The following is a 72,089-nucleotide window of genomic DNA, read 5'->3' on the forward strand; positions in this document are numbered from 1 at the left end:
TCACATGGCATGATGGTCCCATTGCTGGGGATGACCATCACATCACCCGGCACCAGATCAGTAGACAAAATCTCTTCAATTTCTGCCAGGAAGGGGGGGTGCAATGGAGGAGTGGAGAAGGTAACAGGTGCATTAAAAAAAGACAGGTGGAGTGCAGTGTTGATTTCAAAATAGAAGACAGAAATGATGAGTGTGAAAAAAGGTGAAAAGTGTGTAAATAAGCCAACAGTAGCAGATGGTGAATGTGGGGGTAAGAAAGGAGATATACTATGTGTCAGAGCCCCAGAGTCTTGTTCAGCACATTTCTCATTACTAACGCCTCTCTAGGCAGCAAGAAAAAACCTGAGGCATCACAAGCAGTGATCTGTGCAGCAAATGGATGCATGAAGAAAAGTATAAACGGTGTACAAACATCAACAGGAATGTTTCTAACTCATTCTTAGCATTAGTTTAATTTTGTCCTATGGCCAACTGATGGAATTAACTTTAAAATTGGCTGAAAGACACATGATGACACTGCCAATGCTAGAGTATCACCTCTGCAGACATTATCACCTATTTTAAAAAGGAATTCAGACATACATACAAAAGCATGTGGAGAACTATTAATGAGTTCTTTTATATGTATACACATTACGCATGCTGTGTAACATACATACTCTCTCTAATTCTGGATTGTTCCACTTTAGGGCTGGGACGATTTTGTCGGCGTCATTGATTACGTAAATGCGTTGACACAAATCATTTGCTTCGACTAGTTGCTTAGGAATCAAAAAATAACATGGCTGCCTCCAGCAACAGCGCAAGTATGGATTCCTAGCAAGTATCAACACGTTGAGAAAAAGGCTCCCACAAAGTCTTTTAAAGTGTGAGAGTATTTTACTCTTAATACCAACAACAACAACGTGGTCATCTGTAGACTTTGTAAAATGATCCCTGAGTCAGGATAACAGCAGCACCCTACGTTCTGCTCACCTATGCTTCTCCAGCTTCTCCCACAGCTCACCCATATACAGTATGACCTGCACTCACTTGTGTGTGAGGTAAACTGTGCTGCGTCGCCCCCATCTGTAGCACTGTCTTCAATAATTGAGCAACCAGGTCAGATTCTTTCAGACATCTCACGAGTCCTTTATAACGTTAGCTATTACGGCCAACGTATTATAAAATTCTCGGGTTTAAATTGGACTCATAATTTCCTTAGAATGGACAGAGAAAGATAGCCTCCTGAAAGTTACTTGAAAAGGTTAATTTGTTTTATTATTTGATTTATGTGAGACATGTGATTTCATATGTTGCTAAAATTGCACTTTTTTATTGTAAGATTAAAGGGAGAATGGCTTGGATGTAAAACAAGAGGTTATTCATTATTTTACCTACCATTGCTAAAAAAAAATTCTAAAAACTAAAATAAATACAGGCTACTTTTTTTTCCTTTTAAGTTTTGGTTTTTTGTATTCCTCCTGAAAGTGACTTTATTTAGTTGTTGGCTTGATAGACTACATCTGGCTTCAGGTTGCACTACAAATTAATTCTACTTGAACAGTGCAGTGTTGAACAATTTTAATAAATAGAAATATAAACCTTATGAAAGTTTGTTTTGTTTAAAACGTTAAAGTAACACACCACCATTTGTTGAAATAGGGCTCATCACGGTTTGTCCTAGCTGTACATAGGTGAGCAAACGCATTTTTTATTTGTTTAATTTTTTTCATTACAGTGCATGCATTGTTTTAGTCCGGTGCAACACCGGACAGCACCAGCAGCAACGCCGCTAGTTAACTTTGTGTAGTGAAAGGAATCCTATGCTGCCCGTTAGCATGTTTTGATTAAAAGTAAACCAAAAAATAAATAAATAAATAACTAATTACTTCTTTCCAGATCCTGAATAACCTGTCGGCCTTTCAGCTCTCTGGGATTCAGAAACGTGCTGTATTTGCTGGACTTACAGCTGCAAAGAAAATGCAACCCGTTGGAAACCAGCCCACAACCTGTCTATCCGCACGTAGACCATTTCCTACTTGGATGTAGTGTATGGAACTTTCTATAGCACGGATTAATGGAGCGCTGATAAAAACTCTGGACACTTGGCGGAGCATTGCAGAATCTGTGAGGTCCTCTAACTTGCACAGGTGTTTGGTCCCTTGTCTTGTGACTGTCCTACAGTGGACAGTGAATGGCGATGAACATGGCGTATTTTGTGAGAGACAAAGAGGACGACTTCTCAGACAGTCAAGATCCAGAAGCATACCTCTGTGAACCAGTTTTCAGAAGAGGAGCAGTGTGCTTTGGAAATAGAATGAGAGCCTGTGAGGCATCCTGCAGTCCTCGCCTTTTTTTTTTCACTGTGATAAAGTCAACGGGAAAAACGGTGAATGGACCTAATAGACAGATGTCCACAGAGTAAGTGATTACTGTAAACATGACGCATGGTTATTGTACGGGATAGATTAACCCATATTAGACCTGTACTCACACAAAGTTGCTGCGTGATATCTCTGCGCCATGTAGCAGTGCTTTGTCTGTGCTTCCACCCAATATAGTCCCAAATGAATATCTGCCTAGGAAATCATCTAGTCTTAATCTGCATTGCTATTTGAGCTCATTGTGAATATGCAGGCCACAAGAAGTAATTAGGTTGTTGTTGTTTTTTTGTTGGCTCACTTTTACTCACAACATGCTAACTGGCAACATAAGATTTCTTTCACTCCGCTAAGCTAACTAGCAGCGATCCTGCCGGTGTTGCACCGGAATAAAACAATGTATGCACTGAAACAAAAAATGCTTGGTCCACCTATTTACAGCTAGGGGAGACTGTGATAAGCCCCATTTCAACAAACTGTGACGTGTTACTTAAATAATTGTGCAATGGTACAATTATCGCTAATTGAAAAAAAAAATTGGACTAATCCCAAAAAAATTGCAAGATTAATTGTAAAAATACAAAAACAAATGTTTCAGACAGCCCTATTCCACTCTAGCAGCCATCTGGAGGACAGCCAAAGCAGGATGAGGATGATGTGTTATTCAGTTTGGCCAAGCACAGAAGGAACACACAGGTTTGGTTTGGAAATGACTCTTCAGAAGCAGAAATATTATAAATCATGCTGTGTGTGTACTATTAAAATGACTTGACAAAGGCCATCTGCAAAAAATAAATAAAAAATAAATAAATTGACAAACCATTGCTGGCTCGGCATACAGACACACGGACAACACTGTGAGTTGCCACCATATCGTGAAGCATGACGTATTGCTGGAAGAAAGAACACAGAAAATAGATGAGAAACAGACATTTGTATAGCAAATTGCATGGCAATCTGGCCAGTAGTTGTTGAGGTGTTTGCTCTGGGTCAAAGACGTATGGATGGACGAACAAACCAATATAGTCAAACAGAAGACAGATTAGGCCCTGTTGTGGGAGGAGTAAAAATAATAGTAAAAAGCTAACATAAATGTGTTTTAACTTTTATAAAATATGCAAAAACATTTCAGACTACAGTAAACATAATCCAGTGCACATGCACACATAGCCTAGTTCATGGATCTCATTTCTCTTCCAATTCCATTTAAGTAGGTCTTGCCATAACTATGAGGTCAGATAAATGTCTCTGGATTGATAAAGAGTTTCAGCATTTTGTGGAGCTCACCTTTTTGATGGTGTACAGAGAGGTAGCTATGGATATGACCGACATGAAAAGGATGGCCACAGCATAATAGTAATACTCATCAGCACTCCAGAGGATCACGCTGAAGAGCTGGAAGATGTAGAAAGGGTTGAGTACCTGCAGGAGGAGACAGAGATAGATTAGTGTGGCATATGCAGAGGTGAGAAAATGAAGACACAACTACAATGAATCTACAAACTGGGATGTTCAGGACACGACCAAGATGCTATCAGGATATTGAGGGGGAAAAAATCAGCTTAATTCAAATGATCAAGTTCCCATATGTCCACGTAAAGTAGTTATTTATGTAGCTTGAGATATTTTGGTGTTACCTGTGCATGTAATTTAGCAATGTTTTATTTGTAGGGTAGTTTGGTAGACACCAAACACTTCTCAGTTTTAACTGAGTGGGTCTGGAGAAGGTTAATTCCAAACCCACTTCCAAAGGGTTGTTGCCAACGGACACCGCTCAAATGCCTCTGGGTGCAATTGGATAGACCTAAATCAAATCAGAGCAATGTACAGAATTTGTTTCAACGTCGCTGTGCTATCTTTATCATATAAAGCCCGCCTCAACATTTGAGATTCGTGCCCTGATTTGGAAAAATTGGAAATGGGCTTGAATGGGCTCTTGGCCTGACTCAAGTTTGCCAGATGTTCGTCAGGGTGTTCCCAAGCAATAGGTGTGGCAAGACTAGCCCATTGGGTATTGTTACCCAAATTGTTTGAACGTGAGCTGTAACTCATATCACTGTGTTTGCCTACAGGGGGTATTAGTGTAGTATTTACCAACAGACGTAAAACATATTGTACGTACATTCCTCTTATAGAAATAGAGTAAGTAGATAATATCCTAAATAGTTTCCTTAATAATTATGCACATAACTGGAAAGGTTTCTATGTCTACTAGCTGGGGAAGAGTAAATGTTATAAACTGTAGATTAGTTAGTGTCAGTTAAACACGTTTGCTTTTGCAGGAACTAAACTAAACTTTACATGTACGTAACCTGCAATGGAGGAGCACACAAGTTGACAAGGTGTCTTTCATTCAGGGACAATTCAAACTCTGAGTTAAAGAAAAGGCTGCCTGTGTTAATGCAAACTGGGCCCTACCTCTTTGATAAGCAGCTTGAAAACAGAAGGCACTTTTACTGCAATTTCATTCACTCCGAAGAACAGTCTCCTGGCAAGAGGTAAAAGAAATATTCATGAGCCAAGTGTGACACACACACACACACACACACACACAAATGCAAATGCAATGCAAATGCAACAATATACCATTAGAAATGTTAAAGTGGTGACATACCAGTGCTAATTTGAATAGGAGGCCAAATGGATAACCGCCGCCTTCTGGCATGGCATTATTTCCTTTCACACAGGCGCAAAACTTGTGCGCTAGTTGGATGTTGACTGTAGTCTTTGCAGTGTGTTTAAGTACAACTTTTTGGCCAAGTCACAAGCGACATAAGGGGACGCTACAGTTGGCCTTTGTCACCACTAGGTCTTCTTAGGTTTGCCTAGTGTGTACACCAGTTTTCATTCAAAAAATTACCAGATGATTTCTCTGATAATTTCCTCCTCCCATTTAAATTAGACATCCAGGCTCCGTACAGTATAAATTGTCATTTTAACATGTGTGCACTGACTTCCTCTGGCCACTTATAAGGAATCCCTGTTAACATCTGGCATGACAAAATCAAAGACGATGGAATAAATCTTATTGGGGCAAAAGAACAGTTTAACCGTTAACACACAATAATGTTGACCGATTAATATATAATAATTAAAATATATAATATAACAATCAATTAAAAACAACATTATTAAAACAAACAAAGTTATTAAAAACATAGAAAGAAAAAGAAAATCCATTTCTTAACTGTTAGTTAGCTTGTTGGTACAAACTTTGGCTATCTGCTGTATGGCACTCACAGCAAAGAGCTACTTGACACAGGCCACTCTACCAATGTGGATTAGCGGGTTAAATCAGCCGTCCTACACACAGAGTATGCAAGGGAGACACACAGCTGATAACCTTGTGGATGTGGTGGAGGCAGGCTCACGCCGCTGACTGCTGTGGACATCTGTCAGCTGTGCAAGTTGTTCCAGGAAAGTTGTTGCATGTGACCATGACAATGCACGGAACAACGTGGCAGTGCAACCGCTACAAGTCATCAGCTGTCCATGGAATGCGGAAAGTATGTCCGAGCCACCCGGACGGGTGAACCTGGACTCCATAGACTGCTGTCGCTTACAGGGTGCCCTGCCACACATATTCCATTACTTTGTGGTAATGTGTGGAGTTCTACCATGGAAAAAATTCCTTCGTTACCTTGTTTCAAGCCATTCTTGCATGGTATAGAAAGTCTGCAGTAAGACAGCTCGATATGTGCCAGTTCTCAATAATATTCAACAAACTAAGCTGTTTGACTCTGATTGGCTAACAGCTAGCCAATGAGCCAGCTAGCCTGCTATCAGTATCCTTTACCCAGCGCCCAGCAGTGGGAGAGCTCATGAATAGTAAAGAGCTCAGGCAAAATGACGTCATACTGACCAGCTTTTGTTATTGGCCTGATTTCTCAGTTTCTTTCTTTTCAGTGGCTAGAGCTGACAGAGGAGGTAGCAGTTTATTTTCATGTTCACAACATAACACAAACACATATGGACCAAACATATTTTAAACAAATGCAAGTAAAAACGGTTTTGTGTGGCAGGGCACCTTTAACGGTTAATGATTGGTTAACGAGGGTTGGCTATCTGTCAGAAAAAACCTGTACCCTCCTATCTAGCTGTCTAAAGCAATGTGACCCATCCTTCAAACACGTAACATGTTACCTGTACTCCTGCTGGTTCTTGGTCAGGCCTGCACTGTGCTCTGAGTGGAGGTTGGAGCAGCTGACATGCAGATCATCCAGGCCGCTGTAGGGGAAATATCAGCCAAAGCAGAAGACAAGTCAACACTTTTGATTACATTAAACTGTGCTAGCAAGTTTAGTGTAACATTAAAATACAGTAAATGCAAAGGCTTGTTTTTCTCCTTTAACTTATGAGTTAGTTATCATTACTGTTTTGTACTAGTGTACACATATTGCTAGATAAAACCCTTAACCAATTTATCTTCCTTAACGGGAGGAGTTTTCTACAGCAAAAGTGACTGCAAACTGGTATAAAAGTAGCCCAAAGAATTTCTGGAGGTAATTAAAGAAGGCTTACATAAAAACGTCAAAGTTCTGCAACCCGTCGTTCCAATAATACTTTGTGCTATGAAAGGTAAAATAGCGAATCTGAGGGAAATACAATAGGGGAGGGGCAGAGAAAGTCATTCATGTCAGCATTGTTGTATTGTTGTCCACATGCTTAAACGGCAAGAAACAAAGTTCATTTAAAAGGAAACTGACGAGCAGTTTCACAAAGTGCAACATATACAGTATAATTCCATCAATTTGAATAACTGGAGGACGTGAATGAAGGTGGTTAACAGACAGCGCCCTCAGGGACAGCAAGGCTAATGAGTGCATGTGTGGAGTGTATATACATATTAAAACATTGAAACCCTGCTATCAACTTTGGAAACAAAACACTGATGGATGCTTGCAAGTTGGTGCAGTGTGTGTGTGCGTAAAATACAGTATATTGTGGAGACAGGAGCCTACCTGTGTGGGCTGGTAGTCGGCATATCTTTTGACCAGCTCCTGAGCGTGGCTGCCATCAGAGGAGTTAGGGGTATGTCCGTTGGCCAGAGAAAGGGAGGAGAAGGGACAGGAGGGAGAGGAAGGGGAGGTGGTCTGGGTCTCCAGGCTGTGGAAGGGATTACTCCCCGGGGCCAGCATCACTCGCACCCTGGCCAGGAACCAGCGCCGGAACTCGTCCTAGTCAAACAAATACACGCAAAGCTGTAGTACTGGACTTTGAGGGACCTTTACCCATTAACCACATAACCATCCTTCATTATTAACTAAGCTTCACACTTACTCTGCTGTCTTTAGTACATTTCTGTCAAGGTAGCGGTGTAAAAACATTAGAAGATTAGCCAGATATACAGTGGCTTGGGAAAGTTTACACACCCATGCTAAAGTTGATTAAAAAGATGAATAAAAAAAAAAAAAAATGTATCTTAATGCCTTGATTCAAAAACTTTAGGAAAATCCAACCTTATTTTTAAAGGCCAGTTATTTCATGGATCCAGGATACTATGCATCCTGATAAAGTTCTGCTGGCAGCTGAACAGTGTAAACTGTGACTGTATTTCACTGTAGAGGATTACAACACCGGGAAGTAACCGTTTGCAACTGCCGTCAGAAAAATCACACACACACACACAGTATGTTTACTTGAAACTGGGAGCCTAATAATCATTTTATTTTGACCATATGGCCTTAGCACTAAACAAGCCGTTCCTAAATGTCACAACTGTAGTTTTTTGTGCTCTGCTTTATTTATTATTTTTAGTATGGGTTCCGGCACCGGAACCGCTTTAAAAGTATTGCTTTCGCAACGGTGTCTGAAAAACCCAAACAATACCCAACCCTGATGTAAAGTCTAGAAAACCTCTAAAGATTGTGAAATTAATTCCATTTACAATTTTGTCAAGCCAATGGTGAGCTTGTTTTGTGCAATAAACAGTCCAAAACCTTAAGACATTTAAATTTACGGCCATATATGACAAAGAAGAGCAGCAAATAATGACATTTAAGAAACTGAAACCAGAGACTATTTGCTTTAAAAATTTGCAAAATGATTAACCAATGATCCTAGTAGAGTAACTGATTCATTATTGCAGTTCTACATTCTACCTACTGTGGAGCGCAGCAATACCACGTCGGCATCACGGGCTGTGGTACGGTTGCAGGTGGATTTGACGCACCACTCTGGCATCCAATAGAGCAGCAGGAGGAGGAAGCCCCCCGTACACAGCACCCCGATGCCCACAAGGGCCAGCCGCCAACGACACAAACGGTAGCCCTGCAGCTCCTAAAGGTGAAGGGAAAAAGGGGCTGCAGTCTTATAGGTCGAAAAGCATGAATTCCCACATTGGCACCGATATAAAATAAAAAAGGGGCATACCATCTCCTCCTCTTCCCCTTTGTTGAGGACCTTCACTTCTTCCTTCTCCATGCTGCAGAACAGTATGCCAAGCCCCTCCCTTAGTCACTGCAAACACAACAGACAAAAAGCCAGAGTGAACTGTGTGGAAAAACATTTCAGCTCCGTAACAACAAATCCAAACAGTGATTCGACACCAGAGGGTCAGAACCCCCAGACCCCTTCCCCCCCCACCAGGCAGGGTCACAAGATGCTTTCCAACAATTTGATGTAAAAGAGTATTGTGTGTAAAATACTGTGCGTTTGTCATCAAAACATGTATCCCATGCAGTTAACTCTGCATTTCTGTGTCCTGTACATACAATTTACCGGTGCTGAGCAAAACAGGGATGAGGAACCCTAACCCTAACAACTGGATATTCTCTCATCCAATTCATCTAAAATGCATGTTTGATGCTTTCATATTTCAACAAATTCCCTAACATTAGGTTGGAGAACTAATTTACCTGTTGGGCCAGAGACTAAAGGAAATAACACCACCCAAAATTGCAGTTTGTCCCACTGGCAGAGAGATGTTGTCGTTTGTAACGCTATATTTGGTTTATCAAAGTCGCTAGTAAAGTAACACAGTACAGAAAATAAGCATAGCAGAAACATCAGATAAGTCGGATCACAGTGTTTAACTATATATCTTTAAACTTACGTCTTTAAAGTTACGTCTGGAAAGGACAACAGAAATAAACAAGTTTGCCGATTTCACATATCTCCCTAATTAAATCAACGGTCAGTTTTCCACACAGAAGTGATTTTTGTGGTACCAAACATCATGTTGAGTCGGTCTAAGGATAATGAGTGGTGTAATGGAGAAGCAGCAGATGAGACCATTGTGAGAGATTTACAAATGTGTAAGATTGTAATAAGTATTCACTTCACTGTTTGATTGACCGGTTGGTCATCAGTGCCTTCTGGAGCCCAGTTCAGAAAGCAGGTTTAGTGAAAACTGAGTTTGTTAACCCTGAGATAAGGGAAACTTGGTTTTCTGTTTCAGAAAGGGAGGTTATTTAAACTTAAGAAGGGGTAATGCCAGCCCATTTCAGAAAGAGAGGTAACTTAACCCCAGAGTCAGTTACTATGGTAACTGAGCCTGTGAACCTAACCTAGTCGGAAGAGCTAATTTCCTCATTCATTCATTCATTCATTCATTCATTCAGTCTGTATTAGGCACATTTTAGTAGCATTAGTGATGTACACATCCCATGCCTTTAGATGTTTTCTCATGTGTAGAATTCAGTTTTGTTAAATAAATTACTTCCACTTTGTATGGGCCTGAAGAGCCAGATTGTGACAGCAGCAGAGATAAAGACTAAGCAGGTGCCTTTTAGTTCCATAATCAGAGACAGTCAATCAATCAGAGACAACTTCAGAAAAAAATATATACATTTTAGCGGTAAGAGTTTTTTGGAATAATCCATTTAGAGTGATTTCTCAGCAGCACACAGTATTAAACACAAAAAAGCAATGGCTAAATGTCTGAAATTCTACCTGACAACAGGCCTGGAGCAGTGAATATTAGTCAGTAGGTAAAACCATTGTCAGAAACTGGAGGTCAATGGCACTGCAATGCATCTAACCAATCACTTTCAAGGCATTAGGCATGAGAGATCCAACTTTTGCAGTTTTGCCTTTATTTAAAATATTTATAAAAAGCAGCGGATTATAGAAAGAAAATGTTCGAGTTTTTGAGACAAGTACATGCACTGGGGAAATGTTCAATCGCACACAGACTTTAATGAGTAACAGATTGAGCTGGGATTCAAAGGTTTTCCCCAACTGTCAGTGGAGAAAAAAGGTATAGAAAAGGAGGATACTGTCTAAGGAAACAAAGTTCAGGAAATCTAACAGAGGTCAATAGAGCACATGGGAACTTCAAGCACGCCCAGCAATTCCAAGACAGCTGCTCCACCTCAGAACACCTGAGATTATCTCTTAAGAGTATTAACACACCCACACACAGATCAACTGAGTCATGAGATATGTGTGTTACTCTATATCAAGCTTGACCATACTACACACCTCTCAGTTGTCCCTGAGGACCAGCCAGCTGCCAAAGAGGGCACTGTCATTTTGTGTGAGTGGGTATGTGAATTCTGCATTGACAGAGAGGGGCATCTAGGTCAAAATATGAGCAGGCCCCTGGAAATACCAGTTTGGCTGCAATCTGTTTTATGTTACAGAGAGAAACAGTAAAACATTAGCCGGACGTCATCATACTTAGATTCTAGTCAGAAACTGAGTCTGAGACTGCTCCATTGGGCTGCGATTATGTGATAAAGGTGTGTTTCAACCAAACCAGGAAAGAAAATGCCTCTGCATTCAATTGGATAGACCTATAAACAATCAGAGAAACGGAGTATGTGACGTATGTTGAACTTTTGTCAAAGGACATAGGTAGGAAGGATGGCAAATACCTTTTTCCGATCAACAAATGCCTTGATCGCGATTCTCTTTTCTTCTTTTAAAATGAATGCACTGTCAATATCTTAAAATGTATTCTATAACAGACAAAATGGAAGAATCTACATGTCTCAATTCTCCAACAGCAGCTATCATAGTCATAGACAAATCCAATCTTGTATAAAGCCCGCCCTGACAACTGATTGGTCCGAACCGCTCTGTTCCAGGCATAATTGCTCGACAACGGATCCAGATCACAGCCTCAAATGTTGTGGGTGGGGCTAACTTCGGCTGGCATCCAGGCTGGTAAAACCTAAATGTGTGTGGATTAAAACAAGTAGTATGAAAGAGAGCTTAATTAGGTTACTGGCTTCAAGGTCAGGAGTTGGCAATCAGGTCCACTGTGGATTTCACTAGGGCCTTTGGGGGGGGGGGGGTGGACATGTGACCCAGTCAGGGCTCTACAGTGCAAGCATTTCACTCAGATATTGTTCTTTTAATCAGTAAGAAAACTGGAAGTGAAATTAGAGCGGAATATAGGATTCTTGATACAAAATCAATTCAGTGCACAGCATTTTCCATACTGCAACTGTTTAGGAAAGCATAAAAACATTCTCCGCTGAAAAACAGTGGTAATCATCCGGGCAGTGATTATTTCTGTATATGAAATAACAGAAACAAACAGAAAAATTAATTCAAAAACACATGTGAGACAAACAGTTACCGCTGAGGTACGCTGCCACGGCATGTCAGGGAATGGTGCCCATAAGGCCACCCTGCTACTGCCCCCACCACCCTGTAACACCCCCTGATCCTGTATCACTGCCCACCACACTCTGATTTTATCTGCCAGCTGCAGCAGGGTGGGCTTTTTTTTCTGACATACAGCGGAATATTTTGCTTAGGACCAAGCCCTTCCTAGTATTTTACAATAGCAGCCCCCTGGCCAGTGCTAGGCAGTGCAACAAGAACAATCCCTCCCACCTCTCTGCAATGACTGGAAATGTCAACACCTGTGCATCATGCACACACTCTTTTACAAGATTGGTATCATGGTACGGTGACTCACACATAACACACTAATGAAAATGGCACCCAAAAAGGATTTAAAAGTATCAAGGTTTTGTGGTCACTGTAACCAAAGATTGTTACATAGCCTGTTAGGAATTATCTGTTCAGATGAAAGAGGGTTGTGACCTTCAGAAAAAATACAGGGTCCCATAATTATAGGCTCCAAACAAAAAAAAGAGTCCACAGTTCAAACTTGGTGGTTAAGAAGCCAGATAATGTTAACCCTGTTTATGGCTCGAGTACCAATATGTTTCATGTTAACTCAGGCTCTTATACTTTCATGTGTTTAATGTGTATAATTTGGTTACAAAAAACTTTTAAAAAACAATGTTAACATAGTGTACATCAGAGTGAAAAAAGAATGAACAGACAAATGAATGTGTAAGATGTAAAAAGTTATTTCACAGTTAGTCAGTATAACTGCAGAGCACTCAGCTCCCAGTGATTCACAGCTTGGGTGTCTGGTGTCTGTTTGAAGGTGGAGTTCTGTGGATGACGGGGCTGAAGATGGTGATCTGGTTACATTATGAAATTATTAAAAGTAGCCAATCAATATGATGTCCATGAAAAAAACTAGAACCCAAAGCAGAGATTCAGAGTTTGGAGAAGATTTGGGTCAGGTTCATAGATGTCTTTGGATCGCATTAAGCTGCTGCGCATGGACATTTCAGAAATGTGTGTAATTTATTCAAAGAGGAACATTCACTCTTCTAGATTGCAACTCCTTAGCATGCAGAATAAAGATAATAAAAAGGTTTCGACATGGTTGGTGTGCTCCTACCTTGAGAGCCAGGGACACTATGCCCCAGGCGGTCCTGTTCCCCGCAGTTAGCTTGCTCTCTCACCAAACCAACCTGGAACCCTGGGGGGCAAAAACAAACATAAAGAATACACATTAGAGCTGCACAATGAGAAAAATATGCAATATGCAAGAATATTGTTTGAATATTGCAATAACAATATTACTTGTGACAAATAAACACATATTAAAGTGTACTCAGTTCTGCCGCTTTTTAGTATTCTGCTAAAATTCAACAAATTGCTGGTTGAATTCAAAACAAATGAAAAGAGATTTATTTAAGACATTTCCAACATTCATTTATTGAATGTTTTTCAATGTTTTATTTTCAATGAATGTTTATTGAAATTGAACATTGAATATAAAAGGCACCACTGAAAAAAGTGAGTTAATTTTAAAGTGCAGTTTTCTACAGATATGTTGTTTCAACTTAAACCAAATCTGAGTGTCTTTTCCGAATATGTTGCAGCCTTTCAATGTGTTTATTACGCCAGTGATATAGCAAAGACAATTAAAAAAACAATATATTGTGCAAAACTTTAGGTCTTTCCAGTAAATTGACTGTAATAAACTGGGGCGAGAGACTTTCCCAGAAACAGTAACATATCATCCCAAGCGGAAAATAATACCGGTTAATATGTATTAAGCTGGTAATGTAAAAGCTCATGCCAAGATGTTCACTGGCATTCAATTGTAGAGAGGGTAATGTACTCATTGTGTATGCACTTAGCAAGTACATGGTTAGGACACTCTTAAGTATGGACTTGACAACCGACAATCATTTCATTTGGTTGCCTCTACTGGCAACACCTTTTCTAATTCTTTAAAAAAAATTTTTAAATTAGACGGAAATGGGGGAACTGTTCAGTCTGAAGTAAATAAAACCAATAATAAGTTGTCAGCATAATGAATTACCTCCCAAGGGAGTACCAACACCGAGACCATGTCAACACTAATGCAGATTATCACGGACTAGACAACATTGGTGGGTAGGTGCAAGATTTTCCCATCATTTCAAATTTAGATGTACTTTCCCCCCAATGTACTTCTTCCTGCCCGCACCAGCCCGTGGACTTCTGTTGTTGCCAATTCTGTCCCTTTCAGACCCGATTCATTTAATGTTTCATTCCCAGTTATTATTTCCCAAAGTGACTGAAGGACCTGGGAACTGTAGGTGGCAACATGATAAGCAATGGCTTGAGCAAATGATCATGACCTCATGTTGAAATGGATGGTGTATGTGAAAGAACTGTCAGGTGAGTCCTCCTGACTCCCATCCACCCACAAGGCTTCGTATGCCTGTCCTGTCCCGATGCCATAATATGATATAATAATAATAATATAATATAACGATGACAGGAGAAAGCCCTGTTTAACTGGAATATAAAGGCCCCTTATAGGGCCTCTAAGAGTCAGTGTGACTTCATAGATATTTATAGATTTCTCCAGCCCTGCCTAAAGCCACATTGTTGTCTCTCATTTGATTAGTCTGCTATTGTATTAACAAGCAATGCTGGCATGGGAAAAAAAAACACATGAGGCAGATTTTTTTGTTAGAAAATCAGCAGCTCAGTAAGAAAAAATATATACAGTACGTGTATCAAAACACAACAGAGGTAGAAACTTGAATAGCTGTTTGAGTCTAAAAGCAGATCTGGTTCTATGATTAAGCACAGCTTTTACAGAGGTCAATGTGTATTATGAAGTGATTAGCTATAGAAACAATTATTCATTATTAATTTATTTGACAGTACTATGGGCTGTCTGATTCCCATTCCTTAACTGCTCTCAACCTACTATCAGAAAAGTGTTGATTCTCATAAAAATTTGTGTGGGATTATGGCTTACTAACAAACATTTTCCTAAATCCTAAATATTTTCTCAATAAATCCATATTTTGGTCTATAAAAAGGTTAAGCCTTCTAGAAGATGTATATCACAATATCTCAAAAACACAAGGTGTTGTTTTGAAATTGCTAGTTTTGTCCAACCAATGGTCTTAATACAAATGATCACATTTAGACCAAGTCACCGACTGATGATTCAAAATGTCACATTGCCTTTAGCAATAGTCAGTTTGTCATTGTCATTGAATTACCTCATGTCCACAGTAGCGTAAGCTTACACTCATGCTTAAAGTCCTGTGTTTGCATGATATGAGGATAAACAAGGGTTTTAATATCATCATGTGCTAAATATCCTTTTTACAAAGTTGAGATTACTTTTGAGTGAGGTTTCACAAGAACCTGATCATGAGCAACGCAAAAGTATACAAATAAACTCCAGGATAGGTAAGACTAGACTTTCCCTTTCTATCCTGTTCTTCAACACACAGACAGAAAGGGGAAAAGGGAACAATGAGCCATGACCTAATGACAGAAGTCTATAATTCATGGAAGCATTTGGAGGAAAAGTGTTTTGTTACCATCATGCTCGGCACTCAATGTGCTTTCTTTATCACTTCCCTTCCTACTCATGGGGCATTATAGCCAAGCCTTGTTCCCCGCCATGGGCCAATCAAGCTGTTTATCACTGTGACCACTGGCCTTACTAAAAATCTGCCCTTCCTCTGCTGTTATCACAGATAACTCTTTAAGAGCCCACTACTACTGACATAATCAAACAATTCCTTCTTATCAACTTTCCAAAGGAGAAAACATGCATATAAATAATATTTTATTTTAAATGTATGCATACTAAGCCGATGTAGGTAGTCAACAAGGACTCAAATGCTTTCAGGTAAATATTTAGTTGGGAGAAAAAGCTAACGGGTCAGATATGCAATTAACTGTAATGTTCCTTGCCTCTCAAACTATAAACTCTGTTCAAGCTTAACAGAATATGAATCACCTAGTCACACTCACCCATAGATGCAGCAAACATCCACACCTCCCACAAATAATCCAGAGTATCTGCCTCAAAGTGCATAATAAATACAGGCTTTGTATGTTTTCAGATCTCACACACACACACACACACACACACACACACACACACACACACACACACACACACACACACACACACACACACACACACACACACACACACACACACACACACACACACACACACACACACACACACACACACACACACACACACACACACACACACACACACACACACACACACACACACACACACACACACACACACACACACACACACGAGAATAACTGCTTGGGTTACAGGCTACTATGATCGATGCAGATTGAAATGGGAGTTGGAAGCAGCATAGATGAGCGCAAGGAGTGGAGGACAAAAAGAGATCTAAAAAGAGCCGTTATGTGAACTCTACTCATGTGAAGAAGAAAAAAAATGGAGGGAAAGGGCTGAGGGAAAAAACAATAATCCTACAGATCAAGTGTGTTGAGTTTTAAGTCAGACCACATGCTCTTGGATTAACAGCGGCATTGCCTGACAGTCTGTGAAAAACTGCTGATACTACTGTGCAAGAAATTAAAATACGTTTTTACTTGATTGAGCAGCTTATTGGAATATGTAAAGTTTCTATATGGACATAGATGTAAAATTTCTATATGGATATAACAGATAATTGAATTATTCAATGTTTTCCTTATTTAATGAGAGAAAACAAACTACTATTTGCATGGTTTTAAGTTCACAGCCAATAAGGGCTGGGCAATATATCAATATTATATCGATATATGAGGCTAGATATTGTTTTACATTTTGGATTTCGTCATATGACACAGTTTGTCTTTTCTTTGTTTTAAAGGCTGCACTACAGTGAAGTGATGTAATTTTCCCGACTTGATGGATTTACTTACTGTTTTATTATTTGCCTTCATCCACCTAGTCATGGTATCCACATTATTGTGTTGTTTGGACAGACCTGCCCCCACAGTTAAAAAAAAAATCCTAAAGGAAACACTGTGGTCTGTGGCGTGGTTAAGTCAAGCACGGTGTTTTCGACGGAGTTGGCAGTTCAGCATTGAAATCAAACACTGTATTGGCATCGGTATAACTCAAACTAGAATTTAGTAGTGGTAGCTTCATTTTTTTATACGATACCCAGCCCTAAACCCCTGAGACAGTTTATGATCCTGTCCAGACCCACACAAATGTGAGATAGAGTCAGACAGAGAATGTGTTTGTGCTGCTACTGCGTAGAGAATGGTGGAGTACTGTGACATCATGCTGTAGGCTAATTGTCTTCCAAGGTATTTTCAAAGCAAAAGTTTACCTATGAGTAATTATTTTATGTTTTAGAGTTCCATATGTCCACAGAGCATAAGAGTCAGGGGCAGTGAGGATGGATGGGTAAAACAAGACTTTCACCCAGAAGACCGAGGGTCGTGTCCCAGTGTCACGATTACTAAACTCAATCGTCGGTTTCTTTTTGTACTACAGCCAACCCTGTTCTTTGTTTCCTCAACCCAACCGTGGGTCGCTTACTTCTTGCAATAACACGGCACGTGCCATGTATGTTTACATGCGCTGTATACAGCATAGACATACACGTGGATAGCTCAAAATGCATACAGATAACATTTGGCCATTTGGCTTTAGAAAGTCGGCGTGTATGTTTATGCAAAGTCATGGTGGAAGTGTGGGGACACACCACAAAAACTGCGAATGATGGTCCTCTATGCATGTCGGTCAAAAGCATATGAGAACCGAAAACCAGCGTCCTTAGCAATGTAGTCGAGACATTCTCATTTTAGGACTGCAAGCAGATTTGTGAGGGATTAAAAGCTAAAATGTTTAGGCACCAGGCTAAGCAAAGCCTTAAAAGCCCTCCGTAAAGTCCTTAAATTGATTCTAAAGTAAATAACTACCTGACTGGCTGGATAGCCCTAAATTAACAATATGATTTAAATCAGCGATGAAATGAATCCATCTGCAAAGCCCAATCCATCTAATAATTAATAAAACAACTCTATTTACAGCTTAGCATTACAGTGTTACATTTCTATTTTCCTTTACATTTTTTCATTTCACTTCCACTGATGCAGGCCGCTGGTTTGTCCTGGTCTTGTTGGAGGCAAACTGCTAGCCCGGCATTAGAAAGATCTGTTATTCTATCATGCTGCTGCGATGCTACCACACCAAACAGCGCTGGGTGGATGACAGGACGTTTACATGTCAGGATATTTCTCATCTCCACTCTGAATCAACACTGGCAGGCTTTCCATCAAAGGGTGTTGTGTTAAAGCTCTCCTGTGAAAATTCTTGAGGCATTGGCTCAAAGGATAGTGGAATATTGGCACCTCATTTCTTAAACTGAGACGAAACCACTTTCAAATCTTCAGTTTGGACAAGACCTCAAGCTCTCTCACAGAGTAAGAAAGTTTAAAGGTGAAAAGGGCAAGTATGATTTGAGGAATCCGGATGTGCAACATGAACTAAGCTAGTTAGGCTTCCCCCCCACTATCTATGCTACATGGTTCAGTTTGGCTAGCTCCTATTAGTAGACTTAATTCATACAAATGACAGAGCCACTTGAACTAAATATTACACTAAATACAGCTGCAATGATTAGTTGCTTGTGTAAAAGATAAAACTGAAATTCAGTCGATGGTCTGCTTATACACAAATCGGAAATGTAAAGTTTGTTGACTCACCAGTTGGGAATCTCTCACTGCTGTGCATACATGGCTAGAGTTAGGAGTTATACATGTAGCTATATCATTTTTTAAAGGTTGTTATTCTTTTTTCACTCTAAAGTGGATGCAGGAAAAGCCTGCAATGAGACGTACACAATGACCTTAACTGAGGACAGCTACGGTCGTTATTGTAAGTGCAATGATAAGTTAAAGTTCAATAAGTACTTTATTAAACCGTATGCATGTGTGGCCCAGTCCAGATAGGAAATTAACAATGTAAAGATCACCAAGCCACTGACACATGTTTAAATATGATTAATTCCTAAAAATTATAAATTTTTTGTCTTGAATCCACGAGTCATTTTCATGTTATACCAATATTTGCAGCATCCTGAGCCTTTTTGGTTACTAGGAAAACTCAGATTAGTTGTATTCTCCCCAAAACAAGTTTCCTTTTTATTTTTAAAGAAGTATACCAACAACAACAAAATAACAACCTTTTCTGTGCAATTTTCACTGTCTCTCGGAACTTCATTGCAACAAAAAAAATTAAAAAAGAGACATTGCAACTTTTATTGCAATTTGTTACAAAAGCTCCCACAAAATCATGCATTTTGGGCCCCAACAATTTAGAGAAAAGACACTAAATCCTGGGAGAGACTGAACAGAGCGTATCACCCCTGAATCATAAATTGTGTGGTCAAAGGCTGCACAGGTTAATGTGTGTAAGTGTGAAGCTTTTCTTCATATGGAACAACGAAACTCTTTAACTCAAAGGTCACATCCTCAATAAAGCCATACAAACTAATTATCTACTCAGCCTCACTGTTCCAGCATAGAACTGTCTGTTAATGTATAAAATGAATAGACAATAAATAAAAGCCCAGTCTCTTTCTGTCCTTTGTTTGCTGAAATATATTGTGATCCGACTATGCCAGCCATGCCATGACACTAATAAAGCACAAGCAATGCGAGATCAGCCACTTCAAGACTGGCCCTCTACCTAAGTGAATATGTATCCCCACAAATGGATCTAAATCAACAACAAACATAATCCACAAGTGTTCACAAAAACATGCATTCCCTTTGTTATGACAGACTTAAACAATTCCAACTGTTTGATGGAGGTCGCATAAAGTTGAATGGACATCATCAGTGTATAAGTAAGGTCTGACAATTGAGTTTAGATTAAATATGCCTGCATTTGGAAAGCCATTATCTGTTAAAATCTACATCGTATTAAGGCAATATTCCAAACATTTCTTTTTTGCATTTTGGCCTTGCAGTTCTTTTTTTTAAGGAGTGAAGAAGTCTTTTTCGGTTATAAGCGTTTCCATTTAGGTATTACAATAGCGGAAAATGTATATTATCAAGTTATAAAGGACCACAGGAACACACTGACAATCCCAGCTGTGGCATGTGTAACTTAACTGTCATAGGTCTGCATTATAAAAAGATATAGGTTTATCTTTCACAAGCTAATGTTACCGAGATCTCTGAAGACATCCACCTGTAATAAATGCCTTAATTGCTGACATTGAATCTCATTGCCTCGAGCCCAGGGAAGTGCTTCATCGCGAAGACGAGAAGGCATCGCTGGATGTTGGCTAGTTGGCTAACGTTAGCCGAGCTCCATTGTTAGCCCGCTCATTAGTCACTAGCTTAATATCAACATCCATGTGTCATCCACGGTTGATCTGCTTTCGTTTTCAGAACCCGGTGGAGTGAAACCGCGTTTCAAAGCGAACACTGACCGGTTTTCCCGGAAACTCTACCGCTAGCGTTAGCTTTATTCCAGCTAGCAAGGCACCGACTGACACATGGGTGATGATGACAGCGATGTAACGTTGGGCAAACATTCTTCAGAGTAACACACTCACCCAGAACCACCTCTGAAGATCACCTCCGAGTCATAATGAGCCGAGAGGAGCTGTTATCTAAAGGAAAACGTCGTTGAAGAGAAAAATGGACTAACTGTAATAGAAAAATGCCGCAACAGTCAGACAGGCAGAGTGGAGGCTGTGTGTTGACAGCTCAGACAGACTGAGTACTACAGCAGTAGTGAACTGGCCCGAACTGGCTGTCTGACGGGAGGAAGTGACACGTCGTGACATCACGAGAGGAGTCTACGCATAGACTCTAAAAAAAAATAACCATCTTTGAGTCTACGCCATGGATGTATGTATCTTACACCGCAAGGTGAAGTGCGCGCTCATTTTGTGAATTTGTTGACAAATGCACTTTTTGTGGAGCACGAGAATCTTTAATTGCGGAATTGTAGGATAACAATCCATGACCTGCACAATATCTGTCTTTTCACCCCAAATATTATTACAGATTTAAAAGAGAGATTATACTCTCATGTGTCACAGCTTGGAATGACCACATAAATGGCACGTGATGGTATGTAAGAAGTAGCCTAATGATCCATAATGCTATGATCAGCTCAGCGCAATGCAGGGACAAAAAGATAGCATTATGTGGAAGCAATTACTTTTTTTATTGGGTTATTGCAATTTTTTAAACTAATCTTTAAGAAACTGGTCATTATTAAAGCTGGATTACTAAATGGGAAAAGCAGGCAAAAGCTCCAGGGCCTCCTTGTGTTAGATTAAATAAATGAAAGAGGTCATACCAGTCATTGTGCAAATATGCATCATTAGGCACTAGTTCATCAAATAGACTCTCCAGTGACTCAGTATTGCACCTCCATAAAGTTGAGTGACTTGCAAGAAACAAAGTAAACAAGAGGTGCTCAAAATTGAGGCAGCACAGGGCTAGATATTCTAGACTAGATCATAATTTCCCATAATGCAACTAAAAGCTCTTGATTAATAAGGGTTTTAGATTCCATGTTCCCATTTTGTAATGCAGACTTTCTGTAATAAATTCAAAGTCTTGCGTAGAGAAATCAATCTGGTTCTTTACACTTTACATTATACTAAATGTTTTCCCAGTCTGTTAAACTACAATTAAACTAATCAAATCAGTTAAGTCCCCTTTTTACACAGTTCCCATCTACTCACTGGTATATTACCCTTTACCCAGAGCTATCCATTAACAACTTGGTATTCATTTCAGCTTTCAATTTCTGATTTATTCTTTTCTCATTTTACCGCTACTATTTAGAAACAAGATGAACAAAATGTCCTGCAGGCTCAAATCATCCAGCTCTTCCATGTACTCTGCAGAGGAGCGATCACTGACGCACGGGCCAAGAAAAACAGAAAGGCCTGTTCCCCACTGCTGCTTCAGATGTGCTAATCCGTGCTCTTCATCACTCTGCAAACAGAATTCCACCTTTTTATATGGGACACACAGCTTGTTTTCATTTGACCCAGTCTCAGAAGGGACAGAGATGAGGCCCAGAGATGGAGCAAGGCTAGCTCAGCACTCCTCATGACGTCAAACAGCTTTAACTGAGTACAAACACATCTTTTTTTTCCTTCAGTTTATTGGATCTGTTTGGAAATACAGATGCAAAACAGCAAATTGTCCAAGATGGTCAACAGTTTGGTTCTCAGTTGTACAACGATCAAACTGATAACTATATTACAAAAAGAATGCACCCAGTAAAGTTCAGGAGACATATTTTGCAATATGAGCACCAGTTAATATGCCACTATTTGAGTACTAATTCAGCATCATCACATTCAGCACCTTAGATTTCAGGCCTCTTACCAAAGCAATTATTTAAAAAAAAAAAGACACTTCCTGCACACACTTGTCACCTCTGCATATGGTTTACCTGGTCAGTGTGTGCAGGGAATTTTTACTTTCCTTTTGAAATAATAATAATAATAATAACAACTTTGACTTATATAGCGCCTTTCACAAACCTAAAGACGCTTAACAATCGGGGGGGGGTAAGAGGTGAAAGGTGTAAGGCCAGGAGAGATTAAATTCCACAAACCTCAGGGAAGAGGTATGTTTTAAGCTGGGTTTTAAAGGTTTTAATAGAGGAGGCAGAGCGAATTGCAAGAGGAAGCTTGTTCCAGAGGGATGGTGCACTGACACAGAAGGCTCTGTCACCAAATGTCCGGAGCCTGGAATTACGGTTAGCTAGCAGGTCCGTGTCAAGAATTTTATATATGATCCAGGACTTAATTGGCAGCCAGTGGAGCTTCTTCAGGATGGGAGTGATGTGAAGTCAAAGTTTTGTGTGGGTGAGCATCCTAGCCGCGGAGTTCTGGACATACTGAAGTCTGTCAGTAGACTTGCTAGGCAGACCAAAAAGAGTACCGTTGCAGTAGTCAAATCGAAAAAGATGAGGGTCTCAGCTACAGAATTGGAAAGCCACTGTCGGAGTCTGTAGATGCTTTTGAGATGGTAAAAGGTTTTAGTAGTGTTTTTGATGTGCTGTTGGAAGGAAAGGGTGGATTCCATGATGACGCCCAGGTTGTGTGAAAATGGATCTTCAGTGGAATCAATTCCCTAAAACACAAAGGAGACAAGGTGCATGTTGCTTTCTACCGTTTCTACTAAACTATACACATGGGATACATCCTTCTCCATCAGCAACATCAGATCGGCCTAAGCAGAATGAGGCACTGCGTGGCTTTTCATTGTGGGTTGTTTGTGGGATCCCATACCAGATATATTAAAGCAATTTAGTTGAAAACAGAATATTAAAGATTTCATGAAATGAGGAATGCATATAAAACACATAAAATAATCGGGAAATGTTGAAAGTGGTTCATTCTTTTCCAGTGTTATCCAATACATAAGATCTAATTCTTCACATGCGACAAACAAAAATTGCCAGCTCAAAATCATCAATTTTATCATTAACAGTACCTGGTAGAACAATGACATTGGATCATATAATCTTGATATAATGTTGGTGAAATTGAATTATTTCCCAGGTTAACCTATGGTGTCATGCTTACACACCAAACAAGGTGTTAAGTTAAATTCATTTCTACTGCTGATATCAGTAATTGCTTTGTTGTACTTTGTTAGTTGTTTCCCAGTCATTTGTCTCAGACGGACATGTCATTTGAGGAAATGTAACAAGGAGGAGTAAAATGTGCTCCATGACTTTTTCTAATCTGTTTATTGTTTTGTTATCAGGTTTGAGGAAGTCCCTTCAGTTAAAAATGCCCTGGTCTGTTGCTCCAGCATTAGCGTCAAAAGCCTCGGAGCAGGCAGATGGAGGGATGATGGAGAGGACAGAGGAGCCCTGACCATCACGTCTGGTGCTTATCTGCTTTGCCGGGGCTTTTCCCAGTCCAGCCCTGATAACCCGGTTTGTCTAGCAAAATACAGGATATGACCCAATAACCTTGCAAGGCAGGAGGGTCGCAGTATTGTTTTATTGGGGGAGGTATTTTTTTTTTTTTTAACCTTCCTTTACATTATGGGAGCATGCAGACTAGCTGGTAGATGTGCTCATGGATGTCTTCAACATCTCCCTGAGCCAGGCTTTCACTCAATCATGTCACCGCCACTAAAATCCCAGTGCTGAAAAAAGTCATCGATGTCCTGCCTCAATGACAACCGCCCTGTAGCACTCACACCAATCAAAATGAAATGCTTTGAGAAGCTGGTCTTGGACCACAACAAATCCCGTCTCCCCATCTCACGTGACCCCCTCCAATTTGCAAACACGTTCAAAGGTATCGCCATTTCTTCTGGCCCTCCACCTAGCCGTAACAAGAACACTCAAGTGAGAATGCTGTTCATTGATTTCATTTCAATGTTGGAAGTTGGGGCCCATAGGCCTGAACACCTCCCATAGTAAGTGCATTCTGGCCATTCTCTCCCAGACAGTGTGCATCGGGATCAGAAGCGGCGCCCCCCAGGGGTGTGTGCTAAGCCCACTACTGTTCACACAATGACCCACAACTGCTCCGCCAAATATGACTCGAATTGTATTATTAAATTTGGACAATACAACACTGTTGGGTCTCATCAGCAACGAGACCACATACAGAGCACACACACACACGCTGTTTATCACTTTACATTTATTTACACTAACTGTATTCATAATATTTAATTTGTAATGCACTTTATATTTACAAAAAACTCAAAGTGCTACATGATAAAAAAGGTAAGTGCTTAAAATTAAAAACACATGAAGAGCATGAAAATAAAATAAACAAAAACAATAAGAAAAAGGGCAAGCGTTCAATTAAAAAGGTTGGTTTTAAGACCATGTTTAAAAGCATCCACAGCCTGTGGTGCTTTGTCCTGGGAGGTTTCAGGAGATAGGCTGAGGCAGATCGGAGGGTAAGTGTTGAGGTCTGTGGGTTGAGGAGTTCCTTGAGGTGGGGGGGTGATTTGAGGATAGGGTGATGTGGTCTTGTTTGCACACCCTTAACAGGATCCTAGCAGTGCTGTTCTGGATGTACTGCAAGGTCTGAAGCCTTTTCACAGGGATCCCGGTGAGGACGCATGGCAGTAGTCCAACCTGAAGGAGACAAAAATGTGGACAAGCTTTTCCGCGTCTGCAGGAGCGAATATGGGACAGGGTTTGGCAATGCTCCTGAGGTGGAAGGAGGAGGTCTTGCAGAGATGTGAGCCTCAAAGGTCAGATGAGAGTCCATTTTAACACCCAGGTTAGTGGCTGATGTTGAAAGTGGAATATTTTGGCCAGAGAAGGTGTTGCTGGTAACGTCAGATGACCGAACCTTGTGTGGAGTGCCAACTAAGATGGCTTCAGTCTTGGAGCTGTTTGGCTGCAGAAAAGTTTGCTTCATTCACGCCTTTAACTCCTCCAGACAAGTGGTCAGAGTGGATGATGGCAGGGCAGCAGAGGTCGAGTTGAGTATCATCAGTAGAGGAGTGGAATGACATTCCATGCCGGCTTATGACATGGCCAAGGGGGAGCAGGTAGAGGAAAAACAGCATGGGGCCGAGCACTGAGCCTTGAGGAACACCACAGGTGACGTATGTCAGGGATTAAGCCTTTCCCAAGGCGACATGCTCAGTACTCCCGGTAAGGTAGGATGAGAACCACTCATGGGCAGTGTCAAAAACACAGAAAGTGGAATTAGGACGATGTTGTGGTCCACAGTGTTGAATGCTGCAATCAATCAAGTCCAAGAGGATGAGAAGAGATGGGGAGCCAGCATCAGCGGTCATCAGCAGATCATTTGTGACCCTGACCAGGGCGGTTTCTGTACTGTGGCCAGGGTGGAAACCAATTGGAAATTTTTCAAACAGGTTGTTGTGTTTAAGATGGTCCTGAAGATGTGTGGCAACTACTTTTTCCAGCACCTTGGAAATTAAAGGAAGGTTGGAGATGGGCCTGTAGTTGGCAAAGACTTCTGGGTTAGGGTGTTTTTGATAACTGGCCTGATGATAGCAATTTTCAGTGTTGATGGAACATGGCCAGCCTGGAAGGACTGGTTAATAACCTTTCTAATGATAGGACTTATGGCATGGAGGTTGGTTTTTACCAGTGCTGTGGGGAAGGGGTCCAGGGCACAGGTGTATGGTTTCATCTTGTTGATGACGTCCTCAACCTCTCGTTGTGAGATGACAAAAAAAACAGCAAAGATGTTGGGAAATCCCAGGCTGCGGGTCGGCAGTCAGGACAGGCAGTGTGGAGAAACTGGATCGTAGGGAGCGGATGGTGTCTACTTTTTTTTCTGGAAACTGATGAAATTGATGCACCTCTTTTCTATGGCTTCTAAATGAAAGTGAGTTTGCGATTACCCTACTCCCATTAATAGTTTATTGTTGCACTACATTTTTGTCATTGGTGCACTAGATGTCTGCACACGTCTTGTATCTTGAGCTGTACCAGTTTTTTGAAGCGTACTTGCACCTTGTGTTCATTCTTTTTTTCTTCGCTGTTGAGGTGAGGGGAAAGATGCAGTTTATTCCACACACTAAACTAATTAGTTTAAGTAAAACAAAATAACAGGTCAGGTTTTACACTTTTTATTTCCCTTCAAATTAACGCACGAGTTGTGTAACACATCACTAACAGGAATGACATGTCTGTCATTTTGCCAAGCTTCCAGAGAAGACACTTTCATCCTCTTCTGTACCAGACAGAGTTTTCTGTGGGAGTCTAAACATGGCACAGGTGCAGATGTTAAAGGGTTTGGGATTTGTTGGCCACTCCTGATGTGGAAACTCATCCACCTCCTGTTTTGCTGTTGGTTCACTCCACTGGGCAATAGCCTCTTCAAAATCCCACTGGAAAATACAGACAGGTTAAGAAATTACAATGCAGAATTACAGCTGGAGGATTATGATGTCGTATTTTACAATACTTATATAAGAGACATCATGCCTTATCTTCTTAACTATCCCTGTAGCCATTCTTTTTTTTTCCTTTTCTTATTCTCCGTCTTGGGGAAATTAAACAATGTCAAGAGGGGTATTTTTGGGTGTGTTTTGCTCAATTGACAGATGTCTCATAGTGGCTGCAGTTTGCTTACACAATCTCGACTGTATCCTGACTGCAATTACCCTTCATTTAGCACTTCTTCGTCTTGCCTCATAATTTCTAGAGCACAGGCATATTTCATTACTTTGTCTGAGGTCCTGATCCTTATCCTATTTTACATTGGTTATTTGTAACGTTAAGAGATCCTGAAATGAAATACCTTTTTATGACTCATGTTGTGTAAGAGACGCCGCTACATGTCAAAAATGCAAAAAGCTTAGACTTAGATTCAGTCAAGTCCTGGACAGCAGGCATCACACAAGAGACCATAAACATCTCCCAAAATAGCAGAGGGTAACACTGGCCCCCTATAGACAAGGCAACTATTTCACACTACTTCCTAGGCGGACATGCCCAACCCTGGTCTTTAATCAAGGGTCCTTTACAGAAGAACAATTGGGCCATAAGGCAAATCACAAAAAATCCCCACCCTCACTGTAACCCTCAGTCCCCCCCCCCACCTCCACCTCAGTTTAGAACTGGCACTCAGCAGAAATGTGCAAGAAACACATAGCACAATGGACAAATTAAGCTGCTGGCTGCAGTAAGCGCTGCACACTACTGTTCAAACTGTGTTTGCAGGCAGCACACTCCAAAACGTTGTGTGGTTTTGTCATGATCAGCAATTATGGAGATGTCGTAAAAGGCAGACATTTAAATTCACATTATATGTAAAACCATCTCAAATTGTTCACTAGCACTATGATCTTTTTCTTTCTGTCCTCAGCTTGCTTTGAAGCATTTTACAGTTGGGTAACCTCTGTGTTTTGTAGTGGGAAAGTTCTGCAATCAAATAAAAAGGACAGTCTTGAACTCAAATGGAGTTTTGTGTATTAGGGGTTAAACATTTGACACTGTCTGTGCAAACCCTCAATCCATAAAATCACAATCAAAGTAAACAGCTTCTGTTAATTCTTACTTGCCAGTGGGTAAAGTCCCAGAGAGGGGGAGGGACCAATTCATGAAAATACCTGCTGTTGTTCCATGTTTAGAGAGACTTCAGAGTGGCGATTTGTTCATTACAGATCAGAGAAAATTAACAGTAATATTAAGGGGTTTAATAGATTACTTTAGTTTAATAGCTCAGGTTGTATAGACCAATCCCAGCTTTCCCAAAAACACTGATTATTTGGAAGCTTCTGAAGCATTCTGGCAAACACTTGTCCACCAACCAACGTGAATTGAAATTAGATTAAGTTGAAGAGGTTTTCACACAGCCAGAGACTGTTGTATGCTTTACCACATGAAACACTGTACACAAAACATTGTAAAAGTCCTTCTCTAACATCATCTATACTAAAGACAGTCACGTCATTTGCTTATTCCCGTTTGGTGAATGGTATCAAGCTGTCATTTTTTATGCTCGCACCATTTGCCTTGGTTTTTGATTAAATGACATCCTCCATAGCTTGGCTTTCTACAGCACAATAGTTAGGGAGTTCCTTGTGGCTGTGTGCACCTGAACAGAAAAAAAGCTTGTAAACGTCACTTTTCCTGCAACTCAAACTATTACTTTTCAAATAAAGGTGTTAATTTAAATGTGAGCCGTTGTATAAAACATGACTGTTTTTTGCTGCGTAGCCGATATTTAAGTCTGGTCACAACTGTACACTGCAGAATGAAGCCACGTTTTGCTTAACCTCAAATCACCAGTTAAAATGTAAACCATGCGTCACACACACACACACACACACACACACACACACACACACACACACACACACACACACACACGTCTCTATAGTGTTTGACTCATCAATCCTACAAGAGTATGCTGACTGTTGTCTTCTTACAAGAACCTCTGACAACTGATTTACTTCTCTCAGAGCCACATGTGAAGCACAACGCTTGGTGTGACGCAGCACAGTCTCTTGATCTGTCTGAGCGCTGGACTTTGCTTTTTATAACTACTAAAATCAATTTGTGAGGCATTTAATTTCATCTCACAGAGAGACCATTATACAGTAGGTACACAAATCTAAATACGCTTCAGGTAGATGGACAGAAGAACAGATGTTTCAACCCTTCAAGTGGGTCAATTACAATGTCCCTTCATTAACTCCTCTGCTGTGCAGGGAAAACCTTACCTACCTTATATAAATCTGTATGAAAAGGCAATGAATTAAGTAATAACAGCAGGTCCCACAAGGTGATATAGCACAAGTTAACAGCAGTCAAACACCCTGTTAAATTCATTCATACTATCACAGTAATCACACAACACACAATTATGTCAACATGCTGTCGACACCTAGTGGCGGACTATAAGAAGTACACTTCATAGCTATAATTACTCACAGACTTGAAATTCAGATATTCAAAACGTTTTTAAAAGGTGTTTATCAGACACACAAAACTATAGTAAGTATCTGAGGTATCAAGATGAGACAATGTATTGATTGAAATTAAATAAAAAGGTGAAATATTACGTCCAGGTTATTCCTGGATTAACATTAAATCAATGGGGGTTAATATCATTGATTAAAAAAAAGCAACAACAATGACAAGTGTGCAATTGTTGACTACACTGCCAGTACTTTAGCATTAAATGTATTTATTAAACATTTCTGTTAGATATCTACTCTGATTGGTTAGCGTACTCAAGTTTGAAAGAAAATGTCATGCTGCTCACCAACAGGGCTAAACAGGGCTCCCACCCACCTCCAGATCTGAGCTGACTTGTGAAGAGTCACAGGAGTTATCTGAAGAGCCGAAACTGCCGACTTCCACCGTCCTGTTAAGAGGCCGGTCCTCCACTTCCTCCTTGGACAACTTCACCTCCTTTAGAAAAACAAAAACACAACACATACATCTTCCACTGCAAGAATGACAACTGATTAATGCACATTTAGAGTATGCAGTCTGTGCCACCACAGATTATTTGCTTACTTTCTTTGCAGGTTGATAACTGACATCCATATAATGGCCCATCTCAGTCATCTTCTGGACATTTTCTGTCTTTGAAGAAAAGGTTTAATAGTATCATGTTCAAAACAAGACATTTGAATTTATAAAAAATTACTCTGATCCAAAGGAATGCCTGCATTCTCTCTTCTTTTTACTTTATGCACATTCAAGCTGACACATCCAGACAAATAAGTGAAGTGAGAGAATAAGTACATTTCCTATGTTGTCAATGTTAAATATAAAAAAAATTACATAGTTCATATTTAAATTCACTCAGAAAGATCAGGATACACATACAATTCCAAGGGTTTAGGAACCCAAATAGGACCTTAAAACAGGAAGTATGATAACATACTTTTGTTCGTGCTGATGAATGAACTTGCTGTTTTCTCTGTCTCTTCATGACAGAGTTATCCTCGTGGGGGGCGGCCGAGCCACCTAAAAGGCTCTCTGTGTCTAAAGAAAAAAAGGTAAGCTTCTGTCTGGTCCCCCTCTTCCACCAGTAGATGACAAGAATCTGAAGATGTTGGATTTAAGGTAAACAAATCACACCTGGTTGAAAATCAGTACAATTCACATACATTCAATCAAATGAGGACATCATTGAAATCAACAGTGTGGGCAGTATTGTGAAGTTCCTCTTTTGTAATTATGACTTTTGGGGTTTCTGTTTGTGCTGCACTTTTTCTGTCAGTCATGGTGCCTTTTGCTATTGCTGAAAGTGTTACCAGAGAGAGTTCAGAACTTGGAAAAGCTAAAACAATAGTGTTGTAAATGCTACAGACCATCTCCAGTTCTGTGGTCAAGGCCTTAATAAAGGCTTTGGTAAAAAAAAAAACTCAATTCTTTTTAGTCGTGACTTTTATGTTCAATTCAAATGTTCAATTTGTTCAATAAAAAAATATAAAAAATTATTTCCTTTTGGTAGTTTTAAATGCAACAAGCAAAGTGTTGTATTTTAGCAGAATACTGAAAGCAGCAAAAATGCAGAATGGAGTACACTTTAATATCTGTTTATTTCTCGCAAGTAAGATCATTATAGCGATATTCAACAACGTTATTGCACATTTTCCTTATATCGTGCAGCCGTAGCCCCGAAACCGACAGAGTAAATAACACGCGGTCCGTCTTTGCTTTATAAGGATACAAGAAGGTCCAGGATGACACAGCATATTGCCGACAGCAGCCACGGCATGACTCTTAAGAGAAACGACAACTGAGTGTCGTAGAGGAGTATGGCAGCAGCATAGAGTGAACCAGCTAGTGAGCACAGCAGTCCAGAGAACATGTAGGCCCTGGTCAACGTCCGTCCTCTGTACTAAAGTGAGAAAACAAATGGGATTTGTTTATAAGCGAGTCAACACAGGGAACTATTTTGGGAAAGCAATAAGTGGCTCAGACAAAAAAAAAGACTCATGGACTGTTTGTTGCTTACTGCTCTGCAAAGTGCAGGGAACCTGGAGGTACAGGCGATCACACAGGATAGCAGACCAAGCATGTAACCCAGGATTTCAGTGTTGTTCTGTTAGAAGAACAGTTTTAAGTTGTCAAACAAATAAGAACGTAAACATCAGTCTACACTGCAAAGATGCACGGAGTATTTAAAACTACAGAGTGACAGATACGTAGTTACGTGTAAGTAAAGTGTAAATGCATTCCAGCTGTCACTCACAACACATTAAATGGAAATCCATATTTGTCCATGGAACTGCACTGTACAAATATAAGGACTACAACTGGCCACGGTGGTGGTGTGTGCGCTTACTTGCGGGGCGGCATGCAGCGGTCTCCTCGCGCTGAGAGGCCTGTCTGCTGGCTGACTCACAGTGGACTTCAGAAAACCTCCTGCAACCACCATCAATACACACACAGCAAGGAGGTGCTGTCTCCTCCGCCCCCTCATCTTCCTCAGCCTCCTTTCTGAAAGAGAAAGCGCGCACACACACACACACACACACACACACACACACACACACACACACACACACACACACACACACACACACACACACACACACACACACACACACACACACACACACACACACACACACTTCGGTTATCTGTAGAGCTGCTCTGATAAGTCGCCTTGCTGTTTTGCCTGTCAGTTAGGTGCTAATACTAAAAACATATGTGCTACCTTCCTCCACTTTGTTCAAACAGTGTACAGTTGATCAATTTCTGGGAATGATAAGGTTTGAATTATTGTAGAGAATTGGCATGGGGCGACATCTAGCTCACCCAGTATAATTATAAAACCCATGTAGGCTGAGGCTTTGCAGCACCCCGGTGGCAAATCCGATTGGCTGCGTGTCAGGCCCCATCTCTCCCACCTTCCCTGTCTATCCACTGTTACTCTGAATTAAAGATGGGCAAGCCCCCCCCCCAAAAAAAAACAACAACCTTTAATGAATTGGCATCCCTCTCAACGTACCTGCCTTTGAGTTCCAGCACAGCAGCACAGGAAAACAGCATGCCAGAAAACTGACAGCATCAACAGCAGCAGCAAAAGCACTCATCAAAACCTACAGAGAGGAAGCAGAAATTAGTTTACCATTGTGTTTTCTTCCCGTCAAAATTGATTGTTGATGCCATTTATCAATGTTTTTAACTTTTTCTTCAATTTTTGTCCCTTTTTTCAACACTTGTTGCCCTTCAATATTTGTCACTTTTTATGAGGTTTTCAACACTACGTTACACCAACTTGTCCTATTGTTTGAGTTAGAGCAGAAAATAGGAATTATTTAGACTAAATTAAAGGAAAGTATGTTGATAAATAATCACAAACTGGAATATGTCAACTTTTACTCAATACTGTTTCGAAAACCACTTCATCTTTTTTCTTCAAATGCTATAAAATTGAATGAGACACCCCCAAATTTATGAAAGGAGAGATTTGTACTTGCCAAAGAGCGTTGTGTGGAATTACAATTGGGTAGTTAAAAAGAACATATATATAGGAAAACGGGTCAATTTGACCCGAGGACAACATGAGGGTTAAACGATTAAAAAGTTTGCTACCTGAATGTGCAGCTGTCTGGACAGAATGGCTCCAGTTGTGCTGCACATGTTACCGAGGAGGCTGTAGAGGAAAGTGATGGTGTCTCCTGCATTCCCGCCCCGAAATGTGCACCTCTGATACACGAGCCTTTTGGAGTTAACACGGGTTTGATGTAAGATCATTTCCAATAAATTACTGGAACAAGCACTGAATGAAAAGCTACTTACAGAAAACATGAAAGCAGTAAAAGCAGCGCAGACAGGAAGCTGAGACCGATGGGGACGCAAAGTTTGTCTGCGCCATGAGAGAAACAGGTTGCGACTGAATCGACGCAAAATTGTACCAAACTGTAGAAAGTGATGAGATTTCCTCCCGTCTGTGCTTCTAGGGTCAATGAACGTCCCCCCATATTAATTGCGAATATGTTTTTTGCATTTCGTGGTAAGCCTACTAGAAAAAAACACCTGCAACACCTGTGCTGCAAGGAGAGCCGCCAGAAACACAGGAGCATAATGGAAGCGCCTGCTACTTTAGGGAGGAGCTCACCTGTGATCCACTACGGAATACTGAATAATGTGGGGAAATTAGCTGGAGCCTAGGCTAGAGGTCTCACGTTGGAAAGCTAATTTGCATCCCTTCTATGTAAAAAAAAAAAAAAGTCAAACCTGGATCTTGTTTGGCAGACATTAGCTTCCAGTAATCAGGATCACGCCCCCGGGAGCAGGACTCTATCCCTAACCCATTTTAAACAATTGTCTGCAACGTTTTGGTGAATTCAGCTTTGTTGTAAACACTATGGGTGATCATTTTCACATAAGTCATTTCATTAAATTATTGATTAGAAGTATTTAAAAAATGTGCATTAAACTGCAGCAAATTATGCTAACCTTTACAGGAAAGGAATATGCCTGTACATGCCCTATTAGATGAATAATTGCTTAAATATGCCATTTGAATTTTTCTAAAGTTTGCTAATACACTGAATATTTTTCTTTCAGTTTGCACTGTGCAGCCTTAACCAACGATAACCTTGTGGAAATGGAGTGAAGGAGGGATGCACTAACATGAAAACATTCCGTTTATTTTATAATCTTAGTAACAATCACAACTGTATATGGATAAAAGCAGTATCAAACATACAGTACTGTATATGGTTAATATAGACTTTGTAATGTGTTTTTTGAAACACCTCCAAAATACAAATTGAAAACGTTCTGTTCAATGTGTAATAAAATACACATCCTCTGAATGTTGAGTCCATTTCTGAACACCATAGGGAGAACGGGTGTACAACTGGTGATCCAGTTTATGGAATGCATTGCACCAATATGATTTTCTACCCAGCGCTGTACATGATCATCCTTTCTTAATATAACAATAATAATAATAGGGAGAGTCTGACCTTTCCATACTCACAGGATTAAAGGGCCTGCATCTACCTACAGATACTGATCAGCATTAAATTCCTTTGGAATCGCATGTGAACTGCAGTGGAGGTTTCATTCCATTCCTGCTTAAATGATCTGTAATTAAAAATGCTTCGATTTCATATCCTCGTCAGGCGTCCAGATGCTTTGTAAGACGGCGTACTTTCTCCTTCTTGTTGTGGTTGCCGTGTTTTTTCCAGGGTTTTCCTACCACCGCCTCTGATCCAGGTTTTCCGGGGCCAACGGGTCCGCTGCCTGGCTTGTAGCCCATGACAGACTGAACCCCCTTAGAGAGCGCCCGCACATTCTCCTGAAAACAGAGATCCCATCAATACTCAAGCATTTCAATTTTTTATTTTATGACAGCTAATAAGGCATTTTCTTACTAATAAAAGGACAGTATATCTACCGTACCTGATGGAAGAAGTTCTTGTCCACCACATTTTCAATTCTCCGGATCTTCTTTGTTGTTGTGGAGGAAGAAGAGGAGAGGTCCCAGCCGCCCGAGTCTCTATTCAGGAACTTGTTGTGCTGCGGCTGGAAGTCTTCAGCATTAATATATGGAGGAGGATGGCAGTACAGAAGCTTTCCCTGTAAGGAGTCAACATTGTTAGGAAGAGTTTGTTGGGGAGAGGATGTTTTTTTTAATATGCACATATTTTCATATATCTTTAGTTAATGATACAGGTGTTACAGGAGACTGTCTACACATTTGGTACTCAATGAATGTTTCCCTTATGCCCAATTTAACCTTATATAAAAGAAGCTAAAACCAACAACAAAAATACTAAAGAGTGGTTTATACTAGTTTTTCAGTTCTGACTCGCGTCTGGCACTTACGTTGACATAATCCTTCAGGATGTACCGGGCTGATCTGGACTGATCAGGCTGGCCATGCGTCGTCATGAAGCCTCTCATGTCTGAAACGCAGGGAAATGCAATAATAAACTTTTGCGTCTCTTACCTAAAAGCAGACTTTACACAATGCTTTCAAAAACAGAGCAATTAAAAAAAAAAAACACATTCAAGAGAAACCAAGAAAATGCTAACATGAAGTGGACAAATTACAATAGATAACTGGAAGTCTCACATCCATAAGCCATCAGGAGCTCCTCGGACGTGGGGGGCCTGTCGGGGTCTTCATCTTCTCGTGGTCGGATGATGTTGATGCCGTAGGTGCCTTCTAACACATGCCTAGGGATCAGCTGACATATGTGAGAAATCTGTTAAGGACGAGGTCCAAGAAATTCTTAAAGTTGGAAGAGCTTCATGATGTTCAAATTCAAGATTCTAGGTAAACCATTTTAAACATCAACACAAACATGTCAAATTAATTTTGGTTATTCAAAGTCATTGCAGAAAAATAAATCAACAACTGATGCTGGGGTTTAGAGACAGAAGGGTTTAGTTGACCACACTGCCATGATTGGATGATTCAGTTTTAGGCCGATCTGTCACTGACTGAAAAAGCTGCCGGGGAAAGGATATATGGGAGACTGCCGGTACGTGATCCCTCATCTGGTCAATGGGCAGGATCCCAGAGCAGATCATCTCAGCTTTGGTAGAAACAAAGGAGGGCATGACCAGCCCCGGGCAGTCACAGAGACACAGGCCTGACTCCACATACAGAGTCTGTGATTCATTAAGCAAAGGCAACAAAATCAATCACACCTTATGCTTTCAGTTAATGACTAGAATGACTTGAATTAATGTTGAGATGTTTAAATAGGAGTCCTGTACCTGAAAGTGCTTAGTGTGTCCAGGAGTGGCTGAAACAGACACCTTCTTGTTCCTTAAAATAGTGTTGATGGTGGAACTTTTCCCCACATTAGGATACCCAACCTGTTGAATTCATACACAGTCGATCAGAAAACTTATAGGGTGCCTTGATCAAAGCATGCATCTTGCAGTCAAATGTTTAGTGTTAACTTTTTCCCACCAGTCCCACTGTCAGTTCTCCTTCCTTACACCTGGACCCGTTATGAACAGCCTTAAACACGTCAAGCAGCTCATCCTTATGCAGCAGACGGCTGGAGTTGTAAAAGGCGGGTTTATCGGAGGAACCGACAGCCCCTTCCTCTTCGCCATCTTCTGAGCAGGTGTACCAGTCCTCCTCCTCCACAGTTATCTTTTCCTGCTGCTCTTCGTCTGTATCATGCTCTCCTCCCTCATCTTCCTTCTCCTCCGCAAATTTTATCTCCTCCTCCCCAGCTGCTCCTTTTTTTGTCGAGTCTTCATTGTCTGGCTGTGCTTCCTCTTCTGGGTCACTCTCTTCACACTCTGGATCCTCCACTTCCATGCCCTGTGAGAAGAGACATTTTATACTTTGATATTGGGTTTAAAGGCAGCAGCAAGTCTCTACTTAAAGTCACAAGGATTCCTCTAAAAGAATCTGAAATGACAAACTGATTGGTAAAGATATGTAGTTGCCACCAAGAAATGTAAATAAATGTATTAACACATACATTATAATCAAAGGTTATGTACATTTTCCCACACCTACACTTTCTCACCTTTTCCTCTGCATCCAGTCTGTCTCTCTCAGCCAGGGCAGACCAGAAAACCGCCCTCAGCCCCTCTTTCTGGAAGTGTCTGGCCCAGGATCGCCGCTGCTCCCTGGTCAGCAGGTCTGCCTTATTTAACAACAGCATGTTCACCTTATGCTCCGACGCTTCCTTTACATACAACTCCTGGCAGCGCACAAGAGAAATGTGTCAAGTGTTCAGTTCACCTTTGTACAGTATTTATAGAATTTTGTTTCTTTTATTTAAGTTGATTATTTTACTTATTCATAAATAACTACATTGAGAACAAATCTTTGAGGACAAATTCTCAGATGGAACTCTACAAGAGAACAAATGGTGACCGAAACCCAGCATTGAGAATGTGTATGTTGTATGCAGGGATAACTGTCATTAAAAACATTGAAAGGTGTAGTCACTGTTCAGTCACATCCCCCCTCAGCGGTGAACTTCTCTTTCCCATTTTAACCCCCCTGCTAAATGCACTCACTAGGTCAGGACATCTGAACAGCAAAGGATTTCTGGCATCAACAATTTGCACGACAACGTCACTACAGGAAAACACAAAAACAGTTTACCTTTAGTATTACAAAAGGAAAACGCATTCCTTATTAAAGACAAATGAGCTGACAGCTGTCTGCATTTTGTTTCTCACCTCCTCTCGATCACTCTCCACAGTTGTCGCCAGAACTCCAGGTTCCTCTCAAATGGGGTGAGAATTAACTTCTGTTCTTCTTCTAGCCTTTGGAAGTAACACTTGCAGTTACACAGCTGATACTGATAATCTTACACTAATGAAACCAATATTACAAATGCTCTTAATGTTGTGCACCATTTCTCAATAGTGAACATGCAGCAATAACACTGCTGCTTAGAAGGAAACAGTCTTTGTAAGAGCAAAGGTGACTGAGTTTACAGAATACTACACACTGTGCAAGCACTCGTCTCCACTCCAAGAAGCTGTCTTTCTCTGCTTGCTGAAGCGCATCTGGACTGGTGCCTTCGTCCCAGTGGGGGCTTAAAATTGGGGGGAGAGAGATATATAAACAAAACTTAGAAATACAAACCATAAAGTACAGGAATTTCATAAAGTACAGGAATTTCATAAAATGATTTAGATCTGTTCCAATTACCGCCGAGGAATTCTGAGGAAATGCTTGTTGTCTTCATGCAGCTTCTTTAGCCTGGTTCGCTCCTCAGCTGTCAATAAGCCGGCTCTGGCTTCCGCTGGTACAAACTTGATGTTGAGTTTCTCTAAAAAAACAAAGCAAAAATGAGTAGTAGTGAAATTAAAGGACATAGGAGCAATGCATGACACAGTAATATTTAAAACAAAATATATTCAAACACCCTCGTAGCTGCTGCCTAAATTCCAACTTCCTCTAGAACACAGGAACAATTTATCTATGAACCTCTAAGCAGCAAGGGTGCAGCACACTGTAACCTAACAGTCCATGTGCTCAATAACAAGACCATTAGGGGAATGAGTAAGGCAAGGCAAGGCAGCTTTATTTGTATAGCACATTTCAGCAACAGGGCAATTCAAAGTGCTTTACATAAAATCAGTTAAACAGATAAAACACAAGTACAAACAGTTAAAAATCATAAGCATCAAAAACCGATAAAACACATGAATAGACAGTTAAAAACAAAATAGGAGTGATTTTCTCTGGTATTATCTGACTCTCTCTGTATTAATTATCTGACTTTCTCTGTATTAATTATCTGACTTTCTCTATATTAATTATCTGACTTTCTCTGTATTAATTCTCTGACTTTCTCTGTATTAATTCTCTGACTTTCTCTGTATTAATTATCTGACTTTCTCTGTATTAATTAGCTGACTTTCTCTATATTAATTATCTGACTTTCTCTGTATTAATTCTCTGACTTTGTCAGTATTAATTATCTGACTTTCTCTATATTAATTATCTGACTTTCTCTGTAAACTTGAGACTACCTTTCACACTAAATAGTCAATGTTAGTGCTATCCTTCGTGATCACCACAGTGTCACTACCTTTCACGACTCTATTTTTAGAGACGTTACTTTTCGTCTCTGACTCTTCTTCACACTAATTAAGCCAACATAGTGCTGCCATTCATGTCTATCTCGACACTACACATTCACACTTTTTCTTAAAAGTGCTACCCCTTGAGTCTGACTTTCTATATTTTATTTTTAAACTTTAGACTACCTTTCACACTAAATAGTCAATGTTAGTGCTATCCTTAATGCTATCGAGTAGGTCCATTTTATACTTAGAAAAGAGAGTGGATAGGCACATTGCAGCTCCAACCAACACAATATCAACAGGTACAACCCAAACTTTTCCGTGCAGAAACCACTGTGAATGTGGTTTGAGAGTCCACAATTAACTACTAAATCTGCATCCAGCTTGTTACGATGCATAGATACAACAACTGTATCAGAGAATGGCATGCATGGGGGCTATGGGTACACCGTGTCATGCTTGATATGTAAAGATTATTGACAACCTCGGGACATATACACGCACAACAACCCAAGAACTCCACAAGACCTAACTGAGGTATTATTTATACCTGCAACAAACTCCGTTCCCGCCAGTTCGGCAGTGGCCAGAAAGTCATCCATGGAACTCTGTTCTGTCACCGACTGCAGGTTTAGCCGACCCCAGTCATAGCCATCGTTCAGCTCACTGGTGTGAATCTGCGAAAGTCATTTATAACAACATATTAGACATACCGCTGCTTAATAGATACCCTAAACCAGTTCGAATAATCTCGTTATTGGCAAAAAACAATGCACCTGAATAATTTATTTCCATACCGAATTTACCACTAGAGCTTATTTATGACGAACAGGTATTTAAGTGCTTGACGTTGCCGATGTGCAGGGAAGAGATATTATTAGGCTACATGTCCAATGGCCGACAGTAAACTTGAACTTTATATATATATAATGAGCAATGGAAGAATCATCCTCTAGTTGTTGCTATGCCATACCCATGAGTCGCCCCTCTTGTTTCCTCGGCCTGCCTGGAGTCTCTCCTTGATCAGTGCTCGGCCTAGGCCGCTTCCTCCGCCTGCTTTCTTCTTACCCATACTTACTTCTGATGTTGTCACTGCTGTAATCAAATAAGATATTTCACACACAAGAAAACACTAAAATATTATACCTGGAGGGTGCAAAAACGCTATATATTACTAGCAAGTGTGTCCCATGTGCACTACAGTTGTTAGGGTAGTGAAAACAGGAAGTGGGACAAACCAATCAAGCCTCATATCCGGAAGAATCAACCTCTTCTCGTAGACATTGATTGATATATTTTATTAAAGTAGTACGAATTGCCTTACCACATATGTATAATTAACCACTAAATAATGGGATGGTATCTGCTTTATTGTAAGCATCTTCAGTGACATTGCTATGGCTCTTATTTTATTTCCATGTGGTACGGTCCACTTCTTTGTCCAGCTATCAAAGTTGCCCTGAAGAAAAGAGGAAAGTACCAACATTCGTTCCCCATGTATGCACGCCATCTGGTTTACAGTTAAATATATGTAAATACAATCATTGTGAATATATTACTAAAGTAAATTACAATACACAAGTCGGATGTGCGCAAAGTAATAAGAAAATCATCTTCCATCATCACGCAAACACACAAGATGAAAAAATGCACTTCTGATGTCAACCAAAAGATGGCAGCAAAAAACACCATTCTCAATGATATAGTTGTTATCTGGCTATTTAATCATATATTTCTATATTCCTTAATTTACCGTTGGATCAATGTGTGATTCTGACAGCTATATGTTTGTATTGTTAAAATTGTGTTTAATGCGATACAAAAGATTGTTGAGGGTGAATGTGTTGGTTCTATCTCAGGCAAGAACACTCAAAGTTACAATATTTTAATGACTTATTACGAATCTAATTTTTTTTTTAATGTGAGAGATGATGTCAATGCCTTTTTTTTAACAAGCCCTATTTGGTGGGGTGGAAATATGGTTGCCTAATTATGCGTAAGGCATTGCCATTACAGTTATTGATCTAAAATATGTGGGGACTCAGTTACTTCGTACTCAGTGTTGATTTTACTTGTTTAAAACCCGATTATCTGTGTTTTAATCTCTTAAACTACACATATTATAGTCCTGTAGAAATGTAGAGAGATTATACACAGACTACTATGTTATAGCCTATGTGTCTTACATTTTTCTGTATAGTAATAACCTATAGGCTAGATATTGGCATTCCCAGTTACACCTTGTAAAAAGGAATGTTAATAATATTATGCTTCTAAATGTTGAATAGGTTATGTTTCAATTATACATCTTAAATTAATTGAATTATATGTTATATGTTGTTTATTTAATATACAGTTATATTGCCTGTATAACTGTATAAAAAAAATGTGCTGCAGCTATTTGGAAAAAGCAGGCAAGCGTGAGAGTTTTTATATCAACGAACACAATCGATACTATCCAATGCAGGTCTATTCTCATTTGGTTCAGCCACCCCCATACAGTGGCTCAAATGGTTTCTCCCTGTATATAATCCGCGAAACTCGTCCTACAGCAGCAGACTCCATTCGGAACATCGGCGAGACCTGCGGATCCACAATGGAAAAGAGCCCTTTTGAGGATGAACAGATGAAGTACATCGTCTTTGCGTTAATTTCTCACAAAGTAGCTTATAAATGACCTGAAAGGGAAATAAACACGTTACGGAAATAGTAGTAGGTCAATACAACGTTTATTTGTTTCTTTCTCTCTCAGTAGACTTTGGTGCTGTTGACTGGAAACAGCAATAAAATGCTGCCTTGGAAAAAGAATAAGTTCGACCTGATTGAGCAAGACAAGCAGTCCAAGCAGAAGGGCTATGCGGTGAGCCTCAACTACTCTGCGCTCACCTCTTTCGCCAAGTCCTGCCCAGAGAGCGCACTCAACAGGGTGGGCAGCATGTTCAAGTCAAAGAGGAAAAAGGTGAAGATCACCAGTGATGATCCCACATACACGGTGCTCTACCTGGGGAATGCCACTACCATCCAGTCCAAAGGGGACGGCTGCACGGACGTGGCAGTGAGCAAGATCTGGGGCAAAAGCGAAATGGGCAAGAACGGTACCAAGATGAGGCTGACCATCAGTTCCCAGGGCATCCGGATGGTGCATATGGACGACAAGGCCAGGAGGCCGGGACACTTGTACTTGCTGCACCGGATAACCTACTGTGTCGCGGACCCGAGGCTACCGAAGATTTTCGCCTGGGTTTACAGGCACGAAATGAAGCACAAGGCCGTGATGTTGCGCTGCCACGCAGTGCTGGTGTCCAAGCCGGAGAAGGCAAAAGCCATGGCGCTGCTGCTGTACCAGACCTCGGCCACGGCCCTGGCTGAGTTCAAAAGACTTAAACGGAGGGACGATGCAAGGCACCAGCAGCAGCAGCTCATAGGGGAACAAACCATCCCATTGGTCCCCATCAGGAAGCTGCTAAACGGACAGTGTTACTACAAACCACCGGTGGAGCGCAGCCGGAGCGCACCCAAACTGGGCTCCATCTCAGAGGACTTGGTCGGGGAGGAGGAAGAGGAGAAAGCGATGCACTTTGAGTGTGAGGACATTCTGGACACGGACGAGGATTGTGTTGCCAACGGTAAACAGGAGTTGACTCAGATTATTAACGATTTGGGAGAGATGAGCATAGGAAACGATGTGCGGACTCTGAAAGCTGACCTCAGAGTCACCAGACTTCTGTCTGGAGAGAGCACGGGCAGTGAGTCCTCAATAGACAGCAACCAGGAGCCCCCACCGGTCACTAACGGGTTTGAAGAGGTAAAGGTGCAGGAAATTGCCTGAATAAGTTTAGGCATTTCTGGGCGCCTCTGTTTTGTTGTCTCCATAAGAAACATTTCCTCTGTCGTCAACGTTATTGGAGAGTGTTTGTCTGGTGCCTCCACGACTAGCTGAAAGGATCCAGAAAAAAGAGGATTCTGGGACAATTGCCGCATTAAACACACAACTAGGCTACTGAATGATGTTTTTAAGATTGTGTAAACACAGAAAAAAATTGAAAAAAAACATGCCCACATGAGAGATGACTATTGAACCGACAAATTCCCAGCGCGCCCTAGGACGCACGGCACTAGTTCCATCTCTTTTATTATTTAAGAGGATTTGTTGTATCCTCAAGCTTACTTAACTTTTTTTTCTCGCTCTTTAAAAAAATTAATTTTTCTATTGAAAGATGCTCATTACAACCCAAAAACATTCTGTTTTTAAAGCACATTATGTTCTTTTCCCAAGTGGTTCAGTGGGTCTAAACAGGCATCCTTCATTTTCCTGTCTGGGCGCTTCTGTAACAGCCTGTTTATTTACATTTAATTTGCACTGTTGTTGATTTCAATCAAGTATTATGTTGACTACATGTACAAAATGTGTGTTGATATGTTGTCTGAAACATAAATGTCATATCTTTGCTGTGCAAAAGAAAAAACCTTTATGTATTAAAATGTAAAGTGAAGATGTTTAAATATGTTATTTTTTAAAGAAAATGTGGTTTGTTTTGTGAACCTCATAGAATTATCAATAAAAAAAGAAAATTATTTAATGTTGTGTCGATTTGTGTTGGAAAACAAGTAGGTTTTAATATAAAGGGGGTTTACCTTGAGAAGCTCCAAATGAGGTCAGCTTCGCAGTGCTGCTAAATAAAGACACTGCAGTCTCTATATATAGTCCATAAAGCTGAGAAATGATATGATAATATATATATATTACAGTCTTGGGTGGATCTTTGTCCTTTTTTGCCAAATTGCTTTCAGGGAACAGGCTGTAGAAGTTATTCAATTAAGGTACTGAAGGCCCATTCATTCTGACTGGCCTCAGGGAAGCCAACCCACAGGGGAGGATGTCACCATGAGCACAAGTTGTTAGAACATCACATGGGTCGTTTAATGACAAGGCAGCTGAAGCACCAGAGGACATTTAACAACATACGGATTGTCTTTTTATTTGCTCTTATGTCTATCCTCCTTTGGTGATTCGCTATAGAAAAAAAAAGGCCAAAAAAGTGCTAGAAATGTACATACTGTTGTGTTGTATGTATAGAATAATAAATTAAGAACCAGCTGATGCTTTTTATTTACATTTACCCTAGATACTAAAATAAGAACAACGGCTTTTATAGGGTCACATGCAGTTGTGGAAGAAGATCCTTAACTTAAATAAAAGTAGCAATACCACAGTGTAAAAAATAAAATAAATGCATTCAAATGTTTACTTAACTAAAAGTATAACAAGTATTAGCATTAAATATATACAGTACTATATACAGTACAGTATATTAAAGTACTCATTATGCAGAATGGCCCCTTTCAGGATTATATATATTAGTGGACTATAGTTAAGGATGCATTCATGTGTTCATCACTTTAACGTTACAGCTGGTAAAGGTGGAGTTCATTTCAATAACTTTACATATTTCTGGGTTGCTTATGAAAATATATCAGAATAGATCTAAAATTTGTATTAATAATTTCAACCTGCAAAGTAACTAGCAACTAAAGCTGTCAGAAAAATTTAATGCAGTAGGAAGTGCAATGTTTACCTCTGAGATGTAATGGAATAGAAGTATAAAAAATGGAAATACTGAAAACTAAATACTGCAAAATAGTACATATAGTACTTGAGTAAATGTACCTACTTACTGCATATTCCACCAATGGTCACGTCTTATTTTGACTTCACTAAAATAACAGTTAATACATGAGAGTGACACTGATAAAAGATAAAGTTACTTCTTTCTATTAAATGTCTGTACATTAGGATTCATATCTGAATGGCGAAGAAACAGACTCACCTCACAAGCCAGCTCCTATGACCTGTGGTCAGAGAGGCATGTGACTAAGCAGCAGTGACACAACTTGTCATGGTTCTCTAAATGTGGAAGACCTGTCACTGTCACTTCCTTTCACACACAGCAACAATCCTACGCGCAAGCACACAGTTCTTGCCAGTTATTCAGACAGAACTGTATTAACTGGAACACACAGATATTGATGCATTAATGCACTTAAGCCATTAGTGTTAATGCGTCTGTCTGCTGAGGCCGCATCCCAAAGCCCACAGCATGCAGGGATGCTCCCCCTGAGCCGGGCTTATTCTTACTAACACCACCAGTCCACACTAACAGGGCTGAATAAGACATGGGGAGGGGGAAAGGAGGCTTCCTGCTGCTCAGTGGAGGTGGATATGGGGATTGTTATCTGGACAGACAGTGTTTTACCAGCTGACACAATCCCATTGGCCATACTGAGGCATTTAATGAAAACAGTAACAGCCCCACTATGGATTTTATTTAGAAAGAGATCCAGAGACAGAAGGTTAATGTATTTTCAACCAGTGGTTGATGCGGTTGCTATAAAAAGCTCCTCAGCAGCTCATTATGAATTGATGTGCTTTCAGGACACACACCCACACACACACACACACACACACACACACACACACACACACACACACACACACACAAACCTGCTAACTCATTACTGTATTTGTGGCTTGTCAAATGGTCATCATGCATGTGAGCCTACACGAGCTGCAGCCCAGCAGAAGTTGCCCTCATACTGCGAAGATAGCATTACATCATGTGCCCAGCTCATTGGAATTAGTGGACAGTTACCACATAAAGTATAGACAAATGAGCAACAGGCCATCCGTCTGCTATTCTTGCTTTTAACAGCTGCTCGAAGGATTTGTAGTTTAATATTTCTGTCTGACCAACATTTTCGTGCAGCCTGTCTTTGTGTCCCACCTCTATTCTCTATAGGGTTACCTGGGTATGAGTCACATGTGCAGCCTGCCCACTCACATAATTAAAGGATTGAAAGTGGTAGTGGACGACAAGTGGTTTTAGAAAAACATTTCAGGCTGTCAAGGGAGAGAGTTCCTGGCTTATATGAGAGAATAAAATATGTATTTTTTCAAACTTGCATGTTGCATTTACTTTTCCCTCAAACAAATACAGAGGTGTTTGTTTAACCTACTGTCAGGCATATGTGAATGACAGGGAAATAGGCTATGCAACAAAACATTATTCTGGCACGCACAGAAGTCAAGTGCATTGCTGTTGGATTTGAATTCTTGCCCATCTTTCATGCTATTATTAAACATGTTATCTGGGAATGGACAAAAGCATTTTTATTTTTTCAGTGCCGAGTAAATGTCCTTTCCACCACTGTATTAAAGTGTAGCACAGGATTTAATAAACACAAAGTATTCTCTGTGTACTTGCCACTTTTCTCCTCTTTGCAGTGATACCTTGTTCACGTGTGAACACTTCATCACTATAAATCACATTAGAATTTAAGACGGTCACTGCCTGGTCTGACACAATAGCAGAAGAGCCGATTTTACCTACTAGTTCCCTGCTAGTGGAATGAAGATACAGGCCATCGCTGTATCAGACCATCACCAGTGCCAGGCAGACACACAGCTTCATTTTGAACCACGCATGACGAAAATCTGTTTGTGAATAACGCAAGAGGAAAGGCCAGGAAAGCACCAGAGCCGTTAGTTAGTATGCCCAGATTGGATTACACTAGCAGCACTAAGATGTCAGAGAGGTTGAATCAGAGCACAGAGGGATTGTGACCTTCTCTTGACTGTGGAAAAATTCAAAAAACAAAATCCCCAGGAATAGCAGAGAGTAACATGTCTCAGCATGCCCTTAGATCATAATTAGATGCTTTATGTAGACAGCAGGTGTGTGATTAACAAGGCCATCAGCTACAGAAACAACCATTAGAGTCATTTTATGCACAACATAGAATTAGAAGTGCAGCAGACCTTATAGGCAAAGTTGTGGTAAACATGGATGGAATTTTTATTTGGAGAAGATGGTGTATTTTGACCCCAATGCCTTACAGGCAGACAGTGTCAGACAATGTCAGAGTCCATTCATGACTTCACAAGGATGCTGTGAATGTGTGAATGTGAGAAATGCATAGACTGACAGAGTGAAGAAATCCATTATGATGCCAACCTCAGCTCTCATTAGTTTGAATCTGACAGCTGTCCTCTGGGAGCTGTACATGCACACATAGTGTGTGTATGTGTGTGTGTGTGTGTGTGTGTGTGTGTGTGTGTGTGTGTGTGTATGCGTGGGTACAGTTTTCAACTGTCTTCATTTCATGTGCTGCGTCCTCAAAGGTGCTGCTCTGGCTGAAGTGGAGAAAAGATGCGTAAAGCTAAAATGACAGACATGATTTAATGAATTATTGACAAAGTGCATCCATTAAAAGTGACAGTAAAAGTTTCAGTTAGATGTCAGTGATTTTGTGCACTGGTGGCTGGCAAGTTGAGTCATGTAATCTAAAAGAAACAACTATGATGAAAAGTAAATTTGTATGGGGAGTCTACAGCCATGCTAAAATCTCTTTGACACAGTAGTTTGAGCCAAATGCTAACATGAGCATGCTAACAATGCCCACAAAGACAGTGCTAACATGCTGATGTCCAGCAGGCAGTTTGTACCATGTTAAACCAACTTGGTTTGGCATGGTATTATGCTAACATTTTCTATTTTGCACTGAAAACAAAGGACTGCTGAGGCTGATGGGGGGATGAGCTGACCTGATGTCGCTTGTTGAAAAGTCAGGAGGATCGATGAGGTCAGAGCTGACAATTACAATGACGGTCGGGAAAACAATTGCATAACTTTGCATCAAAGGGAAATTTATATACAAAATAGGCCTTCTGAGCATAAAACATGCAACAGCGTTGCACAAGTAATGGCAATCTATACAAGAGCGCAGATTCAATTTGAACATGGGAGGGGGGAAGGAGGGTAAAATATTGTGTGGGGGTCTGGGGGTCCTCTTACCTCAGGACATTCTTTTCTGTTAAACACTTAATTTACTGCATTTTGGTGAATTCTTATGCTAACATTTATGGTGGAATGTTTTATATATTTGTGTGTGTAAAAGCAACCTCTTTAAATGTGCCTGTTCACATCAATGATAAATGAATGCATTTTTATTAATTTATAAATCCCCTGGACTTCAATGGCTCAGATTTGTTTCAGCAAGATTTCTGCTCATAGCTTCAACTTTCTGCACATTCAGAAACTATCTGACATAAAATAAGTAGCGTGGTGAAAAGTCAGGGAATGAGAAAGAATCATAACAGATGCATGGGAGAAAAGGTTTTATGTGACTCAACACTTGTTTCCCTCAACAAGGATCTAATAACCTGTCTTTCCTCAGTTCACGACATACACAGTTACAGGTACCCAGAGACTATTTCATCACTGTGCACTCATCCATCATTCAGCTTCAGACAAGAGTCCAGTATTTAATCTCCACCGTTAATCAAACATGCTGAGTCTCTAATAAGACACTTCTCGGTTGGTCTCCATACAGTCTGCTCATGTAATGAGCCATGTCTGTGTCTATGGACCGAGCCCCATGAGGCCTTGAAACTGTAGATCTCACATTGTCCCATTCAGCCCTGGCTGCTGCTGTTTTCCACTTGCTCTGACACAAAAGCATTGCCCCCGGAGAGCCATAGATTTCAGCAGGGTTATTTCGGTCTTTCTGTTCATGGGGAGGAAATGGAATAATAATAGAGGGGAGATAGAAAATCACGGAGTGACCCTTGGACAGAGCTGAACGTGGAATCCCAAATGGGATTTGTGAGGCTTTTTGGTGCTTTTAACAAGATAACCATCAGCATGTTTTGTGTAGGGGCTTGAGATACATCCATGCCACCAAAACACTCACCATTGCTTTTATTGTTCAGTGGCAAGAGCAAATTAAGGCAAGGTTAAGAACAGCTGTGGCCCACTTTTCAGAACTGTGAGGAAACTTTGGTGAAATCCACATTTATAATTGCTGTGTTTCAAATACAGACAGGAAACAGATGCCATGTCCAACACCTCAGTTCATAGGCATGTCCCATAGGATGCACATGTTTCTGAGTGTGTATGTGTGTGTGTGCAGGTGCTTCTGCTGACAGGAAGACTTGGGGCACCAGAGGCTAGATCTGAGGAAAAGAATACAAATATAGCCAAAATCTGAGAAAACCATCACCAAAAAGTGTAAAGATTTTTGCCACAATAAAATAAAAATATTTATATTTATATTTATCCTCTTTGCAGCTAACTTTGGTTTTATAAATGTTTTATAAAGCTCTGATTGCACTTTGTGCTGAGGATGCTTTGTGCTTTTAGTCTCATAATATTCTTAAATGTCAACACATTACACATTATTGAAGGACCAAAGTGTTGAACGCAATGGCATATTTACTGAGGGACGCCGAGTGTTCAGAGGCATTGATTAAACTAATCAAATCGCAATTTTCTATTGAGCTGCCTGCCCTTTAACAGACAGACCTTGTCACGGATAGATGCAGTACGTCATGATTCAGATCAATGGTATGCAGGTCATTGTGTTAGCTGTGCAAATCTGTGCACCGGTGTTCGATTCATTGCATTTTGCTAGCACATCATCGGTCAACATTCATGAATAGGTGACCTACTGACAGACCAGATCAACGCTAATCAATAGACGGCCTGGTTGGCTGGGCGCAGTCACCTTTGCAGAAAATACACTTTTCTCACCCATTTACTACTATATAGAGAGAGAATGGTGTCATAAAAGAAAATGCATTAGGCTATTTTACTGCCGCTAATGTTCATAAAAAACATACTTCTGTGTACATGTGACACATTATACTGTATATTATCGTCAAGCTTTCCAAAGCAGAGAAATACGTCTGTGTTTCCAGTTTTAACACTGTGCTGTGTAAAATATATTAAACATGGGGAAGTTGTGATTTCCCCTGCACAGTAGTTGTAACTGGACTGTGAGCATGTAGGCCTTTGACAGGTGAGCAGACTGGTAGGGTGAAGGCTGTGTGCCAGCATGTTCCCTCCCTGCAGGTTTGTTCTGTACTGTACTACACTGATGCGGTGTTTGAAACTGTCCACACCCACAACTACGCTGCAAAACCAAATCCCTGGTTGGGTGTGGCTGATTACTCAAGCAGAGTCAGGTGTGCCGGACCTGAGTGGAACTTCCTATTCTGCAATCAAGCTTGACTACAACACCTCTGCATTGTCACACGTACACTGCCAGAATTGAGCTTACACTGATCCTGTCTACTCAGTGTTTGATTTATGTAAAACTCTATTTTTTTTTTTGCCTCTTGGTTTTTGCCTCTACTTGGCTTATTACTGGACACCACCCTCCCTGGCATCCCTTCTGGCTTCCCACTGTCTGGACTCCCAACTTGGTGCTGCGTTCCAGACACAATTTAACACTTAAAATCACAACTCATGACTTGGTAGCGTCCCAGGCAAAGTCATGACAAACCCTTCTAGCTAGCTTTAGCTAGAGGCTACCTAACTTCAACGTTAGCTAGCGCTAGCTGATACTACTTTCTAGTCTGCAACATATTTTGGGCTTCATTTAATAAACATAACCTCTAGTACTACACAATCAAATGTGAATTGTTTTGATCACATTGTGGGGAATTACTTTATGTGGCCTATTTATGTCTATTTTTTCTATTTTCTCACTGTTAATCACTGGCGGCTGTACAGCATCAACAGGAGACGCCATTATTGTTACGTATGTGTGACGTCGAAAACTAACTGAGAGTAACAATCTGGTACAAGTTCACGGGTAGTAAGTTAAGGGTTTGACTGCCGTTCCAGGCCACTTTTACAGGTAGAAGGTTTTTACAGGTTTTACGCAGCATCAGTTCCCTCCGTTTTGGATGTAGTGCACTCTTTGCAAACAAAACTCCTGCCACTCGTCCTACCTGTGTCTAGCGCTTGGCTTCCCTAGCTCCCCTGTAACAGTATAGTTAAAACAGAATTTGCAATGTGCACATATAAATCAAACATCACAGAGCTATTACAGAAATAAATAATTAATTTGCATGTTAGACACATTTTATATTAAAAAAAGTTTTGGATAAAAAAAAAATACTTTTTCACATTCTTTAAATCATGTTACATCATCCCTTCACAATCTTTTCTCAGGTACGAGAAGCCATTCTTTCAGTAACCAGCAGCCCTGTGTTGCAGCACACCAAAACAGCGGAGTCAATATGCACCCAACCATGTCTGGCTGCCTATTTGGGATTTAGCCAGATGGCGGCTCATCTCTTTCAAGCCTTTAAAAGCCTCTTAAGACACAGACCATGCGCTCCAGGTGAACAACAGAGCAACCTTGCTGGACTTCCACTGCCAGACTGTAATCTTATCCCCCCAACAATGCTGTCTCCATGGAATTAGCATCTAGTCTAAATCAAGTGTACTCTGCTGTTGCTATGTCCACCGGCTTACCTGAAGCTTAAAGTGACAGTATATGAGTGTGATCTTTGATTTGTGTTTATTGCTGGTAAACGTAGACTTTATAGGTTCTCTTTCTTTACTGACGTTTTTCCGAGTTTTAGTCACGGTTGTTACACAGTTTTTCTTCATTTTATCCCTAGTTGCTGCTGCCAAGAACATCAATCACAAACTGTCCACCAGGGGATGTTTCCTTTGAAAGAGCTACCTTACACTCTGTGCTTAGACCAGCAAGTTTTCCCAAAATGGCTGGACTTTGTGTTGTATTACTGTAACTAACACCAGAGGGAAGATCTCTTTATAAAAACATGACTGATTAAGAGGTTTATGTTACTGCACTACAAAACAAACTGATCAGCTATCATTGCGAATCGGTCAGTATATATATATATATCTGTGTGCTCATTTAAAATATCTTTAGTTGCCTTTACTTTTTCTGTCTTGGTGTTTATTTTTTTACGATAAAATCCAAGTGGCACTAAATATAACAATACACACACGCACGCACGCACACATACACACAAAATGTCCCGTCTGTAACACATACAGTACAGTATGAAATGCTTTAAAGCCCAACGGGGGAAACATTTTCCTGTTTTACAGGAGTGTATTTTGAAGTGACTTGTTTACAGAGACGACAAAATAAATCAAATCATTGTTAAGCTGAAAGATGAGAAGCAGACGTTTTCAGAAGATGTGTGTGTGCACACGCTCACGCATACACTGAGTTGTGCACATCTGCGTGAAGATATGTGATAACAGCCAGGCCAACGACATTCTTGCAACGACCTTTGACCTTCCTTTCACGGCCCTTTCTTGTTTTTGTGCCAGACCCCTTCAGAGGAATCATGTTTGTTCCTGAGCTCCTGAATGTAGCTTAGGTCAAGGAGAAATTTCTTAAATGAATGTAGTTTCTCTCTGATGTATATTTCAGCTAATAATGTTGCTGGCGTGGCACTGTAGGCTGGTTAAAGTTAATGAAAGGAAACCTCTCCCTGCCTTGTTTGATCCAGGCTTGTTGTGGTGTGGAGGTGACAGCAATGTTTGTGTTGCCACTCCAGCTTCCTATGCTGCCTTGCTTCCAAGTTAATGCAAAAAAAAGGTTTATTTGGCCACTGTTCAGCTGAATAATGTGCAAATTTCATTGTTACATGATTTACCTCTCCCCCTCAAAAATATGTCTTTCAAGAGCTTGATGTCATAAAAAAATATCAAACATGCATTTAAGTCAGGTTTGTCTTTATTTATTTTTTAAATCTTTTTCTCTACTCTGTTTTCCACTGACAGTCTGGCTACCTTACCCAGGACTTCATTCTTCCCCCTCTCTCCATATTCTCCAGATTTGTTGCTTACCATCCGGTGTCTCAGATCCTGCGTACCAGAGTATTCATCACAGTAACAACAACAATAGGCTGTATCTGTGTGTGTGTGTGTGTGTGTGTGTGTGTGTGTGTGTTTCCATACAGGATGACAAAGAGAGAGAGTGGCAGTTTTGCAGTTTTGGAGAGCAGACCTTCGTCATTTCCTTCCCGTTTCCTTCATTTAATTCTCCAGTCTACTGCTGCAAGTTGCCCCCTCTTTCCTACACACACACACACACACACACACACACACACACACACACACACACACACACACACATAAACACACACACACACACACACACACACACACAAGGAACCTGACTTACCACACAAACAAGCTCGCAAAATAGTTTTCATGGACATTCCTTTGAACACTCAAAAGCAAGCAAATACCATGCAGATGCATGTGCAGGAATTTCAATAACAAAGCAACAGTAATCCAGCCCTGCAGCAAACAGCTACTCATGAATATAGCTTAAATACATTCATATTCACTAATGTACAGTACTTTTACATGCAGATAATGCACACCTTAACAGCTGACATGTTGTATATTGCAGTTAACTGCCCACATTATTACAATTTGCGTATATATTTTTTGTAAATGTTTGGGTCATTGGGTTCTCTCTAGATCAGTATGAAGTTGTCAATGACACCGCAATGCAGATTTTCAGGTACAGCAGAGTATTCATTTGGAGTCAGCATGTCTGAACAGAGGTTTTGCTCTAAAACTATAGCACTAATACCTGAGAGGCTACTCATTAGTGTCAATATTGGTATGATTGTGTCATGGGGCCAGCTAAGAGATGCGGTCAGAATCAACAAAGTAACTTATATAATATGTATGCAACCATTTTCATTGCACTTATAGGGAAAGAGTTTACTACACAAAACATATCCAGCTCTGTGTAATGGGAAAGATCAGCAGGGACTGCACCTGACAATCAGTTTGCTAAACTCACATACAACATGGTGCCTGTCAGACGTGGGAAAGCAGAGGAATTGCAGTGCGCTGGACTGAATACAGAGCATAAGCACATCGCTCTGTAATCTTTCAGCTTATGAAAATGAAATTGACAGATACCATTGTTTGCTCTAATAAGCAAATGGTACAACTCTGTGCGACAGGAATGCACCCATTCAGGATTCTTGTGATTAAATGGGATTGTACTTGCACAGTGTGTGTGTGTGTGCGTGCGTGTGTGCGTACATACGTGCGGGCATGTGTGTGTATATCAGATCTTGTTTAACTATATTTGTGGGGTCCAAAAACCAGGAGTCCATTAATACTTCTTGGGTCCTGACAGCTTCGACAAAATTGCTGGACCCAACAAGTTTAAGGGCTGTTTGAGAGTTATGAATTGGTATTAGTATTAGGGTTAGAAAGGTTATGGTTAGGGTAAGGGTAAGGGTAAGGGTTAAGGTTAGGCATTTAGTCGTGATGGTTAAGATAAGGGTAAGGGGCTGGGGAATGTATCATGTCAGAGGGTGGGTCCCCACAAAGATAGTGCCACAAATCTTTGTGTTTGTGTGTGTGTGTGTGTGTGTGCGTGTGTGTGTGTTGCTTTGTCAAAACAACCTGCACTAACCCTGTAATATTGAACAAAACCTGTAACATCCACGAGTCTCCCAAGACCAAACTATTACTTTGTTTGTAATGTGTCAACCCTGTCTCCTAAATGTGTTGTTATTAAAATATTTTGCAGTAAATGCTGTTGTAACACTGCCCAGATTATGTTTTTGTGTAATAAGGAAACACTTTTACTGAACATCTGTGCAAGTGTTTACTGCTAACACAAAATGTTCCTGCTGAAGGTTTAAGAAACTGAGAGGCTGAGGAACTGAAATCCTCCAGGGAGACAAGGTAAGGCTAGGGTTGGAGGTTAAAGGCACGGAGTTTGATTCCTCTGGGTTTTGTTCCCTTCCAATTCCAAAAGGGTCCCGTGCCTTTACTCGCCTGCTAACCTGTCCACCTCGACACAGCTGAGCAGATAGGAATGCAACGCCGCTCATATCTGGCCTCTCTGAAGACCTTGACATTCCTCCAATCGCTTAGGAAGATCAAAGAAGAAAGAAATGAGAGAGGAGTTCAAAGAGTTTCTCTGTTTAATTATATTATAGAAACACAATTATGATGCGAGTGTGGAGTTAACTGTAAGGAAGCGGTGTAACATCACATTTATCCATTCACTTTCATTGTTTCACTGTTGTTTAGGGACAGATGGGTATAATAATGTATTCCCAGGGTTCATAAAAATAATTCTGTAAATGCTGTAAATGCAAATAATTCCAAATGGACTGAGAACATGAAAAACTAGAACTACTGAAGAATAATTCCACATATTGTTAATTGGGAAAGAGAATACAAACATGTTAGTGTTCATACATGTGGAAGCCAAATGAGTTAAAATATCTGTAAAGCTGTGAGGTTCCTTAATTTACGTTTAGCTGCAACTTCCAGCATGTTGTAACCCTCTGTAACAGTGAGAGGTCATCAGAAAAGATGGCGGAAGAGTTGTGTAAAAGTTTGAATTCATCATTGCCAAACTTGAACGTGAAGCAGCTAAGTGTGATGCAAGTGGGCTTGGTGCTTGATGTCAACGTGTGAAAAATATAAACACAGTGTGAAATGTGTCACTTTCTCTGCAATGAAATCTTATCGGCTTTGTTACCAGGGAGCTGTGTGTCCGGGTGTTTAATGGTGCTCCACCAGATGGAAAGCAAAATTACAGCTAACCACATTTCAAAATATAAATACATGTTTAAATTCACTCATGGTATTGCACTATAGGTAAATAATAATGCTAATAATAATAATAATAAAGAAAGAGAAGAAGAAGAAAAGAAGAAGCGAAGAAGAGAAAAGAAAAAAGCTCACTCATAGTAGAATCTGTGCAAATAGTTTCAGTGGTATCTGCTGGAGTTTTTAAATGTTTGCCACTTTAATGCATTGCAGGTGACAGGAATTTAATTTGTTTTTAAATTAACCCGGACATTGAAAAATGAACACACCACAGCATCTTATTTTTCACGGACACACAATACTAGGGCTATAGAGTGAGAAATTATAATGTATGTCTTAATTTTGCATTTCTTGCAATTGGCTCAATGTTCCACACAACTGACACATCATTTTTGGTCCATCTATTTTTTAGCTTGCATCCACAGTTATGCGGGTTTCACCATGCTTTGCCGCTGTTTCAAGTCTATGACTGTATTTGCAGCTGTCAGAGAACATACCAAATTAGATTTACAGCAGTTTGAATTCTTCTCCAATGTTCTGTTTGACCTCTGACCTTTCTGTCGAGTAGACCAGGAGAAAAGTGAAATGCCCCTGCAGTTAAAGTCAGACTCCCTCAGTTTGGAACACCTGAGCCTGTTTTATGTGCTGTGTTTGCAAGCTGCAGTCATTGCCTTTGTTTCAGATATAGGAAAGAGGGGGGACAAGAGGCTTTGTATCAAACCAATGTATGAAATGGTTTGTATAATCCTTCGCTTATATAATCTGTACATTGCACATCTCAGAGGATTTCATCGGAAATCACTACCGTTTTTCTTCTTCAGCCATACAGTATTTCCAGTAATGTGGCTGATAATTATAATAAGGAGCAAATTGGAAAAAATATGCATCAGCTTGTGAGTATAAAAGTGACATTCAAAGACATTGTGCATGACAAGCTCCATTAGTAACACTGACATTTAGCTGAAAAGGGCTGTAATGCGTCAAACAAGGGAAGATGGAACTGGAGACATAATCTCCACCGCGGAGGTGTTGTGCTTTTCCAAATAAGAACATCTGCAGCGCAAACTTACATATTAGATTGGAAGCTATCAGGCCAACTCCCTAGAGATTATAACTGCTGAAAAATAAACATAGTATGACTCTGATTAGGTTTTCAAAGAATGTTGTCAATCGGCATTCAACTTTAGTCGCTTGCCAAATTCCTCAGTCTGTTATTTCTACCTTTCTCCCTCCATCTAACCTGAACAAGAGAGAGGCAGATGAACAAGTCAGAGATGTATGAAGTGAGAATTACAGGAGGGGAAAGTAGGGCAGAAAGGCCTTTCTATGTCAAGTGTTGCATATGCATTTAGATAATTAAAAACAGCTGCAGCAACAAACCAACAACAGCAAACAGTGGGAGGTCATTTTTCTCAATGGTCAAATTTTAACGTACTCAATATCAGCAGCTTTGGTCTAAAATATGCACATTGCTAAGTGTGTTGGTTTGTGTATTGTATGTGTGCAAGTATACATCTTTTCCTCTCCCACACACGTTAACAAAGAGAGAGAAACAATGTGCGTGTTTGTTGTGCAAGTGTGTGAGCTCTGAGTATCTTCAGCAGGGCTTGTTGTTGTGCAGAGGCTGCCTGTCTGCCTAAATAACAAAGTCTCAGATGTCAGAGATGTATGAAGTGAGAAAATATAGGAGGGGAAAGTAGGTCAGAAAGGCCTTCCTGTGTCAAGTATTGCAAATAAATTAAGATAATTAAAAACAGCTGCAGCAACAAACCAACAACAACAAACGGTTGGACGAGATGCAGCCCAGCTATACACTGAGAACAGAGGTTTTAACTGCTGTTGTTGGTGTGGTCACACCTTTAAGAAACACTTTTGGGTCTGAAATGAAGTGACAAAGAGCCGGAGTGAATGTGTGTGTGTGTGTGTGTGCAAACATGAGTGTGTGTGTGTGAGAGTATGCTTTATGTGTGTCTGTAGGAATATTTTATTCATGTGCCCGTCTGTAGTTTGTATCAAATTTTAAAATACTAGATAAGCAGCTTTGGTCTAATACAATAACCGAGGCCTTGTATGCACATTGCTAAGTGTGTCAGTTTGTTTATTGTATGTGTGCAAGTGTACATCTTTTCCTCTCCCACACACGTTAACAAAGCGAGAGAAAGAATGTGCGTGTTTGTTTTGCATGTGTGTGAGCTGTGAGTATCTTCAGCAGAGCTTATTTTTGTGCAGAGGCTGCCTGTCTGCCTAAATAACAGAAAGTCTCTTATCTCTGCGGCTGGAAGGGTAACAAGGGTTTACAGCATTTGTGTTGCAAAAGCCAGAGGTCAATGCTAAGAAACACACCAAGCTGACTCTGCCCAATGCAGAGTGTACAAGTGTGTGGTTAAAAATAGATGCCCTACACGGGTATCTGAAGCAGCCTGTCGCAGAGCTTCTGCCTTTTTTGGCTGCTGTGTGGGAAAAGAAAGGTGGGGGGTTTGTGGTTGGAGGAGCTTAATAAAGATTGTGTCAATGTAAGGGTGATCCCCCTGTCGTTTTCTCTGGCTGTGTCATCACTTTCACTCAAAGCCCCCAGTGTGACATGGGGTAACAGTTTGACATGGGGGTAACAAACACACATTTACTCATCCATGGTCTGTGGTCATTGCTGTATACACTATAGACCCAGGCCTTTCACGTCCACTGTGGTGAGGTACAAGCTACCATTGAATCAGGCATTAAATTGGCTGGTGCTGAATAAACAATGTTGTTAAAAAGTTAAAAAGTCTAGCACTTAAACACAAATTAGGAGGACAATGAAAAACAATAAAAACTGAAAAACAGTTATGCAAACCAAAGCAATCCCAAAAGTAACTAGTAAACATGCAAACAGAAATTAAACAATAATTAAAGCACAGCAAAAAGATTAATAAATATGCACAACAAATCAGGAACAAATAAGGCTCAGCAAACCAAAACGTACTTGCAAAAAACGTACGTACTTGCCGTGTGACACATGTCTCAGTCTTTTCCACTTCTGGGGTTCACCACATTGAATTTTAGGTAACCTGTCCTGCATTGTCCCTCTTTAGAAACTCTCCTATGTCTGCTTTTTTTTTTTATAAACTGGTCAAATGGTTTTCAGATTTTCACATACACCCCCAATTTGTTTTTAATATATATGTTAATCTCTCCATGGACATGCCGTACTGTGCGCCATATTCTTAATCCAAGCACCTATTGTCCTCTTTTAAGTCCGCCCTCCATGTCATGTCTCAAGTCTGGTTATTGATATTTCTTTAGATCCAGATGCAAGCCAGTTATAGATTGATGAAATCCAACACCTCACATTGCAACTGTATGGATGGGAATACAGGAATCCCGAGTGATTAGTTTTGCACCGAAGAAATAAAGTACCTCACTTGGAGATATGTAAAAAATAAGCTTTTTATAAGGTCATACATTTGGGAGAGATTTGTTCAAAAGACACTAAAATCCCTTCTGGAATTTCTTTGCCCATATCTGGATTCCTGCATCCATCTAGCCGGGTTTAAATGAAAGATTTAGAGAGAGTCCAATGCGTTCATGCATTTTTTTAAGAGCTATACGGTGTGTTCTTCTCTCCACATGACGGGCACAACAGGCACAAATGTTCAAACACTGCAGCCTTCTCTTAAGTCAGACCTGACACAATCACAAAGCTTTGATTTATCGTTGGAATGGGTGTGTGTGCTGTTTATTTGAGTTTGAGCGGGGGTACAGAGAAAGACAAACATTAGATTAAACAAAAATGGTAAAACAAGCAAATACACATATGCAGACATTTATGTTTATGCTGTCCAGCATAAACACACTGGAAGTGTGATGAATAAACAGTCGTCATGGTGGATGGCAGTGTGGCCACAACAGACCTCTTCACTGAAATGTTTTCTTTGATTCAGTGACCTGCGCTTTTCTGTCCCCCCTCACCTTTTCACCCACCTTAAAATATGGAGTGTGGACGTTTTCTTTTCTTATGTTTTTAACAAAAGAAATCGTAATTTCAGCCGATCTCTGCATGAAGGCTCAGAAGCTCATCGCATTGTTTAAAACTTTTCTCAGTTGTTGCAGCAGAGATAAATCCAATGTAACCTATCTGTAACCTATAGTCCACATTTCCTTGTGTGATTGACGTTACCCCTACGAGTTTATTGTTATTGTTATGTCCGTGTCTTTAAATGTTTACCAACGGAACTGTGGCAATGCCGTTGGATGCTACACTGACTGACAAAGGAAAAGGAGCGGGCTAGCCGGCGCCAAAGCTGGGGACACGCCGAGGAACGCCAGGCAGGCTTCAAACCTTTATCTTTCAGTCCGGGTGGCTAAGCAGTTAGCTCCTAGTGTTTTGTGAGCAAAACCAAGCTCTGTTATAAATCATAGACACATTTAGAGTAAGCAGTTTCCCAGAGTTATGTTCCTGACACTCATCATGGGGAAAATACCACCATGCTCTCACGTGCTGCTAAAAAGTGCCTAGCCTACATTGTTGTGTTGATATTATGCTGTAAGTAGCTCTGATTTTGAGAGGAATGTCCTTGAAGGAAATGCTAGAAGCCAGATAGATCCATTTGAAAAAAATAAGTCAATATTTTGGGACGCATTGTTTGCTCATATCTGCAAGATACATTTGAAAACTACTGCCAGATGCCAGGTAATTTAGCTTCACACAAAGATTGGAAACTGAGAGGAAACGGCTAGCCTGGCTCTTTCCAAAGACAACTTAATCCATCTACCAGAACACCTAAAGCCCACTAATCACTGTTATATGCTATATCTCATTTGTAGAAAAAGGTGAAGTGTAAAGAAAATGTGGCTGCACTGGAGGGGGTTGTTGTTAGACCCGGCGGGAGACCTTCGGCTAGAGCCAGGCTAGCTGTTTCACCCTGTTTTCAGTATTTATGCTAAGCTAAGCTACCTGGCCGCTTGCATTATTGCTACATATCTATACATCCAAAAAAAGTGGGATCTACTCATCTGACTCTTTGCAAGAAGGGAAATCATCTTATTTTCCAACATGTTAAACTGTTCCTTTAAACCCAAGTAATTTTGAACTTCTTATTTAGATGAATTTCAACTTTATCTTCATATTTGTCTGTTAAGATATTAATGTTTTTGAATGTTACAATTAGTTGACCTGCTGACTTAATTTCTACAAAAATATTAGGAAACTGTGGGAACTGTAAAATAGTGTTTGAAGTTTTCGAAACCAAACATTGTTTGAGATGAATGAATTGCGAGGACTCGACAAGGGGGAGATTTGAGGGCAAATGAAATCAGACTGGATTCTATTCACTTTATCTAACAAACAGGAAATGCATGACTACTGTTTTTGTCTCTCAAGTGTGTTGTCAGTTTAAATGGCTCCTCTCTTAACTTCACACCGTGTTCTATTGTTAAAGTCGAAGGCCGCGCTTCATACATCTAGTGGACAAAAATAGCCATCACATTGCTGTAAACAGGAAACAGGAAAGCAGTTTTGACTATGTACATTTTGAGAGTGTGTGTGTGTGTTTTTAACTTCTTCTGCCCTGTCATCTGCCACCTCTCTCTATCTTTGGCAATCTTTGTTTCAGTTAATTTGTCATTTCTCACAGACTTGCTGCCCTCACTCAGGCTAGACAATGAAGTCCCATCACACACTGGGTTGTTATCTGAGTGTATGTGGCTGTGTGTGTGTGTGTGTGTGTGTATTCTTGTGTAACTATACTCAAGTTACACAGGGGGTACTTGTGGAGTACAAGTTACTTGTGGGGTCCAGACAGCTTAATGGGCTAAAATGCTGGACCGACAACTTTAAAGGGCTGTTTGAGGGATAAGACTGGGTTTTAGGACTAGGGTTAAAATCAGGTTAGAGTTAGATGGTTAAGGTTATGGTAAGGGGCTAGGGAGTGCAATACATCAATGAAGGGTCCCCACAAAGATAGTGCCACGCACACACGTGTGCATGTGTGTGTGTGTGTGTGTGTGTGTGTTGACCTCCCTGTCTCCAACAGGATCAGCTGACCACACACACACACACACACTCACTGACTGCAGTGAGAGCCGGAGGTGGCGCCAAGCTCTTCGGAAATTTAAAACTTGAACTTCCACTCGTACATTGTGCTGCACAAATTTGGTACAGTCAACAAGATAATACAATGGCTCCAGGGAGATAATTAACTGACTTTCAGGATTATTACAAGGAACACCTTTGAAAATATTTGCACAAAATGCAAAACCAGAGTTGAGAATCCTGGAGAGCAGCCAGTTGGGAAGTAGTGATGGAGCTCCAAACACTGGCCTCACCCTGTTTACTTTTAATCACTTAGCTGACAGTCTTATCCACAGTGAGTGACCAAGAGTGCTGCACTAGTACATGCTCTACTTCTGTTATCATATCTGACATAAAGACAAACAAATAAACAAATGATACATTGTGCCTTGGGCTTATTGGTAATACAATGCTGAAATGCCACAATCCATCACATTTAGCGGGTTGTCTGAGATGTGAAATGGCCAAACAGCTTGGGATTGATCCACAGCACCTCCTTTCAAACTAAAACAGAAGACAGATTCTACCGCCACTTTAAGAAGACCTGTGGAGTTTTTTTGTAAGCAAACCCAACTTCTGTGGTAACAGTGTATGAGACTGACATGACAGTGTGGTAACCATGACATGTCAAGTGTCATGAACATGACTGTTATGAATGTTTATGACTCTTGTCGTTGAATGCCATTTGCTAAATTCTGACACTTTGAAGGCAACGTTAGCATTGTTTGAGATGTTTGTGTTATGACAACTTGACATTAACCAAGACAACAATATCTTTGTTATGACAACATGACATTGACATAGACAACATAACATAAATATGTCATAGCAGGCCAAATTATCAAACCTAAAGAAACCATTTAGCATTACCTGTTAGCATTACATTAAACTGTCATAAGTTGATGGTCTGTAATTGGCTGTCATGAGACCGCTTTGTTTTTCGTTGCGTTAACTTCCTTGAAGGAGGGTACTCTGTATAACTATTGGCTCTGCCCAGAGCCACTCTGGATCTGCCATAACCTATCACCAATGTTAGGTTGTGACGTTGCTTAGCATCGCTAGTTTTCACCTTAGCTAACTCCATCACCACTAACGGAGCAAGCTGGAAAATCAAACTTTTCCCAAACCCCGTGGGAAGGAGAGCCACAACATCATAGCCACCAATAAAACTTTTTTTACTTCTCAATATTTGTCAGCCTTCCCACAACGAAGCGAATGGCTTCAATCGTATTTTTCTACACCGCCATTACAGCAAGCGCAGGACCTCAGCGTCATCAGCCAACTCCATCTGTTTGCTGATTGGACCGGTAAAGATTTGACCGGAGAATACTGAAGAATATACCGCAAACCCAGAAGTAGTACTGAAGGAAAATGAAAAATGAGCAGAAGTATGTAGGAGGGCAGAGCCTGGCTACATGTTCAGTTCTTTCGGATTTAATTGTTAGGAAGCGAAAGGAGCTCGGAGAAAAATGGTCAGACTACATAGTTTGGCTGTCAAGCTTTGCAGTGTAATTGCATGCATATTCGTGGGGCAACACATAATCAAGTCTAATTGAACACACATTCCAATTAACTAGCATCAGAGAAATAGTACACAGTGTAATTGTTAGTAATGTCTGTGGGCAGGAGACTTTTTTGTCTCCTGTGGACATGCAGGCTCATGTTCAAAGTTACTCATACACATTTGCTTAGATGTAAGCAGGCATGCACACCCAAATACTTTCACACATACTGTACACACTCCTGTCCCCTGCCCCACCCAGAGAAGCCTGATCTGTGTCTGGCTTCTGTCCATGCGTCCTCCTGTCTCTGCTGATTAGCGGCACAGCTGAGGAAGGAGAAGAAGGCGGAGGAGACGACACAAACAGCACACTGCTTCTACTTGGCCTGCATGTCTGGGCTATTTCCAGCCTCCGCCTGCATGGCCTCAGGATGCAGCCCAGAGCAAGAAGAAAGAAAGCAGAGGCTCCTGACTCCTATCTACTCCTGACATTGGCTTGTGTCCTCAGTGGCGCCGCAAAAAAAGTCCTCCAGAGGTATTTAAATCAGCGCTATCTCTTAAGACAACAACCTGATTGTTAACTCCAGAGCTACGTTTAAAATGAGACAGAAATGGATTGCGCTTGCTTGATCCAATTTAACACAAAGGCCCATTAATGTTATTGGATGTTGGGCATTGTGACGCTGTTGGCAGTACAGCTGACTTGGCATATTTTTTGTTGAACTAACATGTAGAAGCATAAGGTCAATTTAACTTCTTGTAACTTGTATTTTCCTTGGAATTTCACTTACCTTGTCTTAAATGTGCTCTGTTTACAGTAACATTTCCACAAACACACACACACACACACACACACACACAGGGTCACAAAGACTCCTCAGAAATGTTTCTTCTTCACAGTCCTCACCCGCATTTTCTCATTTTCTCTGAAGAACCAACATGACAACCTTCCAGTCACCCCACTTAGCCATTGCCATGGGCAGATTACATCATGTCAGTGTCATTCAGACATATCTCTGCTGCTGTCATTAGCGGTCATTCACAGTGACCCAAACGTTTGCCAGAACCTACTCTTAATTCCAAGGAAATGTAAGGGTGCAGTCAGTGGTTTGGTAATGAGGGATTTAGGTTGTGTGTGTGGAGTTTACACATGGTATTTTTACCAGCAACCAGGTTTAAGTAGACAACTAGAGTCAAAGATAATTACAGGGGTTCTGACTTCTCTTACTGTATCTTCTAAACCGCAACTCCAGGAATAAACTTGTTAAACCTGAGATGCTAGAAACACTCAAGCCCCTGAAGTCCTGATCTCAACCTGAAAGATTTAGTGTGCACTAAATATGGGTGATGTTTCCTCACATAAAAAAAGTTCACATCTGGATTTTCTCCATGCTTTACTGCGTAGACTAAATCACTATTGCATTGACAGAGAAAAGCAAAACAGACAAAGGAATATAGATAGAAAGATTTTACAAATTATAACTTAAATTGTAATTTTTTTTATTCTGAGGTCTGGTACAGTTTGAAAAGAAACATACTAATACAGAAGATAATATGTACTTACAATACTATGTGAATACAGAATTATGCTGGCTTGTTCAAAGTCATATTGCTATGCTCATGTGTACGTGCTGTCTGAGAGCATGTACTATCCAGAATGTACTCAGTACCAATGCTTGACACTGATAATATTGCCAGACTTCTGTCATTGTTGCTATTCCCTATACAGCCTGTTGTTCTTTTTAACAGTGCAGGATTAACCTGCTTAAATTCCGCTAGGTGAAAGAAAAATGAGCCACTGCGGCCCTGTTAATCTGTAGTTTTAAGTAAACATTGTTTAAGTAGAAGCACTGGTGCACTAGTATTTGCAGCAGGAGGAAACGTGTATAGTTTCCTGTGTGTAAAGTATGTGGGATTCATTACAATGCCCATGTACAACAGTTTTTGTACAACAACGAAACTCTATGGCACAGAGGAATGAGTTATATGAGGCTTTGGCAACACAGTATTATTAGTGATGTTGGTTTTTCATGGGGTTTGATATCAGAAAGAAAAACATGTGACTGAATCTTAGGCTAGTCTATGTGACTAAGATCTGTTTTGTTTTGTTTTATTCCTGTTTATTTCTTGTTCTTACAGAGAGGGATGAGACAACCATGACACACAGCTTCTGGTAGCAGTCTGCATAGTGAATGATACTAATACTATGTTCTGACTGCTGCTGTGAATGTTCTTAAAATAAGAATTTCTGCCACCACTGAATAAAATATGTCAGTGTTCCCGCTACCAAGATGTTCTGCTGAGTGTAAGAAAACTTTGGAGTCTATAGTCAGTGTGAACAGATTGATTCTGTGCCAGCGGACTCACAGGGTGATGCCTTTTTGCTGCACAGCCACCCACTTGTGTCAGCACAATGACAGTGGAAGCTGTATGGTTGACATAGCATTCCTCACAACACATTCATTACCACAGTATTTTTACATTGTGTCTCCAGTATAACAGGATACAGAGGCACACAATTTGTAGACTGATACACATTTAGCAAAAGACTGGTGATTGTCCCAGAAATGTACCAGACTCATCGTGACATCTGTGTAAACCCTTGAGTCCCTGTTTTGTCGTAATAAGCAGCTCCCTTCTGCAAATTCCAGCTTGATTTCTACTGGAAGGCACTTTATGATTTCCATGTGAAATTGATGTGTAATGTCTTGTGGGCTCTGTCTATTTTAGGATGTACCGTAACCCCAGTTTGACAAATACAGGAACAGAGTTTCGACAGAGCACATCTGTTTTTGCACTGCACTTGTTTCCAACAAATTAACAGTACAGGCTGACCTCTTGACACACAAACACACACACACACACACACACACACATTAATATTTCTACACTTTTGAGGACCTACACTGACATACAGTAGGGTTTACAATAATTAAGTCCATTATGTTGAGTGATGATTTGTGACAGTTGAAATAGCTGAGTCAGTTTCTTGAAAAAGTAAATGAACAGTGAATAGAATGAACACTTCCAACTTGACAAAGTTTGCAGCAAAGACACAAACTGGAAGTGACCCATACGTCCACTATAGTTTCTCCTATCGCAATCCAAACAGACAGAAAGTAGACCAGTCATCTGCACTCTGTTGTGATTTGCATGGTACTCTGATAGATTCATTAATAATCAATATGTTGAGTGCATGTGCTGAATGAAATCTAGCTGCTAGATAAAAACACATTTCTTTGATGTAAAATAATATTTAAAAATACACGCAAAAATGATTGAGGCTTTTTTCTTTTATTACATAGTGAAAGTTGATAGACAGGAAAGGTGGGAGATGACAATTGCAAAGAGCTGCAGGTCAAACTCGAGCCTGGGCCGCTGCCTACATGGGGTGCACACTCTTACTGGGTGAGCTAGAGGTCGCCCGTAACATATGAATTCTTTATTAAACAAAATGCAAAGAATACGCAACATCCTTTACTTTTTTTAGTTTTTCATACGGTAGCATGGTGTCATCTTTCTGCAGAAGTGAAGACCTTTCCATGAATATTTTGTTAATGCGTGTCTATTAGACTGTGGTTACATGTGTGTTTGTAACGATCACGCTTGGGCATAGTGACAAAGATTAATAGATAAATGACAAAGTAATAACTTCTTAGGTTTTATGAAGTCAACATGAAACTTCTTATTGTTATGGTTTGGGGGTTTACTTTGTTGTCTTTTCCTCCTTTGGTTTTTTGGTCTTGTCTTGTCTCCTTGTGTTTGTGTCTTGTGTTGCTGTTCCTGTCTTGTGTTTCTCCAGTGAGTGTCTGTTGGTACATTCGGTTTCCTGTTTTATTTTGAAGTCTGGTCTCTGTCTCATCTTGTCTCTAGTTCTACTTCTAACCGGTCTGATTGTCCTGCCTCGCCCTGATATGATTCACCTGATGTTTCATCTTGTATTTAACCTCTGTGTCCCCTTTGTCTCTTGTCAGATCGTTTTGTCCTGTCAGCCTTTCAGTCGGTGTTCCTGATCTTCCCTGGGAGTCTTTCCCAGTCACTGTGCTCCCGCATCCAGTGTTTGGTTTTTCCTTTTCTCTTTTGTGTGTGGACAGTGGGAAAAGTAGATTATACTGCGGGAGGAGTTTCTTTCAATTTTTTAAAGGTCGCACGGCATGAAAATTACACTATATGAGTTTTTTTTAACATTAACGTGCATTCCCCCAGCCTGCCTATGGTCCCCCAGTGGCTTGAAATGCATATAGGTGTAAACCGAGCCCTGGGTATCCTGCTCCGCTTTTGAGAAAATGAAAGTTCAGATGGAATCTCGCTCCTTATGAGGTCATACGAGGCAAGGTTACCTCCTCTTTCTCTGCTTTGCCCGCCCAGAGAATTTGGCCCACCCATGAGAGATGGACATCATGGCTTTCAAATGAGCAAAGTGGCCCTGTGTCCAACAGCCGTTGAAAACACATAACAGTTGAGTTTGTTTAAAGTACACTCACCCTGAGGAGTACCAGCACCATAAAGGATACTCACACAGCCTGCTCTGCTGCCCTGTCCACTGAGCCGTTCAGAGGAAAGCTCATGTTCCAGGTAAGCATAGTGTGAAACAGCCAGCTACAGTAGCAAGGCTTTTTTAATCTACTGCATGTCCAGGCAGTTTTTATTACCCGTATCTTTATGGAGGTCCATCTACAGCCAAAGGTTAGTAAGTTGATAAACAGTCAGCTGATGTTTCTCTGTTATGTTGCCCAAGGGAGAGAGAAATCAACTCCAGGACAGATTAAAGAGTTAGAGGCCTTCTTTGAAATTTATTTAAAAAAAATATGTAAAAATAGTCGACAGGCTTTTGAACTGTCTGTGTGGAACTCTCGGACAGATACACATCATCACGGGTACATATTGTCTGTGGCTAAAAATTCCCCCCAAGAACTGTGAGGGTTATCTCTGCAGCAGATAAAGAACCAGTGAGAAGAAGCCGGAGAATGGCAGATGGCAGAGGATTCTCTGCTGATATATCCTCACTGTCTGCCCTATAGCCTCAGCAACAGTACTACACCTCCCTACACCTCCCCCTACACTGCTTACTTCCAAACGTTATGTTAAAAAATAAAACTGGACACAAAAAGGTATGTCTACACCTTCACGTATAAAATAAGGGCACTTTTGTAATCTTGTGACAACCAGTGAAATGCACCAGTTTATATTCAAGCATTCTTATTTTTGTTTACATTCCACTGCCATGTGGAAAAGAAATGGGTGAAGCCTAATGCTAATTGAAAGGTGTGATGATCTTTAATTATTTTTAACTGACATTAAACATTGCATGACTGTTAAACAGCTGTTATAATAGTACAACAGTAAAATATAACAACCAAGATAAATAAACACGATGAGGTGGCACTATGACAGCAAACCAACATAAACCCTGAGATGAACATTAAGAAAATGGAAGTGAGTCAGAAATGCAATGCGCATGGATCGTTTAATCAATGGCTTTTGTTTTGTTTTTGTTTTTTTTAATAAAAATTATTTGGTCAAACGATGTGTACTAGTGTGTGGACATAACTCAACAGCTAAGAATAACTGGCAATGGAGCAGCTGAGAAATAAGAGGGAGACAGTGATGCATTACTGTTAATCTGAGTCAATTTGTCTAATCCTACACCATATGATAAGACTGATTTACAAAAAATGTGCAACGCTAAAGATGATCAGTGACAATAAATAATAAAAGATTACAAATAATTATATTGAGATGTGAACAGAGAAACATGGGCAAAGAGCAGAGGCCTTTATTTAAAATAGAACAGCAAATGTATGAAAAACTGAAGACTCAAGCACAAAAGTCTCAACGTTTTTATTATTTAGTTGTTTAATCTTTGATTCACAATCATTTAGTGTTCTAGTGTAAAAACCTTTAAACATAATGATACACATTGTTTCATACTATTCACATGTGCATGTGTGACAAATATACCAGAAAATGTACACATACACACACATACAAACACACACACACACAAGTAGTGTGTGGCACTATCTTTGTGGTACACAGTAGATCTTCTTAGGTGACTTAATAGAATAAGGCGTGCATGGGATTCTTCTTCATCGGGATACATACAAAGGCAGTGAGGAATGACAAAGCAGCCCTTGTGGTGAAGGGATTTTTTAAACTAAAATCTGATCTTCAAATTAAATCTTAACCATCCCCCCTTTGTTTAGCAGCTGTCTCACACTGTTACTGTATACTGTAGTCTCTAGCAGCAGACCTGGAAGACCCACTGGAGTTGAACCTGCCATCCACACAACATACTGCGCATACAACTCTCACAATCTGTGTCTGATGCAATCAGCTGAAATCGCTCCACACTTCACCTGAGGATCCCCAACAGGTCAGGATGTAGGAACAAAACAGGTAGAACAGCTCCATTTCTACATTTAGTTATAGAATCGGATGAAGAATTGAACGGTTCAGCAGATTCTCACTCTTGCTGAGAGACAAAAAGTTTAAAAACACAAACAGTCCTGAACTACCTGAGAGCTTTTTGATGCTTGTATTTTACAGCGTGTAGATAGTGACACAACATGTGATGTATAATGTAGTGATGGAATATAAAAGCCAAATTATGAAAACAGATACTCAAAAAACAAGTTAGACTGACACAAGCACCCAAATTCCTTATGGAAGCTGGCAGTGGTGGAAGTATTTAGATACTTTACTTAAGTACAATTACTAATACCACACTCTGTTACAATTAAAAGTCCTGCATTGAAAATGGTACTTAAAAGTATGTATCATCACTTTAAGTATTAAAAGTAAAAGACTTCAACCCAGAAATTTTTTAGAAACTGTAAACAATCCAAACAGTTCTGTGTTTACTGGACTAATCAACTGTACTTAAAGACCGTTATATTGTTGGGTAGTGTCGTCTGTAATGAAACTACATGTGTTTTGTGTGCAAAAATCTTAATTTGTAAAGTATGGTCATTAAAACGATCAAAAACTACTGTTATCACTGAAATCTTCAAATTTAGCAAGTATTTTAAAACTCCTGCAATTCGGTTCCTTTCTAGTACGGAGATCAAACAGTAACAGTTTACTGGGATGCATCAAAGCTCTATTTTCACTTTCAGTAAAAACTGATCTCAGAACAATTTCTCTTATCAAAACATCTATTTTCTAGCAAGTCCCCTGATGGTGTTTATGTGTCCAGCTGTTACAAGCATGGTCACCTCTCTGCTCTGAGCTCTGAGTTTGGTGGTCTTAAATCCAAACACACAGCTAGATGAAATCAAGACCAAAGATAACCAATAGAATCATACAGAGAGGAAAAAAGAGTTTAGACTCTGCAGGAAGTGTTATGGCTTGCCAGAACTCTAACTGTGCACAATTCAGCAAAACACAAAGATTAAGAAGTCTTATTGTCTTTTTTCTATGTTGTAAATGAGCCAACCTAGATCTTGGATCCAAACCAGCGACGTCATGGCAGATGTTTTAGACTGTTGGACCAAGGCCTTGCCTTTCCAGGATTGTATTGATATTCAAACGTTCCATTACCACATTACGCATGACCCAGTGACTGTAAAAAAAGGTATGACCTCATCACACTAATCTCATCATGACAACAAGTGAACGCTCTCTGCTGAAAACATGTCCATGTCCATACCTCAGTATCAATACTTTGACTTACCAAGCAACTTCACTTGCTGTGGTTGAAATGCCTTGCTCATAGGCCAGACATTGTGGTTAGAGAAAACACTAGCTGCATTTCCATTCAATTGTCAAGCAAATTTTTAAGCTAACTTTTGAAATGTCGCAAAAAAGAAATGCAAATCAGGTGCATTTCCATCAACTGGGTTGGAATGAATAAATTAGGCCACAGTATAGTATTTGCAGAAGTTGGCGCAACAGGCTGCACTGCAGCTGTAATCTGCCATTAACCAAAGTTTTAAGAAAAAAACGTTGCTAACCAGAAACAAAACAGGTCACCTAGGCCATCTGATCTAACCCATCTACAAAAGAAAATGGACAACTCTTCAGGAATTTGGTTTCAGTATTCAGTTTTTGAATACAGTTTTTTGCCAATTGCTTACACACTGATATGAAACATAAACATTACACACAGTGATTTCCATAACACTAAACACACGTCTACATTAGCCACAGCATTATATCATGATGTCACTTGCTTGTAATTCCAAAGCACTGCCCGTCAAATTACCATACCTGTGAGCCAGTCTGTGAAACACAGCCATCAGGTGCACAAACGCATGATACTGTAATTGTAGACACACCAATCAGGTTTAAGCACTATAAAAATGCAACAGATAAGTCCAGTATTTTCTGTACTGTATTTTCAGTTTTTTTTAGATCTTTTCTATTGTTTGTTGTTTATTTTTTTATTGCAATTGTAACCTGTACTGGAGACTGTATTTTTTTGGTTATCTGTTGTTTGCTGAGCTAACAGTGTTATACACACAACTGTAGTAGCACAGAAACTGGACCATGTTTTTGTTGTGATTTTCCATGTTAACATGTTGACTGAAATTATTAATATTTTTCTCTGTCTAGAGCATTGGTCTTGTGTGGTATTTGGTGAATTTATTGTATATTTACACTTTCTCCGTGTACTTCCTTTACAGTACTCTAATGGCTGAGAAGTAGAATTGCAAAAAGTGTTTTAAGCTAGCAACACTAGTGGTTCAAATAGAATTAAGTCATGTGAAACGTGTGTGTTATGATAACAAATTGTGTTTTTGATAAATTACTATATAGTTTTTGCAAGAGTGTTTCATTTTGCAAAAGGTCTGAGGTGTTCTACTGAGTAGGTGTGTGTGGTTGTGCTAATTGTGTGTAGTGTTTTTGAAAAAACGGTCCCTGGTTTAAAAACAGTGCTTAAACAATAAAAAAAAACTGTAATTGGGCTAGTTATAATTGTTCTTTTAGGTCAGCTACTATTTATCATTACACAGTATATTATTTGCGAACATCGGAGAAGGCGCAGTTAGCAGAAAAAGCCTATCACTCATGTGAGTTAAATGTTTTACTATGTCAGAACTTATTTGGCAAAGTCGTTTCAGTGTCCCATTTAGCACATTTTTTTCGACAAAGGTAAAAACCACCGACCACCAAGTTTTTCTTTTCTAATGTGATACTTCAAAATGTGCATAAAATACTTGACCATGGCTATTGTACACAAGGCCTTTTTCACAGCAGACATTTTGACTTA

The 72,089-nt window shown here is 40.2% G+C and overlaps 4 protein-coding genes across 7 annotated transcripts in view; 1 reads left to right on the top strand and 3 right to left on the bottom strand.

Moving 5' to 3' along the window:
* Positions 1-20,713, bottom strand: part of atp13a3 (ATPase 13A3) — a 42,053-nt gene extending 21,340 nt beyond the window's left edge. For 2 of the 3 annotated variants that reach the window (XM_034882557.1, XM_034882555.1), the window contains exons 1-11: positions 20,492-20,713; positions 13,021-13,101; positions 8,736-8,822; positions 8,469-8,642; positions 7,325-7,540; positions 6,885-6,955; positions 6,507-6,590; positions 4,782-4,851; positions 3,651-3,785; positions 3,184-3,256; positions 1-82 (exon numbers count right to left, since the gene is read on the bottom strand). The exon at positions 1-82 is cut by the window's left edge and continues 50 nt beyond it. In XM_034882557.1, the coding sequence (XP_034738448.1) occupies positions 1-82; positions 3,184-3,256; positions 3,651-3,785; positions 4,782-4,851; positions 6,507-6,590; positions 6,885-6,955; positions 7,325-7,540; positions 8,469-8,642; positions 8,736-8,786 (956 nt within the window). In that variant the 5' untranslated portion in view covers positions 8,787-8,822; positions 13,021-13,101; positions 20,492-20,713. The remainder of the gene's footprint in view (positions 83-3,183; positions 3,257-3,650; positions 3,786-4,781; positions 4,852-6,506; positions 6,591-6,884; positions 6,956-7,324; positions 7,541-8,468; positions 8,643-8,735; positions 8,823-13,020; positions 13,102-20,491) is intronic. The other variant, XM_034882556.1, reaches the window with a different exon arrangement.
* Positions 20,714-26,375: 5,662 nt separating this feature from the next.
* On the bottom strand, positions 26,376-33,520 carry tmem44 (transmembrane protein 44). 2 transcript variants are annotated; one of them, XM_034882450.1, is made up of 10 exons: positions 33,154-33,520; positions 32,947-33,073; positions 32,360-32,450; positions 31,691-31,845; positions 31,361-31,447; positions 31,073-31,243; positions 30,281-30,442; positions 29,908-29,976; positions 29,680-29,799; positions 26,376-26,765 (listed from the first exon to the last, which is right to left on the bottom strand). In XM_034882450.1, the coding sequence occupies exons 1-10, from the start codon at positions 33,435-33,437 to the stop codon at positions 26,568-26,570; spliced, it is 1,464 nt and encodes a 487-aa protein (XP_034738341.1). In that variant the 5' UTR covers positions 33,438-33,520; the 3' UTR covers positions 26,376-26,567. The 2 variants fall into 2 exon arrangements, with proteins under 2 accessions (XP_034738341.1, XP_034738342.1); XM_034882451.1 differs by having other exon boundaries at positions 26,653-26,765; positions 29,651-29,799; positions 33,154-33,519.
* A 956-nt stretch (positions 33,521-34,476) lies between these two features.
* lsg1 (large 60S subunit nuclear export GTPase 1) lies at positions 34,477-40,124 on the bottom strand. The gene is made up of 14 exons (XM_034882281.1): positions 39,863-40,124; positions 39,440-39,566; positions 38,009-38,129; positions 37,806-37,892; positions 37,531-37,617; positions 37,366-37,426; positions 36,867-37,043; positions 36,293-36,655; positions 36,094-36,195; positions 35,842-35,985; positions 35,444-35,567; positions 35,194-35,273; positions 34,768-34,944; positions 34,477-34,663 (listed from the first exon to the last, which is right to left on the bottom strand). Exons 1-14 carry the CDS (start codon positions 39,959-39,961, stop codon positions 34,484-34,486), a joined length of 1,929 nt encoding a protein of 642 aa, XP_034738172.1. The 5' UTR covers positions 39,962-40,124; the 3' UTR covers positions 34,477-34,483.
* A 1,305-nt stretch (positions 40,125-41,429) lies between these two features.
* On the top strand, positions 41,430-42,919 carry fam43a (family with sequence similarity 43 member A). The gene is made up of 2 exons (XM_034882301.1): positions 41,430-41,520; positions 41,642-42,919. Exon 2 carries the CDS (start codon positions 41,678-41,680, stop codon positions 42,716-42,718), a length of 1,041 nt encoding a protein of 346 aa, XP_034738192.1. The 5' UTR covers positions 41,430-41,520; positions 41,642-41,677; the 3' UTR covers positions 42,719-42,919.
* Positions 42,920-72,089: the final 29,170 nt, after the last annotated feature.

This window comes from Etheostoma cragini, chromosome 9, assembly GCF_013103735.1.
Source record: "Etheostoma cragini isolate CJK2018 chromosome 9, CSU_Ecrag_1.0, whole genome shotgun sequence".
Lineage (NCBI taxonomy): Eukaryota > Metazoa > Chordata > Actinopteri > Perciformes > Percidae > Etheostoma > Etheostoma cragini.

Bases quoted from the DNA above. Each gene is read 5' to 3' on its own strand.
- tmem44 (XM_034882450.1), bottom strand. From the start codon at position 33,437: ATGCTCCTGTGTTTCTGGCGGCTCTCCTTGCAGCACAGGTGTTGCAGG. The intron at 29,977-30,280 runs GTATGTTATCAT...TTTTCTTCAAAG, and splicing joins ATTCATCAGCACGAACAAAA to ACAGAAAATGTCCAGAAGAT. The intron at 29,800-29,907 runs GTAAGCAAATAA...GTTTTTCTAAAG, and splicing joins GTTATCAACCTGCAAAGAAA to GAGGTGAAGTTGTCCAAGGA.
- fam43a (XM_034882301.1), top strand. From the start codon at position 41,678: ATGCTGCCTTGGAAAAAGAATAAGTTCGACCTGATTGAGCAAGACAAG.
- lsg1 (XM_034882281.1), bottom strand. From the start codon at position 39,961: ATGGGTAAGAAGAAAGCAGGCGGAGGAAGCGGCCTAGGCCGAGCACTG. The intron at 37,893-38,008 runs GTAATTGGAACA...CCCAATTTTAAG, and splicing joins TTCCTCAGAATTCCTCGGCG to CCCCCACTGGGACGAAGGCA. The intron at 36,196-36,292 runs GTGGGAAAAAGT...TGAATTCAACAG, and splicing joins GAGAACTGACAGTGGGACTG to GTTGGGTATCCTAATGTGGG.